The 72,089-nt window shown below is 36.7% G+C and overlaps 4 protein-coding genes across 4 annotated transcripts; 2 read left to right on the forward strand and 2 right to left on the reverse strand.

Annotated features, from left to right (window-relative positions):
- Positions 1–3,102: 3,102 nt before the first annotated feature.
- On the reverse strand, positions 3,103–8,739 carry LOC131943897 (uncharacterized). Its single transcript, XM_059304213.1, has 3 exons — positions 8,670–8,739; positions 5,472–5,543; positions 3,103–5,259 (listed from the first exon to the last, which is right to left on the reverse strand). The coding sequence occupies exons 2-3, from the start codon at positions 5,506–5,508 to the stop codon at positions 4,397–4,399; spliced, it is 900 nt and encodes a 299-aa protein (XP_059160196.1). The 5' UTR covers positions 5,509–5,543; positions 8,670–8,739; the 3' UTR covers positions 3,103–4,396.
- Positions 8,740–18,080: 9,341 nt separating this feature from the next.
- LOC131943867 (uncharacterized) lies at positions 18,081–27,076 on the reverse strand. Its single transcript, XM_059304171.1, has 4 exons — positions 27,010–27,076; positions 25,838–26,110; positions 19,699–19,749; positions 18,081–19,284 (listed from the first exon to the last, which is right to left on the reverse strand). The coding sequence occupies exons 1-4, from the start codon at positions 27,074–27,076 to the stop codon at positions 18,344–18,346; spliced, it is 1,332 nt and encodes a 443-aa protein (XP_059160154.1). The 3' UTR covers positions 18,081–18,343.
- Positions 27,077–30,933: 3,857 nt separating this feature from the next.
- LOC131943939 (uncharacterized) lies at positions 30,934–33,192 on the forward strand. The gene is made up of 4 exons (XM_059304328.1): positions 30,934–31,164; positions 31,323–31,439; positions 31,712–31,774; positions 32,064–33,192. Exons 2-4 carry the CDS (start codon positions 31,331–31,333, stop codon positions 32,993–32,995), a joined length of 1,104 nt encoding a protein of 367 aa, XP_059160311.1. The 5' UTR covers positions 30,934–31,164; positions 31,323–31,330; the 3' UTR covers positions 32,996–33,192.
- A 2,967-nt stretch (positions 33,193–36,159) lies between these two features.
- On the forward strand, positions 36,160–42,384 carry LOC131943946 (uncharacterized). Its single transcript, XM_059304342.1, has 3 exons — positions 36,160–36,275; positions 40,887–40,944; positions 41,235–42,384. Exons 2-3 carry the CDS (start codon positions 40,908–40,910, stop codon positions 42,158–42,160), a joined length of 963 nt encoding a protein of 320 aa, XP_059160325.1. The 5' UTR covers positions 36,160–36,275; positions 40,887–40,907; the 3' UTR covers positions 42,161–42,384.
- The last annotated feature ends 29,705 nt before the right edge of the window (positions 42,385–72,089 follow it).

The raw sequence follows: 72,089 nt of genomic DNA on the forward strand, positions 1-72,089 counted from the left end.
AATACACGGACTAAAAATCTTGAGCGACCGATACGCTTTAAACAGAGAAGGGGCGTAATTTAATTAAGCTAATTTAGGTCTCTAATTGCTAGTTTTTTATGATTGCATCTGAAATTGTTATGTGAGCTTGGCAGTGCGAGACCCACAGCAGCCTACATGCCGTGACCAGGATTCGAACCTGGGTTGTCGCGGCCACAACGCGAAGTACTAACCACTATTTGATCACGGCCAGCGCGCTCACATCGATTGGGGCCGAAGTAACTGTGTCAATAGGCCTCCAGTCTTGTCGGTATCTTTAGAAATCATGTCCTCAATTTTAGGGTCCTTGGGGCGTAATTTAATTAAGCTAATTTAGGTCTCTAATTGCTAGTTTTTATGATTACATCTGAAATTGTTAGGCGAAAATAGCCTGCATGCCGAATTTCAGATGTCTAGAGCAATCAGAAGTGGGCTAATTTTCGTTGTCAATTTTAACAACAAACCCACAAACGCGAAGCTGAGTTAAGAAAAACGTGTTAAAAATAACCATTTTACAATGTAAACTTTTCATTGGCTATCATCATAAGAAAAAACCCATCATGAAACAATTATGAATATATTGGTTAAAGATAAGGACAACATCACAATAACATAAATGAGTAGGGAAAGTATTGAGTGAAATTACTTTTTATTGAGACTTATTTTATAATCTACAGTGAAGAAAGGAAATAAAATATAATACATTTATAATATATCGATTGGTCTTCTTGGCGTGCTATGTTATTAAGGTCAGCTGAAATATATGTTACGAGCCGACCCGCGGCGTATCATACGCCGCTATTTAGATGTTGTTTTTTCTACTTTTCAGTTATTCATAATTTGTGAATTCGACACTACCAACGCTGCCATTAAAAATATTTCTTTAAAGCACTATAAGGAGCTCGTTAAGGACGATAACCCCCCTCCTTCCCCCCCCCCCCCCCCCCTCCGTTAAAGTAAACTCCACTTAGTTACCCCCCCCCCCCCACGTTTAAAATCGTTTCAAACTAAATTATCTGCCCCTAATAGTCGTCACTAAACCCGGCTCTGTTTGTAAACATTTAGAGTGAACCACAGCTCACCAGACCATGTAGGGTTGGGGGTGGTAGTGAGCGCGTTTACAGCTTGTTTTCTAGCGTCCCCCAGAAGAGAATTATATATAGAGATTACTCAAAAACAAAATAACCTGAATGATTTCACATACGCATTGCGTTGTATTTTTTAAATTAAAATTTTATTTTTAAATTATACATTGATTACTATGTAAAATCTTAGGGTTATTTCTTTCGTTTATATATCTTGATTTTTTTCTGAAATCTATTTTTGCTGCCTCTTAATTATTAGCGTGAAATAACCTATTACAACAGCCATGGCTAAAGGGGGGAAAATGTGTGTCTTTGAGTATTTGTATTTTATTTGTTTCGTTGCGTCTTTTATTGTAAGGCTTAGGGATTGTGTTAACTTAGATTACATTAGACAATGATTATTATTGTCAGATAAGCTAATACAAAGGAATAATTTTTAAAATTGCGTAAATAGTTAAAATCGTTTTCAGGTTTAGATCATAGCCAGAAGTCTCAGCATTATTTTAGATTCAGTATATATTTGTAAAATATACCTATAATTTAAAGCATTTTAGATAGTTTAAAGGCTTTTAGAAATGACAAAATAATATAAAACGCTCTTACTAGAATAAAAATGACGAGCATACTAGTTTTTACAAACCATATTCTTATTAACATTAATTATTTTTCGTTAAACACATTTATGTTGATCATGTGTGTTATAGTTTTTATTAGGTGTCGTATATTTATCCTAAAATTTGTTTCGATATGTATGTCATTATTATTTCTTACTATCAAATCAGGAAAGTTAATAACTAACGTTATTCGTTTTCCATAACAAAAAAAATTAAGGAACGATGTCTATGGCTGATAGACTACCACTCGGTATACCTATATATATAATGTTTATATTCACTGATATTGTATAAGCCGACTGTTTTCCTATAGGTTACTAAGTATAATTGTTAGTATAATGATGCTAGTAGGCGGTAATCATCTTAATGTGCAATAATGTCGATCTTAATTAGAGTTATAAGCTACTGCTTCCGTTACTGAGCATGTTTTTATCAGCAGTTATAGATTAGTGAACGAATCTAAAAGCCAATCTTATACATAGTCTTTTGAATTGTTTAAAACAAACGTAGGCGCCATAGCGCTCACGGGATAGCCCGGGTCGCCAATATGCACCCTGCCTGGGCACCGGCGAACTCGCCTGATTAAATTTAGTGAATGACTATAACGTCACATCTAATCTTCTCACTGTTTAAAACGAACGTAGGCGCCATAGCGCCCACGGAAAAGACCTGGGTGCCAAATTGCACCCTGCCGAGGACCGCCCGTGCAAAATTATTTTTTTTTCAACCAGAAACTTTCTCGGGAATAATCTCTTCAATTTCCTAAAATTACATGGCACTCGGATAAACGGTGTCAAAACGCATCCGACTTTAATTTTGTATATACCTTATAAAGAGAAAAATCCTACCCTCCCGGGGCGCCCACTTGCTAATTTGAATTTTTGTTTTTACAGAAACCTCATCTAGAGTGTTCTATTCAACTCCATAAAGTTTGATGGCGATCGAATGAACGGCGTCAAGCTGCAATCGACTTTTTTTTACCTTATATAGAGAAAAAAAATCGCGACCTGCCGGGGCACTACACCAGGGAATTTGCTTTTTTTCCCCCACAGAAACCTCCCCAGGAGTATTCTCATTCACTTCCCAAAGTTTATGACGATTGTGTGAAAGGTTTAGTAATGCTTAAAAGACACACACATAGATTGCTTTATATCCAAATATATAATAGCCTTGGTTCGGACTTCTCTCTCTCCCTCTCTCTCTCCCCCTCTCTCTCTCTCTGTCTGTCCGCAAAATATTTTCGCCGGATATCACCTCAGAATCTACAGCGATATATCGAGAACTTGATACGGAATTTTGTTGAAAATAATATAGTAGATGTTTTAAATGTATAGCCACAATTTTTTTTAAGAAGAAAAATAAAAAATAAAGGCATATTCGAATGTAGAAAAACAGTTTTAATTATGCAACAGGAAAAGCATTTATATTTGTGAAAATGAACGCATAAAACTGTGACGTCACTAATGTTTATACATTAACTAATGACGTCATCTGCCGTGTTTAGAATAAAATAAAAAGAACTATTTCATTCAAATTTGATTTAGATCTACGTATACTATGAAATGTATACAATACATTTTTTCCGGCGTAAACTTATAAAATTTATTTTATCTATTTGGATTCTAGATCTAGAGATTCTAGATCTAGCTAGACTAGATCTAAATCTACGCAAAAACTAGACGTAGACGCTAATAAGTCGCTAAGATCTAGATTTAGACTCTATCTACTCTAGAATCTATTCCAAAAATAAATTTCTATATTAGGCCTAAAATATTTCAAGACTTAATTATTTTATACAAAATCTTTATTTGGAACTGGCTAATTTGAGATAAAAAAAATTATTTGAAAGAATAGGCATATTCGCGTAATTTTAAGTTTTTTTAAAATAAGTCTTTCATTCTCCGAGTTTGAAAAGGTGCCTAAATAGCAGAGATGATAGTGGACTTAAGTCTACGCAGGTGGTGCGGGATCGAGACACACCTAGTCAAACTTGGTTTTTTTATTTTTTTATATGTGAATCTTCCGATTTTAGACTAACGAAAGGAACTACTTCATTCAAATTTGATTTAGATCTAAATCTATAGATCTACACATCAAGACGTACGCTATGAAATATATACAATTTTATCGGTAAAACTAATACAAATTACTTAAAAAAAGATAATGACAATTGAATAGCCAGATTTTTAACGGAATCATATAAGTCACTTAGTCAGTGTGTGCCTATGTTGTTAAATGTGTCGGATTTTTAGCTAATTAGTTATTTCTTTGCTTTGTCACAAATATTGTTCAGCGTATAGTAAAGCACATTGCGTTTTGACCAATAACTATTTCATGAATTATTTTTCTCAAACAAGTACATTTTAAAATATATAGGCCTATAATTCACGTGAAACGGGTACCGATGGCTAGTATAATGGATGAGCATCATTACTAAACAATAATTGATAACTAGAATTCACCCTGATTATCATTTATTTGCATGACGTGTATTTCATAATAAGTAATTGTATACAACTGAGAGAGAAAACAAATTAAATTAGAATAACACGTATTATCGAGAAAAGAAACAAAAATATAGAAACAAAAATAAACCATATATGAAAAAAAAAATATTGATTCAATCCCCTGTAATTATTATGCATTAATCTATTCCGATAAGCTACTATCTTAGTTATCCTACATGTGCAAGTCCCACACCCCAGAAGCACTATAATTTAATCCACTATTGTTAACTCCACTGTGGGGATGAGCAGGCCAGTCATACCCCAGTCTGTAGACAGAAGCTCCACTGCTACCTTGACAGGTGCATGTATCGTAAAAGTATCTTGTTTGTGTCCCCATCTCATGGTTGAATACGTCTCTGTGTACCCAACTACCAACAGAGACCTGCTTCGAACAGCCATGGGGATGTGACACTATAATAGTCAGTTTGTCCTTATCTCTAACACTCTTGTACTTATCAGTTACTGTCTGATATAGAATTTTGACCTGCCTCAACATCTCTTCTAGCTTGTCACCTATTTCTGAGTCATGTGTTGCACAATACAACTCACTAACGTCTCCTTTAGTATGTGAACCACCCAACTTCCACCCCAATATTATAAATAACTTACTACCTTCTTCATCAAACCATAATCTACAGCTTGAACTACTAGCTGTTTTCGTATCAAAAACCAGATGAGTGGCTGTTAATACATGAACTCTCCACCATACTTTGTTGGGTGTAGCTGAAGTAACACAAGCAGGACATGGACAAGTGTTGCGGCATTTATCCCCCTCATCGAATTTTTTTATCTGCCCCACAATCCCAGTTCCTGTTGTTTTGGTGGATCCAACATGTATCCTAACCGTCAGGTCGGCTATTCCTTTTGTTAAGACTAAAAGGTCTTCGTCTTGGTAACCCACTGGAAAATGTTCCGCTGTTAACTCATTTATCGGTACTAAACTTGTATGGCCAGGATTTTTTGCACAGTTCTTTTGGTCGTTCTGTAAATTTATCTCCTCGTTTTCATTATGTTCTTCGTATACTTCGTGTATTCCTTTAGAGGTAAAGAAACAGATAATATATTAAAACTTGCTACCAAACATGACTAATTTCTGAAAAAAAATAGATACCCATGCAGGAGAAAAGATGTATTAAGCTATTTATACTTAATATCCTAAGCAACATTACAACCTGAACGGAATTAAGAAAGTATTTTGATATTTATGACACTAAGACCACCAAAAAAGTTGAAAAAATTCACTTTACCTGTGGAATATTTTTGTTCTTTATTTTCACTAGACATGATGTAGCGAACGTCTTAACAGTAACAACGTTTTACTGCATTGAAACAACATAATGAATGAACTCATCATTTAAATAAAAAATGAACACAATCAATGTAACTATTGCTTTCAAGATAAATGTAATAATTAATGTACAAACACACACTCACACACACTCACACACACATACATTCGTGTCAGTGTGTGATGTACATTTGGAAAAAATTTTAAACCAGTAAACTTGATTTTTTATAATTCAAATGCTATTGATACTTTCTTTATTTTGAGCTAAGCGTGCATATCATTACTAACAATACTTTTTAGAAATAAATTATTGTTATTTCTTTTATGAACAGTATAAGCCGTTTACTAGGTATAATGGGGGAACTTAGGTGACGCGTAGGCCTACCCACTAAGAAAAAAAAATAACTAGAAAGAAAAATTTAATTCAGAAGAAGTTTATTTTTGCTTTAGTGCAAATTTTAATTTAAAAAGATAATTATTTCAAAAAATTAATATTTAAGGATACGTAGCATGGACACTTAACGCAGACCTCCACATGAGAATTTAAGTATTGGAAACAAGATAACTTAACGAATTAACAGGCTTGTGAAAGGATCACTTATTCGATTGGTCCTTTTGAGAGTCTACGGAACATGACCAAAAAAATAAAGTAAAATTGGTATGGGCATGTCACACGGGACACAGGCCTATCAAATAAAGCAGGGGTGATTTCCCCTAAGCTTTCTCGAATAATCTGATATAACACTAGGGGATATTTCCACGCTCTATATGGCCTATTTAATGGTCTATCTCTTGTGTTGAACTACACAACATTCTAGCCATGAACGATCTCAACACATTCTTTCTTCTGATCAGTTGACTACTTCCCTATACACCCCGCTTGCTGATCATAATCACGCCTACATAACTTCTGAAAAAAATCAATACTCTGGTACAGGTAAAAATCAATCAGCTCTAGGCTTTAATGTTTACTGCAACAAGCTAGACAGAATACAGGTAGGCATGAGACACTAGGCCTGCATCAGGCGACAAGTAGGCCTGTAGCGATACACGGCATTGTAGGAAGTGTTCTGTTAACAGAAGAGTCCATGCAAATAGCTACCCGTTTTCTCAAAGTGGAAGAAGAGGGGGGGGGGGGGGGGGTAGAAGGCAGTAGTGTCCACCCCCATCCCTGTACACCATAGAAAATAAAGCGGGAGTGATCACCGCTAAACGTTTTCGAATATTCTTATATAACACACTAATGGCAACTTGGGATATAGATATGATTTTTAATCAATTTTTAAACACTTTAACTTTCTAAAGTCGAATAGAATCTCGTAGGAAAAGGACTGGCGCACCAAATGAACGCCAAACAATGTGTGTATAGTAGTACGTAATATCATTTTTTATAAATTCATATTGTTTTTTGGAGACATTGAAAGTAGCGTATATTACTACTTTCGGTCAACGGAATTTACTCAAACTTTTAAAGAAGGAAGAATATAGATCTTTTGCATTTTTGTGAAATTTCGTTTGTCTAAGTGAAACACTACTTAATTTAGAGACTTTTGGAAAACCAAAAGTAGAGTAAGTTCCACTTCCGTATATTGGAAATCGCTGAAAAGTTGAAGCAGAACTACAGATTTGATTTAATACTTATATGTGAAATCATCATCCTAGCAGTAACGGCACTCAAGTTATTGTGTTCACAGACCTACTCACATAACACACACACACACACACAGAGACATTCGAACAAGATTGCAAAAACTAAGTTTTTCCGACTCAGGGAAACGTAGAGATTTGTGAAAATCTCGATTTCGATTTGTATCAAGATTACAATACTTCTCTATATTTCTTATACGAGAAAGCAAAAACAATAATACAGTAAGTTAAAAGTGAACGCAAACACGTCACTGGATGGAGGCAGAGTTTCTTCCAGGCATCTCGTCGGGGGAGATGGACCCCCCCCCCGAAAATTTTTACCGCCCCCCCCCCCGAAGAAAGTCTACCCCCACCCCCCGAAAATTTCTAGTGCCCCCCCCCCCCGGAAAAAAAGTCTGGAAGAAACACTGGATGGAGGGCATCAAAGATTGGACTCGGCTGCGATTTACATAACTACTCAGAGTCATAACATTAGAAAAAATCAACTGATGTGTCCCTTCAATCAAAACATGTGTAAGGGGCGATGGATTGTTTGACTTAAATTCACAAGAATGTAAACAAAAATGGTCACAAGATGGTCCTAATTACCATCAAATAATACAACTGGTGAGTCCAATAGTTGCTAAATGGAAAACAAATTTGCTTTATACTGATAGTGTTCTATGTAATCAAGCAATAAGCAATTTATTCTACTGTCCTATAAATTCAATTCAATGACATCGTTCACATACACAAGAATCTTTAGAAACATTTTTTCAGCCGATGAGCATGCGATATGAACCATAACACTAAAAATAAAACATATTATCATTTCTTCTCTAGGATTTTTATCCCACATAAAGCAGTGCCAGAGCTGTCATTTTCTCTCTTTAGACCTGAATATGTCATGTGACTGCTTTGTTTTGTAGACTTACACTGAATTCTCTTGTCACTTTTCATCGTTCGATTATTTAGTATGCTTAAAGTTTTCTCAACGCGAGTATTTGTTGTTCTTTTTTCCCCCCTAAAATGACGTTTTTAAAGGGCCGAATGTTAATAACTATTTCCTTAGGAACAAAAAAACAACTGACTTATCATTTCCGTTGTAATCTTGTTTATTCTATTACGCCATATTGTTTATTGTTAATTGTTTATCGTGTTTCTGCCAACTTTTACCGGTCCGGATAAGAGAAATGAGGGTAGTACGAATAGCATACAAGTTAGTATTAGTAATTCCCAACGTTTAATACGTATGTCTAATGGAAAAAAAAAGATAAAGTTTAACATTTTTTTCTAGTCTTACTAAATATTTGATGATATAATTATCGTAAAAAGTTATTTGTATCCTTACTTTAATTTTAAAATTAAATTTTTAATAACGTCATTAAATGCATACTCTAAACAAAATAGTGATGTTTTACCATTTGAGTTTTGCTTGTATTTAACAAACTTATTTTCTTACTTCTATCCGTAATTTTCACCCACACCTTGGCTTATAGCTAAAACGTGTGTAAGTACATTAACTTCTTACCGTTAACAATTCGAGCACTATAGCGAGTACTAAATTACTAAAGCTGTTTGAAATCAATAAACTCCCAAACTTTAGCTAGAAAATCTACATAAATGAGCGTCTGTTGGATAAACCCGTTATGACCAAAGACTAATTTTAAAAATCCCCGATGTTGTTTTTTACAATCGGTTACAGCCATTTTTGCAAAAACATTTCAGAATTTTTATTATAAAAAATACAGTACGAGTTTGATAAGTTAGTTTTAGCTCAAACAAAGTGTTTTTGTACCTATGCTAAAGCAAAATTATTCTACTTTCTTTTAATCTAGCCTTAAAACTATATAATGGTACAACACACTTTTGTAATTCAACAGTAACGCACTAAATGGAAGTAAATGCACATTCAATCATTTTTTACTTTCTTTCTCGTATACGAAGTATAGAGAAAGTATTGTAATCGTGCAAAAAAAAATCGAGGTTTTTGCAAATCTCGACGTTTTACACCTCCCTGAGTCGGAAAAACATAGTTTTGCAATTTTGTCCGTATGTCTGTGTGTGTGTGTGTGTTTGCGTCTGTCAACACTATAACTTGAGTATCGTTACAGCTAGGGTGATGAAATTTCATATATAAGTATATCTGTATCAACTTTTTAGCAATTTCCGATATTTTTTCTACTTTCAAGGTTTTAAAAGCCTATAATTTGAATACTATTTGAGATAAATAAATTAAATTTTACATTTACAAAAACAAAATCTAATTCTCTGCATTCTCTCAAATTTTGAGTAATTTCCTTTGACCAGAAGTAGTAATTTATGCTATTTCCCATTTCTCAAAAAAAAAACACGTGTGAATTTATAAAGTACTAATAATATTTAGTACTATTATTACTATTATACACATTTTGTTTGGCGTTCACATGGTGCGCTATTCTTTTTTCTACGAGATTCTATTGTGATGTATTTGTTTATATAAAGTGTGTGTGAGAGTGGCCTCCCCTTGTAAGTGGTGTGCCAGCGAGAAAAAGACGTGTGTAAGCAGTGTGTGATATGGTCAGCAGAGCGTAACCTGAGTTTGTCTTAAGAAGTAGGAGTGTTTTGGAGTTGAAGGTTATCTGTGTTTCTCGGTTGTACTTGAAAGATTATATTTTATTGTGATAAATGAACGTTGGACTCTGTTTTTAATTGTGTTATGGCTAGTTCCCAACAGAAAGACGTCAACTGAGCATAACAAGTGAGGGCTTAAGTCCGGGATGTGAAACAACAAGATTTTTGACAAGTTTTTACCCCTAGACAAAAAGGAAAATTTCGAGTATCAACAGCAGCGTCACAACCGACTAGAAACTTTCTAGTATTAACGGCATCGTTACAGCCGACTAGAAAACATCTAATATTAACGGCATCGTTACAGCCGACTGGAAAGTGTCTAGTATCAACGGCAGCGTCACAACCGACTGGAAAATTTCTAGTATCAACGGCAGTGTCACAACCGACGGGAAAATTTCTAGTATTAACGGCATCGTTACAGCCGACTAGAAAAAATCTAGTATTAACGGCAGCAGTCATCGCCGACCGGAAAAGACTTAGTATCAACAGCCACAAAACTTGTGAACAGTGCTGCAGACATCATGGCCATAAATAATGAAGTTAAAAATACAGTGATAAAGCTAGGAGAGAAGTTGAGAGAACTTGCTAGCTACAAAGTTGACTACATTAGCATATCAAGTAAGTTATCAAATTTTAGAGCTACAATATTAGCATCTCAGTCCTTGAGCACATCAGAAGCAAATCATTGCGTCGCCACCAACATGAAAGCTCTAGCTACTGTCCCACTTGCAGAAGACCTAGTCAACCAGACACGCAATCTAGGCAACAAGTCAACAGAGTGGAGAACTAGGTCAAGGGCAGCTGAGCAGAAGGTAACTTTAATCCAGTATCAAGTTCATAGTCTTTTCAAAGATACTAATGAGACTTTAATCATAGTTAAAGACTGTGATGTCAAAATAGCAGGATCGGAACAAAAATGATTGGACTCCAGAGCCAGAGCTGAGCAGAAGAGCCAGAGCCAACATCAGTGCCAGAGCCCGTGCCAGAGCCAGTGCCAGAGCCAAAGTCAGAGCCAGAGCCCGTGCCAGAGCCCGTGCCAGAGCCAAAACCAGAGCCAGAGCCAAAACCAGAGCCAGAGCCAAAACCAGAGCCAGAGCCAAAACCAGAGCCAGAGCCGAAACCAGAGCCAGAGCCAGAGCCGGAGCCAAAACCAGAGCCAAAGCCAAAACCAGAGCCAAAGCCAGAGCCAAAACCAAAACCAGAGCCAGAGCCAAAACCAGAGCCAAAGCCAGAGCCGAAACCAGAGCCAAAGCCAGAGTGAGATCCAGATCGACATCCAGAGCCAGAATACTGTACCAAAATTAGAGTGGTGTACGAACTTGTATTATATGAATAGCTTCTAGTTTTCATTGTCATCATTGACTAGATTTATTTCAATATATCTCACTTCATAAAACGAAAGGAAAGTAACATTGTTCTGATGTCTTGTGATTCAATTCAAATGCTTTATTAATGACAAATGTTTTTTTAAAAACCTAGTTGACTTATAGACTAGACGTATAAAGCTATAAGTAGTGAATTCATGCGTACGTCCAACATTTTATTGTAGAGATATAATTTTTTTACCCGCCATCATTTATTTATAGGGAGATTTAAAGCATGTAAAAGATCAGATAAATATTGTATTAAAATTTTTACTGTACATGTTAAGTAGTTGTGCAAGATACACCTTAGAAATGCTGTCTTGTAGTTAGTTCTTGGTTTGGCGGAGAGAAGCCAAAAAGGAAACGCAGGCTAAAACAATACCTAAGAGAGTTGGATGGCCTACTATTCCAAAATTAGAATAATGTACGAATTTGTAGTATAGGTATAGCTTCTAGCTTTCAGTTATCATCATGTAATAGATTCCTTCAACATTTTTCATTTATATAACCCCGGAAAGGGTAACTACTGTAAAAAGATTTCACCAAATGAAAAGAAGAAATCTATTTTTTTAAGGGAGGAGGTGTGATGTATTTGTTTATATAAAGTGTGTATGAGAGTGGCCTCCCTTTGTAATTGGTGTGCCAGCGAGAAAAAGACGTGTGTAAGCAGTGTGTGATATGGTCAGCAGAGCGTAACCTGAGTTTGTCTTAAGAAGTAGGAGTGTTTTGGAGTTGAAGGTTATCTGTGTTTCTCGGTTGTACTTGAAAGATTATATTTTATTGTGATAAATGAACGTTGGACTCTGTTTTTAACAGTGGCGGAACTAGAAAAATTGGGCCACCCCGCAAAAAATTATTTTGGGCCCCCCATATATGTATATATACATGTATATATACATATATACATATATATATATATATATATATATATATATATATATATATATATATATATATATATATATATATATAAACACACAATACGAACATAGGATACTCATTTCTGGCCTCATCGGGTTTTGAAAACAAAAATTCAATTAAATCTAACCACAACAACATGTCATGTGTATGAGTGCTTTGATCTGTTTTAATTTATGTTTGCCTTAATACCTTTACTAACTAAGTCGGTCAAAAGTATATAAATCATGAAGCTTTGTATAAGTAATGGTATCTCGTGTTATTTTTATTCCTATGTTTTTTTTTTATTTATATTATTAGTTTTGACTACATTTTATTATTATACTATACCATTCTTTAGTACTTTTTTTTCAAATAATAATTAAGATAAGTAACTGCTGTTTAATTTGATTATTACAAATCTATTAAAAGGAGCTTATGAGCACCCCTATTTGGCTATTTGAAAAAAGGGAAATATTTTATGGTTGTGGTATGAACGTTTGCCTATCTTTCACACTACAGCTTATGTGTATACTAGGCATACTGCCTAGCTTCGCTTAGGTTTTCAAAAAAATTAAGGAATTGAATAATTAATAGGTTATTGGCTGCTATCTTAAATGCTTAGGGCCTAAATTTATACAGTGGAGTAAATTCATGGTGCAGAGATATTGATGGAATATTCGCAAACTTATCACTCGCACGGTTATTAGAACTGCAAGGGTTTTCTCAATAGTATCAATCAAATATTATAATAAATTAATTTCGCAATTAATTTTTACAATTTCAGTACAATGCAAAACTTAATTTATAACAAAATATTTATTTAAAACAATGCAAATTTTATGTTTTTTGTTTTTTTCTTGAAAAGAGAATACAAATTTTTTAAAAATTATTATATTAAAAAGTTACTTCCCCTGTTCATAGACCAAATGACCAAATCTCGTATAATGAGAATTTCACTCGCGGTCACTTTTTAGCCCTCGTCGAGGGCTTTGAGTGTAACCGACAGTTTTCCCTAAAGGTCAAGCCATTTACCTATAAGCATGCCAAAACTGAGCCAGATGTAAAGAGGGTAAGTGCCATAAAATCCGTTTTGAAATGACCCTCTGTTTTCCCCATAAAATACAAAGATTATATAGGGAAATACGACTGGTCAGTTTTGACCCATTTCCCGATTTTTCCCGGACATGGCGAGTTTTTTGTGACACCCCAAGGCGTTCTCCTACCACCTTACAAAATTTCAAGGGGGGTCGTCGGAGGAAATTTTTTTTTCGTAATAGAGCTCATGTAAAGAGAATTTCACTCGCGGTCACTTTTTAGCCCTCGTCGAGGGCTTTGAGTGTAACCGACAGTTTTCCCTACAGGTCAAGCCATTGACCTAGGAGCATGCGAAAAATTAGCCAGATGTACTGAGCTTAAGTATCCTAAAGTCTGCGTTGAAATGACCCTCTGTTTTTCCCATAAAATACAAAGATTATATAGGGAAATACAACTGGTCAGTTTTGACCCCTTTACGAAGTTTTCCCAGATATGCCGAGTTTTTTGTGACACCCCAAGGTGTTCTCCTACCACCTCACAAAATTTCAAGGGGGGTCGTCGGAGGAATTTTTTTTTCGTAATAGAGCTCATATAAAGAGAATTTCACTCGCGGTCACTTTTTAGCCCTCGTCGAGGGCTTTGAGTGTAACCGGCAGATTTTCTTAAAGGTCAAGGCATTGACCTTAGAGTATGCAAAAAATTAGCCAGATATACTGAGTTTAAGTACCCTGAAGTCTGCGTTGAAATGACCCTCTGTTTTTCCCATAAAATACAAAGATTCTACAGGGAAATACAACTGGTCAGTTTTGACCCCTTTACGAAGTTTTCCCAGATATGCCGAGTTTTTTGTGACACCCCAAGGTGTTCTCCTACCACCTCACAAAATTTCAAGGGGGGTCGTCGGAGGAATTTTTTTTTCGTAATAGAGCTCATATAAAGAGAATTTCACTCGCGGTCACTTTTTAGCCCTCGTCGAGGGCTTTGAGTGTAACCGACAGATTTTCCTAAAGGTCAAGCCATTGACCTAAGAGTATGCAAAAAATTAGCCAGATATACTGAGTTTAAGTACCCTGAAGTCTAAGTTAAAATGACCCTCTGTTTTTCCCATAAAATACAAAGATTCTACAGGGAAATACAACTGGTCAGTTTTGACCCCTTTACGAAGTTTTCCCAGATATGCCGAGTTTTTTTGACACCCCAAGGTGTTCTCCTACCACCTCACAAAATTTCAAGGGGGGTCGTTGGAGGAATTTTTTTTTCGTAATAGAGCTCATATAAAGAGAATTTCACTCGCGGTCACTTTTTAGCCCTCGTCGAGGGCTTTGAGTGTAACCGACAGTTTTCCCTAAAGGTCAAGCCATTTACCTATAAGCATGCCAAAACTGAGCCAGATGTAAAGAGGGTAAGTGCCATAAAATCCGTTTTGAAATGACCCTCTGTTTTCCCCATAAAATACAAAGATTATATAGGGAAATACGACTGGTCAGTTTTGACCCATTTCCCGATTTTTCCCGGACATGGCGAGTTTTTTGTGACACCCCAAGGCGTTCTCCTACCACCTTACAAAATATCAAGGGGGGTCGTCGGAGGAATTTTTTTTTCGTAATAGAGCTCATATAAAGAGAATTTCACTCGCGGTCACTTTTTAGCCCTCTTCGAGGGCTTTGAGTGTAACCGACAGTTTTCCCTACAGGTCAAGCCATTGACCTAGGAGCATGCAAAAAATTAGCCAGATATACTGAGCTTAAGTATCCTAAAGTCTGCGTTGAAATGACCCTCTGTTTTTCCCATAAAATACAAAGATTATATAGGGAAATACAACTGGTCAGTTTTGACCCCTTTACGAAGTTTTCCCAGATATGCCGAGTTTTTTGTGACACCCCAAGGTGTTCTCCTACCACCTCACAAAATTTCAAGGGGGGTCGTCGGAGGAATTTTTTTTCGTAATAGAGCTCATATAAAGAGAATTTCACTCGCGGTCACTTTTTAGCCCTCGTCGAGGGCTTTGAGTTTAACCGACAGATTTTCCTAAAGGTCAAGCCATTGACCTAAGAGTATGCAAAAAATTAGCCAGATATACTGAGTTTAAGTACCCTGAAGTCTGCGTTGAAATGACCCTCTGTTTTTCCCATAAAATACAAAGATTATATAAGGTAATACGACTGGTCAGTTTTGACCCCTTTACGAAGTTTTCCCAGATATGCCGAGTTTTTTGTGACACCCCAGGGCGGTCTCCTACCACCTCACAAAATTTCAAGGGGGGTCGTCGGAGGAAATTTTTTTTCGTAATATAGCCCATATTAGGCGCCGGTCAGTCGAGGTCAGTTTTGATCCCCTGTCCGTAGACTTTTCGGCAAACCTTCACCGGCCATCATGTTCTATCGCCCCAAGGCACCATCGTGCCAAATTTGACGCGCCTGCGGCGCCGGGAAGCGCCCTATCGGGCACCCGACCACTTTGCTTTATATATATAGATTTAAAAAAAAATGTTTATGCAACAGCATGTCTTAGCTACTATATAATATCACTACTGTATTATATCTGTTATCTGCTTGTTATTTACAAAACCACTATCAAGGTGCCAGTGACGAAACTAATATATATATATATATATATATATATATATATATATATATATATATATATATATATATAAACCGGTATCATTCGTTTATTTATTTGAGACGTTTGCCTTGTTTTCTAGAACAGTGGTTATTAAATGTAAACAATGTCGGCACTTTATTTCTTGGATATTAGTTGTTGGAGCGCTAGTTTGTCAACACTACCACCGATTCGAGCCAGCTTTGTTGTTGGAGCGCTAGTTTATCAAAACTACCACCGATTCGAGCCAGCGTTGTTGTTGAGGCGCTATCTATTCGCTTCTTGTAAGGCTAAGAATGAGAGGGGAGGTCTGAGAAAGGAACTTAAAATGGACAACAAAGCACCGATGTGCTTTTATCCATCAGTACCAAATTTGGGATGGTCTCAAAAAGCCGTCTTAATATCTAGCGGCCTCTCGCGCAATTGATGTTTTTTCAAAAGAATTTTGCCGACAACAGCGTGTATTTGATTGTAGGAAAAAAGAATATACAAGAGCGTGGGATGGTGTCTATAGAATAAAGATACTCCAACCGCAGCTACAGTATTCTTTTTTCAAAACAACCATCAGGTCAAAAATGCAAGAAAATTAATTTTAACTTTTAAAAAATGATTATGGGCGGTTGTGGGCCCTCTAAACGGCGTGGGCCCCCCCGCATTGCGGGGTCTGGCGGCACTGTAGTTCCGCCCCTGGTTTTTAATTGTGTTATGGCTAGTTCCCAACAGAAAGACGTCAACTGAGCATAACACTATTCTACTTTTAAAAATTTAAGTAATTAAAAATGGATTTAAACATTTGTCTATATCCCGAGTTGCCATTCCCCGTAGTTTTATATAAGAATATTCGCAAAATCTTATGGGAGATCATTCCCGGTTAATTTTTTTAAATCATTTACTACGATTTATCTTGTTTTAATATATATATATATGTATATATATATATATATATATATATATATATATATATATATATATATATATATATATATATATATATATCACCATGTATATATATATACATATATATATATATATACATGGTGATTAAACCTTAACCTTAATCTAGATTTTTAAAAAAGTAAAGATCAAAATTGGTTTATTATTTTAATTATTCACAAAAAAAGTGGAACCATTCATTATTAAAACGAACAAGTACATGCCCTAGTCATAAAACATATCTAAGTAAAACAAACAAACACAACAAACTTTACAAACATCCAGCTAAGTTACTGGATGGAAAATAAAGAGAAAAGAAATCGAAAACATGAATAATATACCTCATATATATATATATATATATATATATATATATATATATATATATATATATATATATATATATATATATATATATATATATATATCTGAGACAATAATATATAGGCTGCTATTCAAGATAATTATAGGAAAATTCGACAACCTGATTTACAAAACTGAAAATTTTAAAAAGTGTCTATTATGTTCAATAAGCAGGAAATTGGATCCAAAACAGGCTAACGAATGCAAATATGTACACATTTTTTTACCATTATATGTAGCCACCCCCACCCACCACTACCACACACACACTAACAAAACACCAAAGGGCGTGATCTAATAACGTCAGCAGTACTAAATAAATGCTGTTTACTTTAGGCCCATAGAATTCTCCGAAGGCAATGCAATATGACATCAAATTTAACTTATTTGGATGACTAATAAACATTTTAGGAATTAATTAAAATTGTCTGAAATTAGTATAGCTACCTACCACTTTTCCGCACTATTATGCGCGCAATATATTGTACATAAGGTGCGCAATAGGTTTTGGTTATGCAACTCTATTGCGTTACAAAATTTAATTAGATATGTCGACTGAGATCCAAGAAACACAAAATATTTATTGAGAAATTGGCAACAATTTAAATTAACGAGCTACAGAATCTTGCGCAAACAAAATTGGCATCGTATGAAATTAAACGAAAATAAATTACAATTAACTTTTACAATTACTTTTATCTGTTAAATCAGTAGGTTACTTTAAATGTAAAGTATTAAAATGATAAGTGTTTTAAAGTCTCTCAAGCTGTATTTGAGCTGTTGAAAATATGAGTTAAAATAATTATAGTTATTAGAAAAACGCCAATTAGAAAAAATGCCAATTAGAAACAGAAAATTAAAAAAAAACGTATCCTGAGATAATAGGAATTCTGATAGTCAGGGTTTAGCACCCTCATTTACAAGAATATAATTTCATAAAAAGTTTGTAAACCCGATTTTGTTCAAGCTTGTGATTTTTATTTTGTCAATATTTATTGTAATACATGCTAGGAGGTTTTCAGGAAATAGCTTATGTTTTAAGATGACTTGTATGAAGATTAATCTGGCTTCCTTCTGGTTGGTGCACCATGTGTGAAGTGTTCGATAGTTTAATTTATCGTTTTTAAATAAGAGATTATTAAAAAACTTATAGAACTGAAAGACTGGATCTCTGTGATTTTTAAACAGAAAGATTAAAATAATAAGCTCCTTGTTTATTAATGTATTGTATACGTTGCTTCACATTTAAAAGTAAAATGTTCAGAAATCCGTGACTTCATGTAGTAACAAAGAAACAACATTTGGCTTATTTGATTTATAGCTGAATTACTTTCTTGATCAATAGAAGCTTTTTTTTGTATATAAGTAATGTTAAGAAAACTAACATTAAGATTCATCACAATCGGTTAAAGTCCCATCCACCTGACCCACTATAATTTAATCCACCAGAATTAGCTCCACTGTGAGGATGGGCAGGCCAGCTATATCCTAGTCTGTAGACCATCGCTCCACTAGAACCTGGGCATGTGCTAGCTGTGTACGTATAACTTGTTGCTTTCCCCATTAACTGTTGATATACCTGCCTGTGTACCCAAAAACCTATAGAAACCTGCTTGGAACAACCATGAGGATGAGACACTATAATGGTCAGCTTATCTACATCTTTACGACATTTATATTTGTCGCTTAATTTCTGAAATAGACCATTTTCCCGCAACAACATCTCCTGCAGTTTACAACATAACTCTTCATCATGTGTCGTACAAGACAACTCACATACGTCACCAACTGTGTGGAAACCAACCACCTTCCACCCGTGAATATTGACTATGGGACAATTCTCCTCATCAAACCACAACCTACAACTGGACTGTCTCGCTTCACTGTCATCATAAACCACATGTGATGCTGTTAGAACCACAACTTCCCACCAGATTTTGCTGGGCGTGTTGGGGTGTTTACATTCAGGACATGGACAAGTGTTGTGGCCGTCCATTCCCTCTGTGTGCTTGGTCACACGACACACCTTCCCAGTGCCTGTCCTCAGTACGTGCTTATCTCTGATTTGGTAGCACGGATACGGTTCGTCGGTGTCTTGTACAAACTCTGGTCTGTCTGGACTAGCAAATGTAATCGCTATCCTAACCGTTAGGTCTGATATAGCTTTTGTGAAATCATATATATCATTTTCACGGTAATCAGGAGGAAAGTATTCTAATGATAAGTTGTTTACAGGAATAAAGTGTTTATGGTCAGGATTTTTCCTACAGTTTGCCCAATGTGTGTGTAGATCTACCTCACCTTGACCTTCAAGACATTCAAGTACTTCATGTGCACCTGTAAACACAAAAGACTACATTTTAAGTAGGCTACATTGTGTTTCTCGACCAGATGTTTATTAGTTTTGGGCTGATGTTCCGTGTAATATGTTTTCATTTCTATAAGATATGTGTATGCTTTCTGTGTAAAATGTGTTTGTTTGTGATCCTGCATAATGTCGTAAACTATTGTTAATTTTGATGGATTTATTTATAGTAAACAAACTACTTTGGCGATTACACATCAATAAACATCAAGGACGAAAACATGTGCAATCTAACACAAATCGAATCCAACATAAGATATTTAAGAAATTATTGGTAAAATAAAATAAAGCATTAGCGCCAAATTAAGTAGTAAACTTTAAATGAAGTTGCTGTTTATTGCACGAGATTTAGTTTACATTGGAGAAAGATAATGAAATTACTTTACCTTTAAAATGTATCGATAAATCTTCTTCGCTTGTCATAGTGTTGAGGTCAGCTGAAATAAAATGTCATTACGCAATAATAAAATCAACATTGTGATTTGACAAACGGACCTCGCCGCCACTCAATAATATTGATGTATTTTTACTTTCTCGTAAACGAAGTATAGAGGAAGTATTTAAACTGTGCTTAAAAAGAATAGACACAATCATCGTTGTTTAAAAGTTTAGTACCGTTAGATTAGTTAGACCAGAAGCTCTTTTTTTTACGCAATTAACACTTCCTTTTATTAAAAACCAATGTCAACAATGAAACGAAATAAAAGCTATAGACTTTTCCTTAGACTACTTAATTATTTGGTCGACCAGACTACTATTTATTAATATTATTTAATTAGATTAGACAGAATTTACTTACCAATATAATAGAAAATGAGTTCGTTTTAAAACAATGCTAGCCTACTATAAAGTATTTTTCTAAATATTGGGTCCAGCGTATTAAAAAGTAATAATGGTCGATATTTTCTTCAACTTACTATTTCAATTTATTGCTGATAATGATAATGTTATACATAGCCCTATAACAAATTTCGAGACGTAGTTTCTATTATTAGAATGTATAGTCATTGGAAAAACCGAGACAAATATCCGTTTTAAGTTCTAACTAGATCTAAATCTAGTCTAGAAATTCCCGATTTATAACTTTAATCTTTATTCTATTAAAAATCATCTCCATGTAGCTTTCGTTAAAACAATATAAAATAGACCCTTCCTTCCATATCTCATTTTATAAAAATCTGAGTTAATCACAACATTTGGTATACAATCGTTATAGTTTCAAATTATGTTTCCTAATTAGTTAAATCCCCTATACCTTTTAAATTGTACAGCGACTACATTTTTTTAATCAAAGCAAATACAGACGTAACGTTGCAAACATGCACTATATAATGACTTTAGCTATCTGTGGAGCATAAGCGTAATTTTAAAATCAAAGTAATAATAAACCGGGAGTAATCTCCCCTAAACTTTCTCGAATATTCTAATATAACACTACGTGGGATGTCAACTCGGAATATAGACATGATTTTTGTTTACTTAAACTTTTAAAAATAGAATAAAATCTAGTAGAAAAAAAATGCGCACCAAGCTAGCACCAAAACCAAATGTGCGTAATAGTGCGCAATAGTATTAGTACTTTAAAAATTTACATTAGTTTTTTGAGAAATCGGAAGTAGCGTAAATTACTACTTCCGGTCAACGGAAATTACTCAAAATTTAACAGAAGGTAGAGCACGGGTTCCCAACCTGGGGGTCGCGACCCCCCTGGGGGTCGCGATGATCTTTCTAGGGGGTCGCCGACTGGTATACTAAACCTTAGTAATTTGAAACAAAACATATATATTTAGAAGAATTTTTTAAAATTCGGCTTCATTAACATCACTGGAAATGTAATAGAGAAGAAACAAAGCTCACTGTACAAAGTTGTTCTCATTCACGAATCTATAAAATCTTCAAAACTAAAACGTCATTTGAGACGAGTCATTCGGAACACACCAAAAAATATATGGAGTTCTTTCGTCGGTAAGAAGCTAGTTGCAAACGCCAGAGACTTGATCGAACGGGAAGTTTTTACCAGCATTAGTGCAAGCATCAAATGAAGTTGCGATAGAAAATGCCCAGCAAAAAAAAACAAAAAACACAGTAGGAGAAAATCTCATCAAACGCTTTATTAAGCTGTCAAACGAAATGTTGTTAATTGTGTTTTTGAATTGAAATCTGAAATCAAATTGTTCTTGGAAGTGCAAAGAAAACAAGACTTTTTGGTATACTTAAAACGACAACGAGTGGTTGGAGAGAGTATCATGCCTAGCAGATGTTTTCGAACATCAAGGTAAGCTTAACCTGAAACTTCAGGAAAAATGAACGAATATTATAACTTTCCATGATAATCTCGGGGCATTTTTATCCAAACTGCAAAATCGGTAAAGAAATTAAATCTTGGAAATATTGTAAATTTGAGAAACTCTGCGGTGTGGTAGATGAATCTGATTGTGAGATAATTAAAATTTTGAAAGAAGCGATTTCTGGGTATCTTGAATCTCTTGAAAACGAACTGCATCGCTATTTCTCTGAGCTGAAAAAAAGAAGAATCTGCATTTACGTATCCCCCATTCTCTTCTTCCCTTGATGTTGCCAGTGTTTCTTCCAGACTTTTTTCTCCGGGGGGGCTCTTGAAATTTTCGGGGGGGGGGGGGGTGGGAGGCGGTAGACTTTCTTCGGGGGGGGGCGGACACTGTTAAAAGTATATATTTTCTATATAATTTATATAAATTTCATTTCGTTCGGGGGGGGGGGGGGGGCGGTAAAAAAAATTTCGGGGGGCTTTGCCCCCCCCCCTCCCGAAAAGATGCCTGGAAGAAACTCTGAATGTTGCCAGCATTTCCCGATGAATTATATGAATGAATTCTTTGATTTGCAGAATGATTCCGAGTAAGATGAAAAACTGCAGACACAATTTTGGTGTAGTATTCACCATTCATAGCCAAACGTAAAATTGATTGACTTTTCGATAATATATTTTCAACACTATTCTTCTATTAAAAACAAAATTAAGATAATTATAATAACATAGGTTGGCGTTAACAAAAAAAAATTAAATTTAATTAAAAAGTTAACCACGAACGTTTAGTGAATAGTATGCAATTTTACTCATGCTATTAAAACAGTTATCAAGAGTAGTTCATATTGAAAGTCTACTAGAAAATCTTATTTTAGTGCTTATTAATTTCCATACTAATTTCGGCTTTTTAATTCTATGGGGGGTCGCGGGTCACTTACTTTTTATAAAAGGGGGTCGCCACTCGAAAAAGGTTGGGAACCACTGAGGTAGAGAATTAGATCTTTTACTTACATGTGAAATTTCATTTATCTATCTGAAATAGTACTCAAGTTATAGGCTTTTGAAAAATTCAAAGTAGAAAAATTACCATTTCCGGTTGTCGGAAATCGCTCAAAAGTTGATACGGATCTACGATTTTGATATAATACTTATATATGAAATTTCATCAACCTAGCTGTAACGGTACTCAAGTTATCGTGTTTACACACGGACACACACACAGACACACAGACACACACACACACAGACATACGGACAAGATTGCAAAATTATGTTTTTCCGTATCAGTGAGGTGTAAAACGTCGAGATTTGTAAAAATCTCGATTTTGTTTTTTTTTTTGCACGATTACAATACTTTCTCTATACTACGTATATACGAGAAAGTAAAAAGTGCACTTAAAAACATACTGATGGAGGTTTTGTACACATCATCCCGGGAAATTCGTCACCCGAAAACGTATTTCTTTCGTATAAGTTATAACGTAATGCAGAGGTAATCGAAAAATTCAAAGACCTTTTTTTTTAGTTCTCATTAACCTCCCCTGTTGTATGGTATGTTACTACGACTAACATTCAAATACGTTTTAATCTAAATGCCACTGATAGCTTTCACAATTTCAAACTATCGGACACGAGTTTATACACACCGAATATATATGATAGAGTAGTATTACAAAGTAGTGTTTTATTCAAGAATGACATTAACCAGAGTTTCTTTCAGGCATCTATTCGGAGGATGCACTGCCCAAGAAAAGAAATATATATATATATATATATATATATATATATATATATATATATATATATATATATATATATATATATATATATATATATATATATATATAGAGAGAGAGAGAGAGAGAGAGAGAGAGAGAGAGATAAATATTGTTTTAAAAATAAAGTTCTTGCTGTTGTCGTATGTGGTGTGAGGAAAATTGATTTTTCCTTTCTTCTGCTAACTTTAGTGGGTTTTTTTTTTTCTCTGAGGAGAGGGGGCACTTTGAAAATGCATTTATAAATTAAATCAATTGGGGGGGGGCGCCGGGCGAGGGGGGGGGGGGGGTGGGCATATATCTACCACCCCCACCCCCACCCTAACCATTCTGGTGAGCTTTAGTACACGACGAATGTTTACAATTAGTGACGGCTACTACGGGCAGATAATTTAGTATTAAACGATTTGAAACAAAGAGGAGTTAACAATTTCTTCTTGATCTTTTCATTGTCGTCTGTAAACGGCTGCTTTCATTGGGCGAGAGGGGGGTAGTGTCGAATTCACAAATTATGAATGACTGATAAGCAGAAAATAAAACAACTAGGCCTAGATAGCGGCGTATGCTACGTCGCGGGTCAGTTCGTAGCGATTATTTACAAAATATCGATCATTTTAACTTTCTCGTATACGGAGTATAGAAAAAGTATTGTAATCGTGAAAAAAAAATCAAGATTTTCAAAAATCGCAACATACTACACCTCGCTGAGTCCGAAAAACATAGTTTTGCAATTTTGTTGGAATGTCTGTGTGTGTGTATGTCTGTATGTCTGTAAACACGATAACTTGAATACCGTTACAGCTAGGTTGATGAAATTTCATATATAAAAGTATTATATCAAAATAGTAGTTGTGTCAACTTTTCAGCGATTTCCGATAACGGGAAGTGAAATTCATCCTACTTTCAATTTTTCAAAAGCCCATAACTTTACAACTGTTTCAGATAGATAAAGGAAATTTACATATAGGTAAAGGATCTGATTTTCTGCCTTCTGTTAAATATTTGAGTAATTTCCGTCGACTGGAAGTAGTAATTTAAAAGCTATTTCCGATTTCTGAAAAAAACGCATGTAAATTTATAAAGTGCTAATAGTATTTCATACTGTTATACACATATTGTTTGGCGTTCACTTGGTGCGCAATTATTTTTTCTAATAGATTCTATTCTATTTTTAAAAGTTTAAGTAATTAAAAATGGATTAAAAATCATTTCTTTATCACGAGTTGCCATCCATCGTAGTGTTATACAAGAATATTCGAGAAAGTTTAGGGGAGATCACTCCCGGTTTATTTAAATAAATATCACAAATACCCTACATTTACAAAATATGACATTATAATTTATTTTCAAGGAAAGTATATTTAAACCATATACCCTATATCAAATTATTGTAAGTTTAAATTTGCGAATCATAGATAAAAAAAATATCATTTCGAATTAATAAACAGACCATTTTTCAACCACTTAGCGTAGTTAGCGTTTAGTAATTGCTGGTGCCAGTGGCGTAGCGAGGTCGGGTGTCACCCGGTGCGGCACTCAATGGTGTCACCCCCCAGAGGCGTAACGACCCTTCCCGTGGACAAACTTTCAAGTTTTCGATTTGCACCACCCCCCTCAAACTTTCGATTTGCACCCTCTCCCTCAAGTTTTCTCTATATATTTTGCTATTTTTTGTCTTGGTGTCACCCCTTAAATCTGTGTCACCCGCGCACCCCCCGCCCTCTCCCCTCGCTACGCCCCTGGCTGGTGCTATATCCAAAAATAGACGCTATATATGAATAGTATGATAGCAAAAGGCTAGAGACGACAAATTTACATTTCAGTCCACCTCACACCCGCTTTGGTTTAATCCCGTTGACTTAGATCCGCGGTGGGGGTGGTCTGACAGCTTACACCCTACTCTGTAGATCTGTGCCCCACTGCTACCTCGACATGTGCAGTTTGTGTATGTGTAGCTGGTGAGTCTATCAGTCTTCTGCTCCTTATCCACCCAGCGGCCCACAGATACGTGCTTTACACAGCCATGGGGGTGAGACACTATAATCATCACTTTCTCGTCCGCCCTGTCTTTGTATTTCTCCCACATTTCGAACTGGAGATTATCAAATTTTCTGACCGTTTTCTCGAGCTGATCCCCTACCTCTAAATCATGCGTCGCACAGTAAAACATTGCCATGTCTCTCTCCGTGTTTGACCCAGCCATCTCCCAACCATACAGTTTAACATTGGGACTGTTTTCACTATCATACCATAATCTACAGCTTGATTTTGTCGCCTCAATGTCGTCAAACACCACGTGTATTGACGTCAGAACCACCGCCTCCCACCACTCATCCTTGGGCGTGTTAGAGTTAACACAAATAGGACACGGACATGTCCTGTACTCTCGAAAAGATTCGTCCATGTCTTCTGTGTACCTGGTCATCTCGTACACCCGACCAGTCCCCACCGTCATAATTCTCTTACCCCTGGCGTGGTAAAACGGATACGGCTCTCTAGTGATGGGCGTCAGCTTCGGTCTGTCATTGCTGATAAACTTAACATCAATCTTGACTGTTAGTTCGGCCAGAGTTTTTGTAAACTCGAGAAGGTCGTCGTTATGGTAACCAGGAGGAAAATGTTGAGTGGAGAGGTCTTGTATGGGGATAAACCCATCGTGAGGTTTGTTGCATTTTTGTGTGTGAACGTCCAAACCTGCTTCAAGCTCACCTTCTTGGCATTCAAGTACTTCATGTGTACCTGTATAGGTAAAAATATACCGGTGAATGGAACAACCTTAAACTTTTTGTGAAATTGTACAGGTACAAATATACCGGTGAATAGAACAAACCCTTAAGCTTTTTGTATACCTGTACAGGTAAAAATATACCGGTGAATAGAACAACCTTAAACTTTTTTGTGTAACTGTACAGGTAAAAATAGACCGGTGAATAGAACAACTTTAAACTTTTTGTGTAACTGTACAGATTAAAACAGACAATAGTGTGTACACATTCTGGTAAAAAGAACAACAATATACTTTTGTGTGTAACTGTACAGGTAAACAAAACAAGGAAAAATATGTCTCTAATGCCCATGCTATCTTTTGTTCTTAAGATCATCAGTTCTTGTGATTTGCTGTCTGAGATATTTTGTCCTTGAGATATTTCGTCCTTGAGATCATTTGTCCTTGATATATTTTGTCCTTGAAGTCATTTGTCCTTGAGAACTTTTGTCTGAGATATTTTGTTCTGAGATCATTAGTAACTGATCTATGTCTAAATGCAGCTGTAAATAAAATAATTTTATGCTTCATATGTGCACGTGCAAAAAGCAAAAACAAAAACAACTTTGTATGTATCGTATTTGTGATGCTGTGTGTTATATGAGTGAATCGGATTGCGAACAAATAGTGATGAAAACGAATAATGAATACATGGAGTCTTGACGCAATATATAAGATGTAATATAGTTACATCACCGTGTTGCTGTGGAGAGAAAGGTTAGTTTAATTTCCTTCTGGACTTTTGATCAGTGTTTATTCCAGACATCTCTTCGTCAACATCTAAACCATCACCATCATAAGACATGTAACATCACACAGAAGCTTCACTAATTTTAAAGCTTGGTGGAATATATACAAAAATACTTATATCTACCTATATAATCAATTGATGAGTCATCGTTTTCAATCTCACTCTGTTCACTGCTAGAGGTGACAGACATGTTTTGTTCTCATTAACTCTATAATAGTTCCAGCTTTTTGTTTCGCCCGAGTAAAATAATAGTCTGAAAACGCAGGTTTTATATTGTTCAATATAAATAAATACAAATCAATTAACGCTAAGGACAAGTAAATATCCTTTTATGCACATGTTGTTATAGCTTTGGGAACATCCTTAAATGATGTCACGCTTTAAATTTTTTTACCCCCCCCCCCCCCCCCTCTCCTTAGTCACTCATCGTCAGAAATAGCCAGAATAAAAAAAAACAAAAACTGTGTATTCTATGTAGAACAACAATCGAGAACATTAATACAGACACTTGCATACAGTGGCATCTACTACTATTATTCTGTCTAGATAAGCCACGCCAAAAAGTTAACCCCCGCCACAACCCTCACCCCCAATTTGCATAAAGAGGTCTATATTTTGGTACCTTAACCCCAAGCTTAACCCCTAGAGGCGGAATAAGAAGTAGCTTTTATGTCGTGCGTTTAAATGTTCTAATGTCAAGACATTAGTAGTGGCTCACTAGTGGCTTGACTTAAATTTTCCCTATTTGCACTATTTGCATTAGTGGCGGGGCTTACCTAGATAAGATTCAAATATTCTACACAAAAAAATATATGGACTAAACTGGTAGTAGAAAATAATAATATAATACTTCAAATACGCAGTCACATTCATACTTTCACACCTCCTTAAATACTCGCACAAAATCTAGCACAACATGGACGACAATCTCACGATAGACAACTCACAACACGGGGAGTGACCACAACTGAATATGTCGAACTGAGCGCGGACAAAATTAAGTTTATCAAAGTGATACATACCTGGTTGATGGGTGATAACACTTCATCTATGACCTCGAGATTTAATTTGTAGGCACATGCGTTGCTAATTATTATTACACCAGCAGGACAAACTTTAAGCAAAAAGTTACAACGTTGAATGCCCGTCTGCCTCAGCGATAGTTGGCCAGAGGTAACAGATGTTTTGGTATGGATGGAAAATACGTGTTGTGTGTGTTGTTGTTGACCTACTTCTAATACATGTCATTGATTTTTTTTTCTAGTGTTAAGGTAATAAGTGTTATAATTTATCTTCTATAAAACATCGTTTGTTTTAAATATTCTAGATAAAATATGCCATGTTGTGTTAGAATGCCTTAGTTATTTTATTTATGTCTAGTCAGAGAGGGCTGGGAATGAGGTTTCCATTCTGATGCCGTTATAATAATATACCACCGTAACTTGCAAACCGACGATCCTAATAAATTATTTGTTAATCTCTATATTTTATCACATTTTGTTTTTAGAGTTCTAAAACTAAATATGAATGTCACAATATAGATTCTGATTGACTGTATAGTGTCTACAACATGGCTGAGTAGTAGTAACCAACTTTTTATCGTATCTTCTAAGGAGCTGTCGTCATGAAGGTGTCCTTCGTAAATTACATTTCACTCCTAGAAGGTTAGTTTCGGACCTTGATGACGATGAGCTATGAGCGTGCGTGTTTATTCAATCTGACGTCAGATGTTTCCATTTAAAAAATAGTCCTAATAAGTTAAACTGAATTTTAGCTATTTTTTCACATTTGAAAAAAAAAATTCTGTCTTTAATCATGATTTAAAATTTGAGCAATATACTTAAATTTCAAAAAGATTAGAAAATATTCTAGATAACAATGGCTTTCTGTAGGAGTGGCTCTAGCGAAAAATCGTGAAAAAAAGACAACTTAGAAAAAAACATTGACGCGATAAAAACAATCACATATATATAATCATCAACAGTATTTTAATTAATTTAAAATCGCACTCAACAAAATTTTATTTTAAAATATACATTACGAAACAAAAATAAGACTAATAATTTTTATTTTAATTAATAACTTTAATGATTGACAAAATCATTTTAAAAGTTATGCATTAGAATAACTTTAATCGAAGCTTAGTTATTTCATACTGGTTGAACAATGTGACATACAAGACAAAACACACTAACATACCAGGCAAAACAGACGGAGAAAACTGTAAAAATAAAATCGCTTTTCTTCTTAGGCGGGTGGTAAACAGCTACATTACTGATACATTTACCACGAGAACTGCCTATTTAATGTATAACCTACATTTTATATGCATTTTACATATTTGAAAAAATATAACTAAAAAAAAACAGTTCTGGTCTTTTCGAATAATATCCTTACCACAGCACAACAGAAACAAGTAATTAAAAAAAGTCTAGTGACAATTTTAGCGCAATTTCCTTGTGTTATCTAAAAATAGCTCTGTCGTAGCGTAAATCAAGAGCTGGGTTAGTAAAACCATTGGTTAGTTATTAAAACGTTTTTTATTAACTTTTTTTTTCAGTATTTTACATGTTTTATTTACAATAGAGTAACATGACTAAAAACCATTGCGCGCCCAGCTACCGTACGCGACGTCGCAACCATTGAACGTGATGGCGCAGCTATTGAACGTGATGACGCGTGTGGTGTGGTTGCATAAAATGCCTACTAATTCAGTCCAAATTTTAATTAATTCAAAAAAATTTTTGTGACCAAACGAAAGGATATTTTTGAAAACTTTCTTCGGCAATATTGTTCTAAATTATGGCAGGAATCGATTGGTACATGTTTCAAGTCGCTAAGTGGTCTGGTTGCCGAGTTATGGGCCAAAAACTACATTTTTTCGAGGTTTTTTGGCTTTTCCGGGAAATCCATGAAAGAAACCCGGAATTTTTATGGCCTATGTTCATCCTCGTAACTTGCTTAACATAATTGCTTTTGGAACTAGTCCTCGATATTGCTTCCTTGAGGAGGAGATTCGACTTAACGCTGCTGACACACATCCATCCATCCATTCACCCATTCATTCCCAGAAAAGACGAGTTAATAAACGCAATTCTCCAGAATGGAAATTGCGCTAAAAAGAAATAATACGGCTTTCTAATTTAGACCATGGTCTAGCAGAAGGGAAACAACTCAAAGAAATATTTTCCACATAATAGTCCTGGTCTGGTTGTTACCCTTTATAATGGGAAACAGTTGTTCCAATAACCAGTGTCAGCATTTGTCTGAAGCGTGAAGTAAATACTGTTTCTTTCTAAATTTGACTGTATTAATTAAAAAATAACGTTCTCATGGACCTTATTTAACCATACGTTAGTAAATTGCTAATGTCTTATTAATTTCGCAGTAGCTATGAACAGAATAATTTAAAATTGGTAACGTGTTTGTAAAATTAGAAACCCCAAATGTAAAATTTCATTATGCATTTTTGTTCCTCCATCATAGCGTGAACTTTACGCCTTGGCATGAAGGAAAGGTTAAAATACCAACAATTTAAATAAAACAAATATAATAGAACTAGTACAGCACCTTTCCTAGGGGCATACCGAATTTGTTTTTCTAGGATCCAACCGGCATTTTTCCTGCCCAATCCGGAGTTGCTTTTAGAGTCATCCCCCCCCCCCCCCCAAATTTCCTAAAGAATGTTTACCCCCTTCCCTCCGAAAGAAATAGAATATATATAACAATATATACTTTTACCCGTTTCTGCCCCCCCACCCCCCCTCCCCATAAGAAACTTTATCCCGCTCCCCCTCTCCCGAAAATATAAAGTCCCACCCCCACCCCCCTGGAGAAAAAAATGAGTAAGAAAAATTGGACCAGTCCACCTCTGACCTCTAAGTCTGGGTCGCATTGGGCAGTAAAAATAAACAGTGACCCAATCGTCCATCCATGTCTACATGTTATCTTATCCGCAGATATGCGAGCCTAAAGCGGAAACAACATGTCCACAAGGCCACCAAGACACGATGTTTTTTGACCTACTTTAGCACTTCGCTACCACTCACTACTCGTGTGTGTAACTTAACACCAAAGTGGCGGCTTGTCGTGCTTACATCCTGACAGTGTGTTGTATCACTCAACTCAGTTTTATCACTCAAATGTTTTCTCCAAGTTACGCTGGTAGATCCTTGTATCGTTCCACTTCTAGCTTCACTACGGTATGTTGTACGACTCAAATGTTCTCAGAGTTAACTTTAGCGGAATCTAGTAACATCCGTGTACAGCTTCACTAAGGTATGTTTCCCAAACATTATACTATTCTATTATTACATAGCAACATCAACATTTTTAATAAATAAAAATAATATTTATTTTAAAAATGTATTTTTTTTATTTAGTTAACCCACTTCGTTTAGACTACAATAATATAAAAATTGTTTTTATTTTTACAGAGGAATAAATGGGTAACGTAAAATCTACACCAACAGATAAAGAAAACAAACATGCTGATATTGGGAACAAAAATACTAGAGCGATAGCTAGTGGGGGTGTGTCAAACAAACGCACAGGTATGTATGATTACGACTGTAGGACTATATGCTGAATACATTTGTGGTACCTTTCTCTAAGTCCGGGTCGCATTGGGCAGTAAAAATAAACAGTGACCCAATCGCCTATCCATGTCTATATATCTTTCTGATTGTTGTATTTTTGGGTTGAATCATTATGTTGTTTGTATTGTGTTTAATAATTATGTTGTTTGTCTTGTGTTGAATCATTATGTTGTTAATTTTGTGTTATTTTTGTGTTGTATCATTATTATTTTTTTAATTATTAATAGGAGATGATTCGGATACTTTAAATGAACAGGACAGTGAAGAAGACGTATCCCAATATTTTATAGGTAATATCAATTTTATTTTCCCGCGGGTAAAAGGGGGTGGTGATTGGGGGGGGGGGGAGTATACATAAATAAAATAAAAAGCCAATCAGGAACCGAAGAAACCGTTATGGTTCAGTGTCGATGTTGAATAATTGTTTCTTTTTTTTCTTCTTACTTTTTAAAGTATTTTATAATCGTGATGGTCGGGGTGGCTCTAAATTTTTTAAGTTAAAAGTGTTTCTTTTTTTGTTATATGCTACCAGCCAATGAAATGTTTACAATAAGTAAATTGTTTTCTGTATCTGTGCAGGTACGCATGAAGTGCTAGAATGTCTTGAAGGTCAAGGCGAGGCAGATTTAAACACAAACCTGGCAAACTGTAAAAAAAATCCTGGCCATGCAGGGTTCATTCCTATAAATAAGTTGACGCTTGAACATTTTCCCTCTGGTTACCATGACAACGACTTATATGAGCTTATAAAAGCTCTGGCTGACGTAACGGTCAGGATAGCCGTAAAGTTCACCAGTCTAAATCGACCAGAGTTTGTTCTAGGCACTAAAGTTCCATATCCTTGCTTTAAAGGAAGGGGAAATAACTCATTGAGAACAGGGACTGGAAGGATGTGGGGTGTGACTAAGTACATCGAGGGAATGGACGAGATCTACGGTACCTACAGAACGTGTCCGTGTCCTGAATGTGACCACTCGGACACACCTTGCCCAGTGTGGTGGAAGGTTACAGTACTGACAGCCCGACATGTGGTGTTTGATTCGAGCGAGGCAAAACAATCCAGTTGTAGGTTATGGTTTGATGAGGATCAAAGTCCAGTGTTGAACATGTATGGATGGGAAGTTGATGAAACTTACACTGAAGAAGACTGGTGCAAGATGTATTGCGTGACCCATGACGCAGAGATCGGCGAAAAACTAGTGGGAATGTTGAGGAGATTTATTAGTCTATGGGGTAAAGTCAGCATTAAATACGAGAGTCGTAAAGAGGTGGACAAGCTGACCGTTATAGTGTCACATCCTCATGGCTGTTCTAAGCAGGTATCCGTGGGTCACTGGGTACATAAGCAGGAGATGTATAATACAAATATCACCAGGTACACGTATACTACATGTACCTGTCCAGGTAGCAGTGGGGCCGAAGTGTACAGGTTAGGGTGCTCGTGGTCTACCCACCCCCACAGCGGTGCTAATTCTGATGGTTTGAATTACAGTGGGGTGAGGTGGGGTTAGACAAAGTCTGATTTTCGTACACGTAGAATACACTTTCGGACCTGGATGTCTATCTGGCAGATGAATTGGAGTTGATTTATTTCTTTGACCGATTCTATGTCCAGCCCTTTTTACCTTCCCTTACGTTATTCAGGTATCAATCAGAAAAGGGGTGGACTCGGGAACACCTTTTGGGCACGTGACCGATATCGAAACGCTATACTTTTGGACGATCATTCGTGCGCTGCACTACTAAAAAAATAGATGATAATATCATTACATTTTAGAAGTGATGTATTTACTGCACAATAGTGTAAAGGTCATGAAGACATTTTATTCAGCTCGGTATACTGGTTTTTTTTGTTTGTTTTGTCGAGTTATAAATGTTGGATATTTCTTAAACTAAATCAACCATTAAAAATAAGAACACCTAAATTGAGTAGTCAACTTAATTATGAACTCTAATTAATGAATTAAGAAACATCTTGGCTTCCTCGAGTAGTTTAGTAAAGTTCCCTTTCGAACCTGACGGTCCATCGGTTAACTGAAGTAGAGTTCACCTGGTTCTGTGACCTCGGCATATGAAGGGATAGTGTGGTCAGCACTATGCCCAGCCGCCTTTACTTTAACTAATGTGAGTCAGGTACCCATCTGAGCAAGGTAGACTCAGGAATCGAATTTAAGACTTTCGGGTTAGCATTCGAAAACGCCGTCCCCTTCCTCAACCCTTTATACTGGAAACGTAAACTTGTTGTGTTGATGTACACAGCTTTAGTTTTGATACTGTCTGCTGACTTGTATTGTTTAATAGAAGGATAACTGTTGAGGTTGTCATCTATATTGAAAATGTTAAAGCATGGTACCGATTTTCCCCATGAAAACAAAATAGTTCTAGCATCAACTCAATCAAACGAACAAAGCAATGTTTCAGCAGGTTAAATTAAATACAAATAAAAATGACGCACGTTACCTTTATAAAATGGGTGAATTATTTCTATGATCAGACAAAAGATGTGTAATAGACACACTTTTTATGCAAACATGTCTTCTTGTATCTGTGACAAAATATATATTTTACACATGTTAAGTTGAATAAAAAATATAGTTCCAGTTCCAAACCAGACGGTCTATGGGTTTAGTGAAGTAGAGTACACCTGTTTTTGTGGTCAGCACTATGCCCAGCCGTCTTAAATTTCCTTACCGTGAGTTAGGTACCCATCAGAGCTGGGTGGTCTCAGGCACGATCTAGGGTGGATTAGGGGGACGGACTACTGATTAGAAACCGGATTCAAAATTGAGCAATACAGGTTAGGAGTCTAGTACACTACAGCTAGACCACGCCGTACGCGTTAAATTGAATGCTGTAACAATTGATCTCGTTTCACTTTTTCAACATTGAATCTATGTACAATAATATTGTATGAATTTTTCTATTTTTTATTTATTAATCGTTTGACCATTCTAAACTATACTATATTTTTGTATTCACATCACGATCGTTGCAAATGATGCTGAAGTTTAGCAAAGTAATTGTTGCTAGCTATGTAAATACATTACTGCTGTAAATTTGTGGCCAGCTCTTGGTGCGCGAAATGATGTGATATATCTCGGCGCACTAAAGCATGCACTTTTTCTAGAACACTAGCTCAATTATCGCATTTCCGAGCAATTGATTAAAGAGTATTTTACTAATCACGTATTTGTTTGTCATCTGTCTCTGTGTATGTTTTATTAAATCTAGTGTAATGTCAAGTGTCAAGTGTAGGGAGTTACGTCCCCTCACACAAAAGCTGCACTATAATAACAATGAGGCATTGTGGTATTTTAGTGTTGTACTTAGTGTGTGTTGTTTTTTTTTTGGGGGGGGGGGGTAGGTTGGGGGCACGTAATGAGGTTATCTCGCTTAATGATGATTACTGTACTTGGTGTGTTTTTGATGGTGTTTGTGATGGTGCATCATATGTGTGACTGATATTGGAGCATGTGTGATGAAGTAGAACATATTATTGATGTTGTGGCGCAAATGTGTGTGATTTTGTAGCACATATATGTGATATTGTAGCACATGTGTGTAATGTTGTAGCACATGTGTGTGATGGTGTAGCACATGTGTGTGTGGTGTTGTAGCACATGTGTGTGTGGTGTTGTAGCACATGTGTGTGATGGTGTAGCACATGTGTGTGTGATGGTGTAGCACATGTATGAGATGTTGTAGCACATGTGTGTGATGTTGTAGCACATGTGTGTGGGTGATGTTGTAGCACATGTGTGTGGGTGATGTTGTAGCACATTTGTGAGATGGTTTAGCACATGTGTGTGTGATGTTGTAGCACATGTGTGATATGATGTAGGTCATGTGTGTGATGATGTAGCACATGTCTGTGTAATGTTGTAGCACATGTGTGTGGGTGATGTTGTAGCACATGTATGTTTGATGTTGTAGCACATGTATGTTTGATGTTGTAGAACATGTGTCAATGATTTGTTTCCTTGACCTTTACTTCAATAAAACTGTCAACACAAGTACAGTAAAACTTTGATTTCCCCAATCCTTAACCAAACTCTGTTAACGCTAGCCACCCTACGTTCACTAGCAGTCACACAACTAACTACCTCGTCAGTGGCAACAAAAACAATAAATACTGTCTGGCGAATTTGCCACTTTACAACTGTGAAACTGACACATGCGACAATGTAACAGAATTTTCTTCATTTATAACCGTCTACCTCGACATTTTTAATAGAATAAAGTTTCTGTTTAATGTTAGCTAAGTACATCCAGTGTATATTTGAATAATTATTTTTCTTTAATCTGTGCCTGTGTTATTTTGTAATGTACCCATACGCCATGGTTGTTTGGTTATTCTTGTAAAATTGTCAAGTTTTGAAAATATAGGACCACATTGAGGTAAGCAGTTATTTTTTAGTAATTAAAATACCAACATTTTACATATTAATGTATGTAATATATAAATATAATTAAAAAAAGAAATACTGTTTTTTAATTGATAATTTAGTCCTAGTTATTAATAGGCTTGATTGTCAGCTTTATTATTGGATCAGTATTTTTGTAATGAGAAAAAAAACTGTGTAACACGCGACTGCACTTGGCTGCTTCGAATACAGCGTGGGCCAGTCGCGGATTATAAGCTAGGGGCCTACACACGTGTGTTCTGTGTTGTCTCCCAGTGTCAGCCCCATCACACTAAACCTCAGGGGGTAACCATTACATCGTGTCTACAGTGAGGCTGTGTTAGGCAACACAAAAACACAAAGTTTTCTGGAGGGGGAAGATCTTACGGTAAATCTTATCTCTTTGCTTAGCACGGTCTAATTTAAGTTTAATTTAGGTGTAATCTAGGTGTATTTTAGGTTTAATTTAGATCTAATTTAGGTCTAATTTAGGTTCAATTTAGGTCTAATTAAGATATAATCAAGGTTTAATTTAGGTCTAATTTAGTATTAATTTAGTTCTAATTTAGGTTTAATTTAGGTTTAAATTAAGTTAAATTTAGACACGAAATACAACATTTCGTGTCGCATAATTAATTTTAAAACATATGCGTAGTAGGAACAGCCTGGTTAGAAGTTAGAGCTTACGACTGTAAACCACGTAAGTATGACGACATGAAGTCCCCCTATCTCTGATTGGTATTTTAGTGAAACCAAGATGACTGGACATATTGCTGACCTCGCTGTCTCTCCATATGTTGATTTCTATGAAACAAATTAACTCTACTTCACCTGCCCCACAAGACAAGGGAAACAGATGATGCGTGGAATGTGAAAAAATCATGACATGCAATAAACATCTCAATAATGAGTTCCTTGTGTAGCTAATCTTAAGTAAAACAGTTTTGATATCTGACATAACCCATACTACATGTTTTGTATGACAAGATATGGGCGACAAACAGCCAGAGGCGTAGCGATCCTTCCCGGCGCCCGGGGCAAACTTTCAATTTGGCGCCCCCCCCCCCCCTTATATATATATATATATATATATATATATATATATATATATATATACATGTGTGTGTATAATTATGTGTGTGTGATAGTGTGTTTATATATAAGCTTGTGTGTGGGTAAGAGTGTATTTGTGTGTGTAAGCGTGTGTGTAAGCGTGTGTGCTACAGTCCGGACAAGATTTAATAATTACATTGTATGATTTTCATTCCTTAAAACTTTACGACAATTTAATTCCCATTAAGATGCGTTTATCGTTTTTGCGAAAGATTAGTAATGTCAGTAAAAAAAAATAAGCCTGATCTGTGTTAGAGGGTAGTTTGTAGCTAACGCTAATATGTTTAAACCAGCCTTTTATGTTCTAGTTTTGGAACGATCTCTGTTGTGATATGGTACATAGTTGGATTCGAAGTTTATTAGAGTAAGGACACACAAGTGACATACAAGAAGAAGTTATCAGAAATATTTATTGTTCACATTGGAATACGACATGGGTATTTCGTTGATTGGTTGATGGTATGACAAAACAAGCTAGAGAAAACAAACTGGAATCCAACGGATGTTAACAGCTCGTAGTCTTGGATTTCGCAGATTTGCCCTGCCTTCTCGCACACAGAGTTTCTTCCAGGCATCTCTTCGGGGGGGGGGGCGAAGCCCCCCGAAAAATTGTTACCGCCCCCCGAACGAAATGAAATTTATATGATTTATATATAGAAAATATATAGTTTTAACAGTGTCCGCCCCCCCCCGAAGAAAGTCTACCGCCCCCCCCCCCCGAAAATTTCAAGTGCCCCCCCCCCCCCCCCCCCGGAGAAAAAAGTCTGGAAGAAACACTGCTCGCACAACGTCAACAACAAATGCAGAACTAATTGTATTGATTGATGAAGCTGTAACAATCAATTTAATGATAGCCCATGACGTTCTGATTATAATCAGCAGCAATAAAACGCGTTTTAACACTCTAAGAAAATGTGGAATTCAAATGCATTGTCAAAAAAATTCAATCAGGATCTATAACTAAATGTGGTCTCTTTAACTGTATGGCTTGGAGCTAGATTACAAACAGTGGAATGAAATAAGAGCATGGAAAAAAGTGGTGGTTAGTGGCTTAGGGATTCAAGAATCCGTGATATTTAGTTCTCATATAGTTCAGTGATCCACGTAAGATGTAATGCAATCAGTCAAAAGTATCTGATCTCTCACGTTGAAGTTAAGAGAATCGTAAGAATCTTACAAAGAACTAGTCGCGTCTTTTTTTTAACAAAACTGGCTAGTGAAATTGTACATTACGCGTTAATACACTTGGTTTCTTTACTAAGTGTTAAGAGAGTTATCTACCCACCAATCCAGTACAAATACTTGCGATTTTTGTTAGCGAAAAAAGCGCCCCCCACCCCCACACACACTCATCACAACCATCTTGGACAAAGTTTGTAGAGCGGTTTTTAACGTAACTAACTTTTTTTTTTAAATGTTACACAATTATACAATGCACAGTACAATTCGTTTTTTTCTGAGGGCTAAAGGTTGTTTACTCAGAATCCAGTGTAATTTTGCTATTTTATTTAGCCTAAAAGCGCCCCCCTGCACCATCTTGATAAAAGTCTCTAACGTATTTTACAGTTCAACAATCGTACAATACGTTTTAATACAATTGGTTTCTTTTAATAGTGGTAACGTTTATCGACTCAACAATCTAGTGTAAATTCTTCCGTTTTAAGTCTCGAAAAAGCGCCCCCCCCCCCATCTAGGAAAAGCTTCAAAGCGGTTTTGCCGGTCACTGTTTCTTAAGAGTATATGTTTTACATTAAGAAATCAAGGTAGAAAACAGTTAAATCAGTATGTAAAGGCGTGTAGCCATTACATTTCTTAACTTAGACAGTTTATAATTCAAAACTGCAGCATAAAATCAGCTTTAAAAAATTTTTCCCACCCCTTTTGGCGCCCCCATAGGGTCGGCGCCCGGGGCGGCCGCCCCCCCCCCCCCCCCCCCGCCCCCCCACCCCCTAGCTACGCCTCTGCAAACAGCTGGCTAATCGACTAGTGTTGAAAGAAAACATGAGCTCCCAATAGGAAGAAATCCCCGAACCAATGTAACCGACCTGGTGTATCGAGTCGACACAGCAACACACCGTTAAGGATAATAAGCTCCGTGAGATCATAAACATTAGCGGCCGATGGTAACACGGAGCTAGCAACAGCCTTAAGTGAAAAGTTATTTTGAGATTGCTTGCTTTAGACGGTTTTCGGTTATTCATTCGTATCTGCACCATATGAGTTGAACTTTTTAGACGTAGTAAACAAATAATTAAAAATAAATAAATATAAATAACCGTAATAAGAAAAAGCCTTCAAATCTACTGAAGGTAAGAAAATTAAACTAATTTGGTTTCTATAATAAAAGATATAGTCGCTGATGAGATTTCTTACATATTTTAGCTACCAAAGCGTATATTAAATGATGTAGTAAGTACATATTTAAAAATTAACAAATATAAAATACCTTAATAAGAAAAAGCCTTCAAATCCATTAAAGTAAGAAAATTAAACAAATTTGGTTTCTTAATAAAAGCTAAGATCGCAGATGAGATTTCTTACATATTTTAGCGACCAAAGCGTATATTAAATGAGGCAGATTAGTTTTATTGCATTGACATCGAAGAAAAAGGTATCTGGAAAGTTTGAACGAAATCGCTGCATTACAAAAGTGTCAAAATTGAGTTACACGATTTACCACAAACCCACAAACTGACGTTGTTAACTAAGTAAAAGCTTGTAAGAACCATGGACAAGGACTATGGACTACACTCAAATGAACTTCCAAACAAAGTCTTGTATTGTATACTAATAAATGTTTTGTCTCGGAGTAGGCTTACTGATCTTGTTTTTTTCTTTAAAAGTTCATCAATGTTTTAAGTTTTTTTAATTCTAATTTTGGAAATACAAATCTTATTCAATGTATTCTTTAATTTTTCAATGCATTTTCATTTGAGGAGTTCAATACTAACATTGCATGAAAATATAATATTTTTAGCGTAATTTCCATTCTGGAGAATTGCGTTTATTAACTCGTCATTTCTGAGAATGGATGAATGGATGGATGGATGTGTGTCCGCAGCTTTAAGTCGTCTTTAAGTCGTATCTCCTCCTCAACGAAGCAATATCGAGGACTAGTTCCAAAGCAAATATGTTAAGCGAATTCCGAGGATGAACATAGGCCAAAAAAATTCCCGGAATTCCTTCCTGGATTTCCCGGAAAAGCCAAAAAACCTCAGAAAAATGCAGTTTTTTGCCCATATCTCGGCATCCAGACCACTTAGCAACTTGAAACATTTACCAATCGATTCCTGTCATAATTTAGAACAATATTGCCGAAGAAAGTTTTCAAAAATATCCTTTCGTTCGGTCACAACATTTTTTTTAAAAGCGCGACAACTAAACACCCCCTACACGTCCGCATTATTTAAAATTACATTATACATGATACATTACAGTACTATATAGCAAAGAAGGCAGTGGAAGGCGAAGGAAAGGAGGGTAAATCATGTGACCTGGCTGGCTTAGCAGTGAACTGCGCGAGACGCAGGCGAAAGAGGAGGAGCTATGATTTATCTCGATTTAAAATTGTTATGGATAACATAAGGAAATTGCGCTTAAATTGTCACTAGACTTTTTATTAACTTGTTTTAATCTTAATGCAAAAGTTTAAATATACTAGTCATAATTATTTTAACACAATCATCATTTTAAGTAAGTTTTATAAATAATAATATATAACAAAAATATTGTTCTAGTTGGAACACATTTTTATATTAAAACTCAAATGGTGTAGGCAAAGAGAAGAACAAATTTCTCACCAGATTGCAATGTAGCATGGTCAGAAAGGTGCCTGTTTCAATTTCCTTGTACTAATGTTCTGATTGATGTGTTATTTTTTTAACAGATACAACACGGAAATTTCAGCATGTCAAGCGAAACTGACATTTCGAAATATTTTACTGGTAATATCGTCGTTTTATGTAAAAGCTTAGATTTATAGTATAAAACGTTTATATATACGAAACAAAACCTATTCTAAAAAGAGCGTGTATTAGTAATTTGATTACGATATCATAAAAAATAATACTAATGATGCAAATAACAATAATAATTTGAAATAATAATAATAATAATAATAATAATAATAGCAGAAATAATAGATTTTAGATTTTTATCTCGTTTTATATAGTCAAAACTCATTACCAAATTGAAATTCTTACATTAATAAAATTTATTTGGCTTGCCTGTACAGGTACCCATGAAGTGCAAAAATGCCATGAAGGTCAATGTGAGTTAGATCTACACACACACCTGGCAAACTGCGAGAAAAATCCTGGCCATGCAGGTTTTGTACCTATAAATAAGTTAAGCGTTGAACAGTTTCCTGTTGGTTACCATGACAACAACCTGTATGAGCTTACGAAAGCGCTAGCTGATTTAACGGTTCGAATCGCCGTTAAATTCACCAGTTTCGACAGACCGGAGTTTGTACCAGGTACTGAATATCCGTATCCTTTCTACGATAGCAGGGGACAGAACTCACTGAGGACAGGGACTGGGAAAGTGTTTCATATGAAGAAATATACAGAGGGAATGGACGAGAAATACGGGGCGTACAGAACGTGTCCGTGTCCTGAATGTGACCACTCGGACACGCCCAGCAAAGTGTGGTGGGAGATTATTGTGGTGACAGCTAGACATGTGGTTTATGACTCTAGCGAGGCAAGACAGTCTAGCTGTAGGTTGTGGTTTGATGAGGATAATTGTCCTAAGTTCAATATTGTGGGGTATAAGGTGAACGGGACAAGCTTCAATGAGGACTGGAGTGATTTGGTTTGTGTAACACATGACTTAGACCTAGGGGATAAGCTCTATGGGATGTGGATGAGATGGGATGACCTATGGTTTCCTGTAAGTGATAAGTACAAGAGTCGCCGAGATGTGGACAAGCTGACCATTATAGTGTCTCACCCGCACGGCTGCTCTAAGCAGGTCTCTATAGGTCACTGGGTACACAAGCAGGAGGTGGGGAGGTACGGCACCAGGTACACGTACACAACTTGTACCTGTCCAGGTAGCAGTGGGGCAGGGGTCTACAGACTGGGATGGTTGTCGTGCCATCCTCACAGTGGTACTTCCTCTGGTGGGTTAAATTATAGTGGCACCGATCAAGGTTGAGAGGGATTTTTTCTGCTTGTCTAGAATATAATAAAATTGTACGGCATCTTTCATGTTAAAAAATCCCCTCGTATACTTGAGAAATAAATATTAAAATACAATTTTCTTTTGTTCCAGTTCTAAAAGCTTGTGTATGACATTATTGTGTAACTATGTAAGTGATGGAAACGTATGTTTGTTTTGCTGTTCAAGGGAAAGTTAAGTTAGCCGGACTTAAAGCTGACAACACTTTAACTTCTATTCGAAGCCATGAATTAGGTGAACTCTATCTTTACATTTGACCCTCAAGTCTAGAAGGGTAAATTTTACAATTATTTCTAAACTAATTTCGATTTATCTATCTTACAATATACTATGATACTAAAATATACTATATATTAAAATTAGTGATGTGTAAATAAAGATATATATTAAATTCTACTAAGTATTTTGCTTATCTTCGCTTAGATTTTTCAAAAAATGTATACCTAAATTCTTACCCTTTATATTATCACTAAGTTGATTCTAATAATACATTTTATATTGATTTAACCGCGATATTTTAAATTAATATTGTTATCATGACAAATTAAAATAATTATTTTTACCTTTTCCACTTACAACGATTTTATTATTTAATAAATGTCGGTGGCATTGCATTGGTTAGGCGCATAAAGTATCCTACCTCCTGCAGATGATGGGGTATTGGCTTATGACTAGAGCTGAAATAAATGTGGGATAAAAGAAGAAAAATAATATTATAAATATTGTAACAAGCATGGATGATATGTAGAGTAAAATGAGACACAAGAAATCATACATTCTTTCCTTTTAAACAGCTATACCTATAACAGTCGTTATAGGTTTTTGATTTAAAAACAAATAATAATTATTTATTTTCTAGAGTTACACAGTTCAGTTTCAAAGACAACCATAAAGTGTATATTATAAGGTAATCAAATGCAGAAAGTAAATGGTATAAAAACTAGTTTAAAAAAATCTTTAGAGGACACAGCTCTGCGTGAAAGTTTAGTGTTATCCTAAAGCTTGAAATAAACATACACGGGGACAGTGGCGTAGCGAGGTCGGGTGTCACCCGGTGCGGCACTTAATGGTGTCACCCCCCAGAGGCGTAGCGACCCTTCCCCCGGGGACAAACTTTCAAGTTTTCGATTTGCACCCACCCCCTCTAACTTTCGATTTGCACCCCCCCCCCCCTCAAGTTTTCGATTTGCACACCCCCCCCCCTCAAACTTTCGATTTGCACCCCCACCCCCCTCAAGTTTTTCTGTATAGATTTTGCTATTTTTTGCCTTGGTGTCACCCCCCTAAATGGTGTCACCCGGTGCGGTCCGCACCCCCCGCACCCCCCTCGCTACGCCCCTGCACGGGGAAACTGGAATCAGACATAAGTAAACTTACCTTTTTGACATTAGGCCCAAAGGGCGAGTTAAGTAGTTTTCTTTTGTTTTAATGTCCTCGGCATATTAAGGGATAGTGTTGCTAACACAGTGCCTAAACGTTTTTACTTTCCCCATCGGGACTGGGATACTAACTAATATACAATATATTATATAGAGACCCGCGCTTTTCTTTTATAATAATATAAAAGCAAGTAATGTTTAGATATTTGAATTTTAGATTTAGGCCTGAATGTGTTGGCAAAACTAATAATTCGTTCTTAACTGTTTTACCTGTCAACTTGTTATGTGCAGTACAGTCAGTTGCCTCATATTTCAGCCTGTTTTTATTACTGGATTTACCTCCATAGCATTTGTCGATAGCATTTGTCCATCCAAGAAAAAAGTTTTAGCAGTTCCCCGTCTAAGATGGTTTGCTGTCCATAGATACCAAGCCCCACAACCCCTGTTTTGAATTATCTAACAACATGTATTTAGAATATCGAAGAACAAGTGATTGAAGAATATAAGAATAGGTATTTGAAGTACCGAAGTACATGAATAAGAATAGGTTAAATACTGATAATTTGAAGTGATGAGGCACAGGTATTTGAAGCATCCAAGTACATAAGTTTAAAGTATCGAATCTAAGTACATAGATTTGAAGAATCGAAGGGCAGGTTTGTAAGTATTGGAGAATATTAAAAAATATGCACGTCGATATCATTATGCAAGTATTAATAAAGAGGTAATTAAATGATGTATTGTATTTGATTTGTCAAATCATAAATAACTAATCTATTGTGGCACAGGTAATAGAAGTATAGATCAATCGGAGGAAGAAAATATCCCTCATACAATTAGGTTTGCGTACTCGCATGAGCGTTGACGTAAACGTTGTATCTTATATATAAAGTTCAATTCTGTATGTAACATGTTTGTAAAGTGTAATGTTTGTCGTGGATACTTCAATGGATTTAAGTGTTAGATTATTATAGTGCTCATAGTCTAAACGTATGAGATACAAAATTACTATTGAAAGTCTTTAAAAACAATTTTCATTTTATATACTTAGAATAATAATTTTCAATTATCAACATTACATAAAAAATTTAAAAAGTGTATCAACGTTTATAAAATTTCTACAATTGTGTCTGAAATGTATTGACTACACAGTTACTTCCCTTTAAAAAAAAACATTAATCGGGGGAAGAAAGAATTTACTTTTTATTACTTTGTTTTGGTGTTTAAAAAAAAATTATTACATAATTAGCGGGGATTGATTAAGTGCAATGTCGTTGGTATTTTTAATACGGTCTTTTATTTATTCTATACACTGAACATACTGTTCACTAATTATTTTTTTTAAATCAATAACATTTAATAAGCCAGGTCCTACAAATCCTATATTTTTATTTCTTTCCATTTACGGATAACCTTGGAGTATTATAATATTGTTCACTACATTGAAACAGGCGCGTTCGCCGACGACCCTGCACGGTTCGATTTGGCGCCCTGGCCTATCATGTGAGCGCTATGCTGCATAATTTCGTTTTAAACAGTGCGACAGACTATGGATAAGAAAGGTTACTATAGTCTTTAAGTGCATCAAATCCGACCGTCCTCCGGCACCCCGACAGAGTGCTATGAATAAGTTGGATACTATAGTCGTTTACTAAGTTGAATCAGGCGGTTACGCCGCACGTCGTCATGGTGCGATTTGGCGCCCCCGGCTAGACTGTGGACACTTTGAGTTTATCTTTGCGTTTGTGTTTTCTTTGTGTTTGAGTTTGGGTTTGCGTTTGTGGTTGTATTTGCGTTTGGATTTGGGTTTGGGTTTGTTTTCGTTTGTTTTTTTTCTTTGCGTTTGTGTTTTCGTTTGCTTTTTACTTTCTCGTATATACAAAGTATAGAGAAAGTATTGTAATCGTGCACAAAAATCACTTGAAATTTTAACAATTTTCACCGTATTACACCTCAGTCCTTCATGACATCCGAAGTATAGAGGACTTATTTTAATCGGGCAAAAATTATCAATCCAGATTTATCAAAATTAAGAGGTTTTATGCGTAGTCCAATCTGAAAAACTGGGCTTTGCAATTCTGTCCGTATGTCTGTGTGTCTGTCTGTCTGTCTGTCTGTCCGTGTGTAAACACGATAACTTGAGTACCGTTACAGCTAGGTTGATGAAATTTCATATATAAGTATTTTATCAAAATCGTAGATCTATATCAACTTTTGAGCGTTTTCCAATAACCGGAAGTGGTACTTTTCCTACTTTGAATTTTTCAAAAGCCTATAACTTGAGTACTATTTCAGATAGATAAATGAAATTTCACATGTAAGTATAAGATCTAATTCTCTACCTTCTGGTAAATTTTGAGTAATTTCTGTTGAACGGAAGTAGTATTTTCGCTCCTTCCGATTTCTCAAAAAACTAATGTAAATTTTTAAGTACTAATAATATTGCGCACTATTATGCACTTTTTTTTATTTGGCGTTCACTTGGTGTGCAATTCTTTTGTCTACGAGATTTTATTCTATTTTTAAAACTTTAAGTATTTAAAATGGATTAAAAATCATGTCTATAGCCTGAGTTCCCATCCCCTGTTGTTTTATATAAGAATATTCGAGAAAGTTTAGGGGAGATCACTACCGGTTTATTTTCTTTGCGTTTGTGTTTTCCTTGTGTTTGTGATTGTGTTTGTGTTTGCGTTTGTTTTTGTGTTTTCGTTTGTGTTTGTATTTGCGTTTGTGTTATGTTTGCGTTTTGTTTTGTGTGTTTTGGTTTTGTTTGGTTGTGGTTGGGTTTGTGTTTGCGTTTGGATTTGTTTTCGTTTGATTTTTGTTTGCGTTAGTGTTTGTGTTTTCTTTGTGTTTGTGGTTGGGTTTGTCTTTGCGTTTGTTTTTGTGTTTTCGTTTGTGTTTGTTTTGTGTTAGTGTTATGTTTGCGTTTTTTGTGTGTGTTTTGGTTGGTTGTGGTTAGGGTGGGCAATGCCGGATAAATGCTGATTACTAAACACACAAGTTATGGTCCTTTACATATACGTTTTTCGGAGATGCCAGTGCAGGGCCTGGCCGGGACGGCTAGTAGCATCTAAAAATAAACGTATATGTAGACGTAAATCTATTCTTAGATTTAGTCCTTGAAACAAAAACATAGAATTAGACATGAATATGGACATGGACATTAGCATAGCAGTGGAGAATATCATAAGACCTAGACATACAAAAGACGAAGACTAAGAAACATCTTTAGATAAAAATATAGAGATCAATTATAAACACATCTAATGAAAGGGAACAAGGGCGGTTTGGACAGAGGTGTGTGTGGAGGGGGGGGGGGGAGAACTGTAACGTAACGACACAAGTTTGCTATTTTAAACTTTGATGTTAAAAACTCAGTGAATGTAGACGAGATTTTATGTTTGGAAAACATTTTTGTGTGTTAAATAGAAATTGATCAATGCAATCAATTTTGAAACGAATTCAGAAACAAAAAAAAAAAAGAAATCGATGTGTAAAAGAAAATTTAAAAATCAATTTTGAGATGGGGGTAGTAGGTGGGGGGGTTAAATCACTATTTTTACGTTATAGTATTATCTTTATCTTACATACTCCAACCATAATTGAATGATTCACTTCCGAAAAATACTAGCAGGAATAATATAACAAAGTTGGGGCATGGGGGGGGGGGGGTGCTTGAGACAAGAATTACAATACGGTTTTATTGCCCTGTGGGTTGTAATTGAGGCTGTGAGTCGGGCTAGAAGGGCACTTGAAAACTACGATGGGGGTGGGGATGGGAACTCTTTAATTTCCCAGGAACACTTGAAGCTTTTAGGGTGTGGATAGGGGTGAACTCTTTTTAAATAAAATATTGTTCAGCATAAATATTATACTATATTTTTTTTATTGGAATCTGACATCAATTCTTCTTGCATTCAGAGCATACATCTCATTTAAATTGTAGAAATAACAAAAAAGAATTATTTTACATTAAGATTTGTTTGTACTTGTGTTTCATTTGTCTATTATTTGAAAACAATTACTTTCCATTATTTTTTCAAACACCTTTTTTAAAATGTGGAAACTAAAGAAAACCAACCTGAAATAGAAATGAATTTTATTTTAATTGACCGCACTCGCTCTTGAAGTTTCCACTTCCTCCTCGTCAGGAAATTTCAAAATGTTTTTAGAAACCATGCATTTTCTAGTGATTTATAATTCACGGTAATTTGCTGTTATTTTTTTACTTTGAAAAACGTATGTGTGGCGTAGCAAAAAAAAATCCCCTGAGAAACCCTGCTTCAGAGGTTTTTCTATTGACGGTCAGGAACAAAAGACAATTAATAAAAAAAAATACTATCAAATTTCAGCATCGATTTACAACTCTGCCTATCAACAAGTCAGCTAGTGGCATCTTAAGAATGCCAATCTCTGCCTTGGGATTAAGTTTGCTTTTAATCCTTACAGGTAAATTAAAATAATTTATTGTCATCCTCTGGTATGACGAAATGAAATTTATGTAATTTAAACGTTTTAATTTTAGATTTATGACCAAACCAAAAACAGTACAAATTTAATCTGTTTAACAGTAAAGTAATACAATGTTATATAGAGTGTAATAAAACTCATGGCTAATTGTATTCACTGAAAAATATACAAAATTAAATACTAATTCAATTTTCGTATGCATTATTTAGGTGGGTATAGAAATGAATACAATTATTCTAAAGGGAAAAAAATAACAACACACTATCACAAGGGGTGCATTACATTATCAACTTTTAGTTATCAACTTTTAGTTATCAACTTTTAGTTATCAACTTTTAGTTATCAACTTTCAGTTATCAACTTTTAGTTATCCCACCTACCCATCACTTGGCCATTACAGATAGTTATGTAATATAATTAATTACACGCTTCCCAACGTCTTGAGTTACACATTACATCCTGCCTGGATTTTTTTATTTTTCTCACATTCCTCAGGATGTCGTCACGCCTACACAGTTAAATTTCGCATCACGCTTTGCCCATCTTTCTCAGTCTTCTGCTACTTTTTAGTAACCCTGCAAACGTTAGCCCTACCTCTTTACTTTCTCGTATACGAAGTATAGAGGAAGTGTTGTAATCGCGCAAAAAAAAAAATCGACGTTGTAACCTCCGTGAGTAAAAAAAACATTGTTTTAGCAATTGCGTCCTTATTTTCGCGTGTGTGTGTATGTGTGTGTGTATGTGTCTATGAACATGATAACTTGAGTACCGTTACAGCTAGGTTGATGAAATGATAAATATATGTATCATATCACATTTGTTATTCTCTATCAATCTTTCAGCGATTTCCTATAAACGGAAGTGGAACTTATTCTACTTTTAGTTTTTCCAAAGCCTATAATTTGAGTAGCCTACGGTGTCAGATAGAAAAGCGAAATTTCAAATTAAGTAAAACTAATACTGTTATGCCTTCTGTCAAATTTTGAGTAACTTCCGTTGACAGTAAGTAGTAATGTACGCTATTTCAACTTCTAAAAACACGCATGTGAATTTTCAAAAGTACTAATATATACTGCAATATTATACATATGTTGTTTGCCGTTCGCTTGGTGCGCAATACTTTTTTCTACGAGATTTTATTCTATTTTAACTTTCTCGTATACGAAGTATACATGAAGTATTGTAATCGTGCACAAAAATTAAATGAAATTTGACAGTTTTCATCGTTTTACAACTCAGTACTTCATCATATACGGAATATAATAATTAATAAATAAATGCATATTTATCAACATCTCAGCGCTCTATGCATAATCGAGTCGGAAAAACTTGGCTTTGTAATTCTGTCCGTATGTCAGTGTGTGTGTGTGTATGTGTGTGTCTGTGAACACGATTACTTGAGTACCATTACAGCTAGATTGCTGAAATTTCATATATAAGTATTATATCAATTTGTAGTTCTGTATCAACTTTTCATCGATTTTCAATAAACGGAAGTGGATCTTATTCTACTGTTAATATTTCAAAAGCCTATAACTTGAGTACTGTTTCAGATAGATAAATGAAATTTCACTTTTTTAGTAGAAGATCTAATTATCTGTCTTCAATCCAAGTAACCGAAAAACATTTCTAAAATGGACACTATTGTCCAGAGGCGTAGCGACCCTTCCCGGAGCCCGGGGACTAACTTTTGATTTGCACCCCCCCCCCCCCTCAAACTTTCAATTTGGCGCCCCCCCCCCCCTAAGTCGGCGTCTGGGAACATATGTCCCCCCCGCCCCCTCCCTCTCGCTACGCCTCTGCGATTGTCACAACTATCAGCACTACCCATTAATCCCCCCCCCCCCCCCATCCTACTACGAGTGTAACGTCGTTTATGGGCGACAAAGTTTAAGAATTTGCAAAGCATCGTCAAAGCACACACAAAAATTAGATGGTGCACAATCCTATTGCCTGTCAAAGACAGTCATGCAACATTTAGTGACATGAAGAAGTGGGGGGGGGGGGAGGGGGAGGTAGGTAAAGATGAAAATGTATTGAAGACATTCAGAAAACACCGGGAGTGATCTCCCTTATACTTTCTCGAATATTCTTATACAACACTACGGGGAATGGTAACTCAGGGTACAGACATGATTTCAATACATTTTAAATTACTTCAACTTTTAATAAAGCCGGAGTGATCTCCCCTAAACTTTCTTGAATAATCTTATATAACACTACCGGGGATGGCAACTCGGGATTTAGACATAATTTTAAATTCATCTTAAATTACTTAAACTTTTAAAAATAGAATAGAATCTCGTAGAAAAGAGAATTGCTCACCAAGTAAACGCCAAACAATCTGTGTGTAATAGTGCCCCTCCCCCGCCTACCCATTTTGTGCACTAAGAATAAGAAAGCTTATTTTATTTTATTTTATTTTTTTTTATTTTTAAATATGTGTGAGAAATTGCATTATACATTTCATGTATAGCATAAATCTGTCTCGCCTACTTGTTCGCTTTAATATTACAGTTTCCATGTGCATGTGTATGTGCATGTGCTTGTGCATGTGCATGTGCATGTGCATGTGTATGTGTATGTGTATGTGTATGTGTATGTGTATGTGTATGTGTATGTGTATGTGTATGTGTATGTGTATGTGTATGTGTATGTGTATGTGCATGTGCATGTGCATGTGTATGTGTATGTGTATGTGTATGTGTATGTGTATGTGTATGTGTATGTGTATGTGTATGTGTATGTGTATGTGTATGTGTATGTGTATGTGTATGTGTATGTGTATGTGTATGTGTATGTGTATGTGTATGTGTATGTGTATGTGTATGTGTATGTGTATGTGAATGTGTATGTGTATGTGTATGTGTATGTGTATGTGTATGTGTATGTGTATGTGTATGTGTATGTGTATGTGTATGTGTATGTGTATGTGTATGTGTATGTGTATGTGTATGTGTATGTGTATGTGTATGTGTATGTGTATGTGTATGTGTATGTGTATGTGTATGTGTATGTGTATGTGTATGTGTATGTGTATGTGTATGTGTATGTGTATGTGTATGTGTATGTGTATGTGTATGTGTTTGTGTTTGTGTATGTGTATGTGTATGTGTATGTGTGTGTGTGTGTGTGTGTGTGTGTGTGTGTGTATGTGTATGTGTATGTGTATGTGTATGTGTATGTGTATGTGTATGTGTATGTGTATGTGTATGTGTATGTGTATGTGTATGTGTATGTGTATGTGTATGTGTATGTGTATGTGTATGTGTATGTGTATGTGTATGTGTATGTGTATGTGTATGTGTATGTGTATGTGTATGTGTATGTGTATGTGTATGTGTATGTGTATGTGTATGTGTATGTGTATGTGTATGTGTATGTGTATGTGTATGTGTATGTGTATGTGTATGTGCATGTGCATGGGTATGGGCATGGGCATGTGCATGTGCATGTGCATGTGCATGTGCATGCGTATCACTGTTCCGTGATGAAATGATCAGCCTGGTTTAATCGTCGTTTGAACAGATTATTTAACACGATTATTTTATTATTACTTTCAATAACCCTGACCAAAACCTTCTGTTTTATTCATTTGAAAAATATGTTTTGTCAAACTTTTAAAATTTAAATTTAAAAAATTTAAAACTGTTTTTAACTTGTATTCTAAGTCGGCTAAATGGTACAAGCCATTGTTTCATAATGAACACTGAATGAAAAAAGCTCACAAGAATATAAATATTCTACCAGATCGTTACCGTGGATTTGTTGAGTAGATCACGTTGAGTAGATCACGCACCAGTATATGAAACACCTGTCAAGTCCATTGATCGACCTACTTACTGTAGTAGCAGTGTTTGTATTGCTTTTGTTATCGTTTAACGAAAGCTCCTTCCTAGAAGAGATTTATCTAGACTACATACAGGTAAGCTTTGTTTGTTTGTAGTTCAAAACAAAAGATAAAACGCTACGGATTTTGAAATAGTGAAATTAATAACATTTTAGAACTTTATTATAAGATACAATATTTCTGAAAACTAAGGTGATATGTTATAATTTTATTTAATTTTCACATTTGTGTGAAATGGCCGATTTTGTGTTTTGTGTAAGACCTTATTTTAAAATTACTATGTGTGTAAGCATTTTTATAAGTTTTAAGTGACGGTATTGCGGCACATCTGTTAAAATATATTTGATGAATTTGGTAATATAATACCCTACCCTGCCATATTTACTGAGCCAATATATCAGAGTTTCACTTACTGTCTTACTGGGTTGCACGCTTTTGTTACAATGTTTCTTTCTCTTTTCCTCACTGCCATACATTGTACCAAAAGGCTAGACCTCCCATAAAACAGATGACACATTTTAGCCTAACTCAATTAAATTTCATTATCGGTTTGTTTCTTTCTAAACCAGGATACTTTTCTAAAAAAGCAACTGCGCTAAATCAACAATAAGTAAAATTTTAAAATTATAATACAAAAAAGTTTTAGAAATTGCGATTTTTGTTGTTGCATTTAACTAACTATTAAATTAATTGAATACCAACACTTTTTAAGCATCCTTCCCATCGTCACAGATTGTCCTAAAAAAACCAACCACCACTTTTACGTCTATGAGATAGGCGACCCTTGTTAACATACGTACGGACAATAAATACAGTAAAATATTCAACAGCAAAGCTACATTCTAAGTTTATGTCTACTACTGAGACTACTACAATGTTCCATAACTCGTCTATAAATACTATCATTTAGTTTACTACCTTTCTTTCCTAATTCCTACAATTTTGTATGCATTGTCTATGAGTACTATTATTTACTTTATTATCTTTCTGACGAAACTCCTACAAAGTTGTAGGTCTATGCATTGTCTTTCAATACTATCATTTACTTTATTGTCTTTCTTTCGAAATTTCCACAAAGTTGCATGCATTGTCTATCAATACTATTATTTATTCTACTGGCTTTCGTTCCCAATAACTACAATCTTTTTAAGTCTAGTCTGTAATCCATTCTTCTAATTCGCGTTTCCACAAAACACACAATAATTGATTTTTTTTAAGTTCATTTAACTGGTTATGACGTCGTGGCTTGCACGCCGAGGCGGTTGGGTGACAGAAAGCTTAACGGGAAATCAATAGGCCGTTTTGTTTAAGAGAGCTTGTTGAATCTACTTGTAATATCGGTCGTACCAAGAATGGTACAACAAGACTTTACACTATCCATATGGCAAGTGTTCTGCAGATACTATTAGTATTACGATAATTTTGAAAAAATATATATTTACTAACAATGCCTAAAATGTATAAAGTAAATGAAATGTTAAAAATGTGTAATTAGTAATCAACAGAATACAAGTGTCTGTCGTGTCACGTCATGCTTGAAGTAAAATATATCGCATGGTTCAAAATTATAATCCATTTATTTCTGAAAGAATGGGAATTCACACTGTTATTTATTAACTTTACAGGTAAAGCTCCTAAAATAGCAAACTGCTTCACACTTCACTTTTAATTAGCACACAGTGAAGACAAACCAAACTTCATGTTCAAAATTATCTAAATAATATATTTCGTCTTAAAAATTCAGTGCCTAAAATGTTACTTGTCATATAGAATGTCTCTAATAGTAGGCATCATCTGTTCTGATGTAGTGTTTAACATACATGAAGTAACATTCTTGTCATGTGACCAGTCCGTCATATTACTGTTTACATTGAGCTTTTGCATGGGACGAGGTTGGATTCTGCTACACATAAAGTTCGTTAAAGAGCAAATGGAGCATAGTCTCAACAAAGGATGGAACGCCACGCTTTACACTTAGTAAACAAATCGGTTGTAACATATGTACCACAAACGTTCGGGTGTAACTGCAATGTTCACAACAGCTGTACCACGTTACAATATCGATCACATATTCATTAAAGCGTGGCTGAGCGGTAGTGCGCTAGACTGCTGAACTGAGAGACTCGAGATTATATCCCGGGCTCAGGTCGGATTTTTTTCCCCTCACGTGAGTCAGGTACCCATCAGAGCTGAGTGGGCTCAAGCATCCGAGCACGAGACATTCGGGTTAGCAGTCATGCCAGTCTGATTTTATTTGAAACATGGTATTACAAGCTTACAGTCTTGTTGTGCATTGTATAGAAGATTGAAGTGCATTATTAAATGTTCACTGTGGATACCTGCTTTTGTCTTTAATGTCTAGCATGAGAGAATATATGTCTTCATCACTTTAGAGTTGCGACTTCAGTGTGCAAAGCTCAGTAAAAATAGTTGTTTTTTTTAAATTATTTTTTAGGAACCTTATGATTCAGTTTAAAGGAGGTGTATTTAATGATGAACAAAAATGTAGTTTTATTTTACACCTGCACTGAGAGGGTTGAGGGTTTTTGTCCAAACACCATTTTTTATATAATATTGTAAATCGACTCTTTACAATGTCATACATCGCATAAGAGCTATTCAACATTAAGGTTAGTCTTAGCTTGTTAGGTATTACGTTTGTTATTTCTGAATACTGAAGCATACACAGGTATATATATATATATATATATATATATATATATATATATATATATATATATATATATATATACATATATATATATATAGTTTTTAATTAATTAATTTATATTTCCATATACCATTGACATTGATCTATATAATTTATTAAGCCATTGATAAGTAGTAAAAACGTACATTTGAATTTCGGGGTTTGAATTGCATAGCAGATGTGACCTACTTAGGTCGAGTCAGGTTCCATTTTTATTTTGACATTGTATAATACCTTATATGGAATGATTGTGCAACTCCTGGGGATTTTCCACTGTCGTATTAAGGGTGTCTAAGACTAAGAAATTTTCCATTAAGATCTGATTGAATGATTCTGATCATATGACCCTCCCAACCAATGGCTACATGAGTTGAGGATGACCTCCCCTGTGGCAGAAGTCTTTAATTGCCCCGCACACTCGCCACACGTGGCAGTTTTACCTTGATCAAGAGTCTACCTGGAACAAACGGTCCATTACGACCAAGCCGTCCATATTGTCCGGCAATAGATTCTGACCATTTGAACGTGAGAGAACTTAAGTCCTGTGTGTGCCTTGCTTTCTTAAGTTGATTTAGTCTTCTAGTATAATATTACTTGTCGCCAAGTAATTCTTGAAGCTATAGCAGTGTTGTGTGGCCTGTGGCTAGTTTTTACAGTGGTGAAATCTGTGATAGTGTTTTTTCTTACATTTTGTAAGTTGGGTTTTGATATTTTATACATTAAATATTTTATCTAGTTTAACTTTGTGTTCTGCCACAACTGTGTTCGCTTATTAAAGGTTGTATGCAGATTGGATGAGTGTTAATTTCAATAGTATCACTAGTTTTCCCTAGACATCGAATTCGAGCCCTAGTGTGCCGTTGTGTTAGTGTTCATCCATTTAGGCCGTAAGGCATTTGCATATAACCCCGAAAAAAGAATCCGGGGACGTTCTCCTTCTATCTGGCTGATAGATAGGTAAACGTTACAAAGTGGGGGCTCGCCGAGATTTAATCTGTCGTTCCAGTTGTTGGTTATATCAGTAAGCACTAAGTTTAGTTTGATTTAGTTGTGTTTATATCCAGTGAAGCCGTGTTATTGAAACGCGCGCAAGGCTAGAATTATCTAGGTCAATAGCCAGACGTGTCGTCCTAGATTGAAGAGGTCAAGTACACGGCCCAACGCACCGTGTTAAGTTAGTGAACCTAGGCTTGTTGTGATTTGAAAGTTAGTGTTATGGAGTCTTTTTTGGCTAATCCCTCTTTTGAGCAGGTAGAAAAGTTGAGTAGAAAAGTTTTGATTAATGTTGTTAAGGAATTGAAATTGGATTATTCTGTTACGCAGAAGTCAGAGGTGTTGAGAGATAAAATTGTTGTTCATTTTATTAATGAAGGAGTATTTGATGAAAGTTTGTTGGCTGGTGTGTTACTCCGCGAGGAGAAATCTCTAGAAGAGAGAGAGCTTTTATTAAAAGAAAAGGAGTTAGAGGCTAAAATTGCTTTAGATAAGAGGAGGTTGGAATTAGAGTTTGGTCAAGTTAGTGATGTCACTTCTCTGGTAGATCCAAAAAAGTTGTCGGTGGGGCAAGTGATTGCCAAATTTGGGAAATTAGTTCCTAAATTTGATGAAACAGATTTGGTCGTTTTCTTTAACTCATTTGAGAGTTTAGCGAAGACATGTGAATGGCCCGAAACTTCCATTACTGTTTTATTGAGCTCGGTCCTTACTGGGAAAGCTGCAAAAACATACCAGGCACTCTCTCACGACGTTCAAAATAACTATAGTTTGGTCAAGACTGCCATTTTGAAGGCCTACGAACTGACGCCCGAGGCCTATCGGACAAAATTCCGAACACTCCGCAAGTTACCCACTCAATCATATGTGGAGTTTCTCTTTGAAAAGGAGAAAATATTCTCAAGGTGGCTACACTCTGAAGAAGTTTCTGAGTTTGAGAAACTCAGGTCACTTATCCTAAGGGAAGAATTCCTATCGTCCCTGCCTGAAGAGATACGACTACACATACTGGATAACAAGATAATTGACATCCAGAAGGCTGCTGAGTCGGCTGACACATATATGTTGGTGCATAAGAAACCACCAGTGTCAGGAAACCGCCTCAACCCCGTGCTTCCCCTTTTTGGCAGCAATCCTCCTGTTGGCCAACACGTGAAGGCATCACAGTCCAGAGAGAAATCAAGATCAACTCTCAATCGTCGAGCAGTATGCCAGTTCTGCAAAAGACCTGGTCATCATGTCAAGGACTGTTACAAACGTCGTCAATATAACAGAGAGGTAGTGCGTACTTCTGCGCACTATGCTCTATCCCCTCAAGCAGCCAGTTCAACTATGAACTCTAGAATTCCAAGGGACGCTAACCCTAAGTGTCCGCAAGAAGGCAGTCAAATTTCCACGCATTATGTGCAGTCACATTTTGACTGTTCTCGCCACCATCCAGTTTCTTCCGAGTCTACCGATCTCGAGGGATCGAGAAAAGTTGACTTTTCATCTTTTATTGCCGAAGCCATCATTAGCAAACCAGGTGATCCGTTGTCTCAGCGGAAAATCACCGTCCTAAGAGACACAGGAGCGTCACAATCACTCCTTTTGAAAAGTTCAATGGACATTACACCAGAGACGAACACCGGAAGGATTTCCATTATCCAGGGAGTGGGGACAAAATCAACTGTCGTCCCTTTACACAAGTTTGCTCTGAAACATCATCTCGTCGAAGGTGAAGTCAGTTTAGGTGTGATAGATAGCATTCCTGTCCCAGGAGTACACCTACTTCTAGGGAATGACCTTGCGGGAAGCAAAGTATACCCCTGTACGGTTTCAGACCCTTTGTCAACAGATCCAGATAATGATAATGAACTGTATCCTGCATGTGCGGTGACAAGAAGCCAGACCAAACAATTGGCTGACATAACGTCTGAAACACACCCGCCATCATCGTCAAGAAATTCGACTCCCAAATTGGAGTCTATGCTTCCAGAAAACACAAGTCTGGGCTTACCCCTGAGGATATCTCAGGAAGACATCATTAAAGCTCAACAAGTCGACGCGGAACTCAAAGCAACGGTCGAAAAATCTCTATCATCTGACGATGGAGAATATTTCTCCGAGAACGGCCTCTTCTTTCGTCGCGCTATACCAGTGAATGCCTCACCAGCCGAACCATGGTTGGGTAAAAACCAGCTGTGGGTCCCTCCACCTTATCGGCATGAAATACTTAAGCTGGCACATGACCATCCAATGTCAGCGCACCCAGGAGTCACTAAAACGACGGCGAAGATCAAAGAACTGTTCTTTTGGCCCAAAATGAGAAAAGATGTGTCGCGTTACTGCAGAAGTTGCACGAACTGTCAGTTGGCCGGAAAGCCAAACCAGACAATTCCTAAGGCCCCTTTGAGTCCGATTCCTGTATTAGAAGAACCCTTTTCAAAAATCGTCATGGACTGTGTAGGTCCCTTGCCTAAAACCAAGGCGGGCAACGAGTACCTACTTACCTTTATGTGTTCAAGTACCCGTTTTCCCGAGGCGATTCCCTTACGGAACATTAAGGCTAAGACTGTAGTCAGAGCCATGACCCGGTTCTTCACTACCTTTGGATTACCTAGAATCGTGCAAACAGATCAAGGCAGCAACTTCACCAGTCACCATTTTCAGGAAGCACTAGCCAAGCTAGGCGTTACCCACATCACCAGCTCAGCCTACCACCCTCAGTCTCAAGGCGTACTTGAGAGGTTCCACCAAACCCTCAAAACCATGCTAAGAACGTTCGCTAACAGTAACACCCAATGGGATGAGACTGTTCCTTGGATTATTTTCGCCGCGAGGGACTGTGTCCAGGACTCTTTAGGCTACTCTCCTTTTCAACTTGTGTTTGGACATTCTGTCCGAGGTCCCCTGAAGCTGATACACGAACGGTGGACAGGTACCAGCGATCATCCAGTGGAAAACTTTGACGATTTTCACGTTCGACTGAAAGCCGTGTGCGAAATGGCTCACAAGAACTTAAGAAAGGCCCAAGTGAGAATGAAAGGACTGTATGATAAGAGTTCTTGTAAACGAACATTCAATCCAGGCGACAAAGTTCTTGTGCTAGTGCCTAATCTGAACAATGCGTTATCCTTGAGATATTGTGGACCCTTTACGGTGCATTCAAAATTAAGTGATTTGAACGATGTTGTCAATACGCCCGACAGAAGAAAGAAACAGACAGTGTATCATGTTAACTCACTGAAAAAGTATTATGATAATTGTAACAATTTTCATTCCACAGCTAAAATTACTTTACCTGTATGTTCAAATGTTTCTGATGATGTGATACATGTTAAATTGAAACCCCCAAAATTGGTAAATTCTTCCTTTTTAGATAATTTGAATGTCCACCTTATGCATTTGTCCACAGAGGAAAGCCATAGATTGTCTCAGTTATTCGAGACATTTCCCTCTATTTTTGGGGATGTCCCCAAAGAAGCGAAGGTTCCACCTCATGATGTAGACGTAGGTGACGCAAAACCCATTAAACAACACCCCTATAGAGTTAACCCGGAAAAAGCTGCTTTGATAAAAGATGAAATTGATTATATGCTCAAGAATGATATCATTGAGCCCAGTTTCAGCAACTGGAGTTCCCCATGTCTCCTAGTACCGAAAGACGGTGGATCTTTCAGGTTTGTGACCGACTTTAGGAAGGTAAATGCGCTCACCAAAGCTGATTCCTATCCTTTACCTCGAATAGAAGACGTTATTGATAAAGTTGGTCAGGCTAAGATAATTTCCAAAATTGATTTACTTTCAGGATACTGGCAAATCCCCTTATCTGACCGTGCAAAAGAAATATCTTCTTTTGTAACCCCTAATGGTTTTTATAGATACAAACGTATGCCTTTTGGTATGCGCAATGCTGGTCAAACTTTCCAGAGGGTCATTAACTCTGTCATTGCTGACATAAACCAATGTGAGGCCTACATAGATGATATAGTTGTATTTTCTAATACTTTTGAAGAACATATTGTTCAGTTGACTAACCTTTTTAGAAAATTATCTGAAGTGAATTTTACTGTAAACTTACATAAAAGTAATTTCTGTAAAGGTTCAATTACCTATTTGGGTTATCAAGTGGGAACGAACCAAGTTCGGCCCATTGAAGCTAAAGTAGATGCTATTGTAAGGTTACCTCCTCCCAAAAATTGTAAAGAAATCAAAAAGTTCCTTGGGATGGCTGGTTACTATAGGCGGTTCTGTCAAAACTTTTCAGCTATTGCTGAACCTCTTACTGCATTATTGAAAAAGGGTGTTGAGTTTGAATGGTCAAATAAATGTCAAGAAGCTTTTTTTAACCATTAAGTCATTTCTATCTAATGCTCCTGTTATGGCTGCCCCAGATTTCAGCAAGCCCTTTAAACTTGCCATTGATGCTAGCAACTTAGCCATTGGCTCAGTCCTATTTCAAGAGGACAACATGGGAATTGACCATCCCATTGCTTTTTTTTCCAGGAAGTTAAATGAGAACCAAAAGAATTACTCTACTATTGAAAAAGAAGCTTTAGCTTTGGTTTTGTCATTACAACATTTTGAAGTCTATGTCTCTTCTTCAACCAATCCAGTCAGAGTGTTTTCTGACCATGATCCCCTGAAATTTACCTCTAAGTTAGGACAGACAAATCAAAGAATATTGAGATGGTGCTTATATTTCCAAAATTTTAATCTGGAAATTTCACACATTAAGGGTAGTGATAATGTTGTGGCTGATTGTTTGTCAAGGATGTAAAATCTTATTGTACACATTGATCATGTGACATGTTTTGTGGTTCATTGGGGCCATACTCAAGTGTTGTGTTTTAACATGGAAATGAGTGGTATGATTTTTGATTTTTTCAAAATTCCTTTCCTGTTGAATATTTTGTTTATTTTCAGGTGAACCTTAATTAAAGGTGGTTTTTGATTATATGTAATCTTTTATAATAATATGTCTCATATGACTCAGTTGATATTGTAGCTAGTCATTGAAATAAAGGTCTTACCCTGGCGGGTTTACCACTTTAATATCCACATGGAAATATTGTAATACCCTTTTCTGAGGGATTTTGATGTATAATTACTTTTTGAAGGGTTACTCCCCTTTCACCAATTGTAAAAGGTTGAGTTACTTCCCTTTTATGTTCAGGGATATTTTCATCTGGTATTAAGATTTTGATTGACTACATTTGTAAAACATTTTTTTTATTTCATTGCCAGATTGGTTCCTTATGTATGCTTTTGTGGAACCTATCTGTCACTTCCAAAAAGGGAGGGGATGTGACCTACTTAGGTCGAGTCAGGTTCCATTTTTATTTTGACATTGTATAATACCTTATATGGAATGATTGTGCAACTCCTGGGGATTTTCCACTGTCGTATTAAGGGTGTCTAAGACTAAGAAATTTTCCATTAAGATCTGATTGAATGATTCTGATCATATGACCCTCCCAACCAATGGCTACATGAGTTGAGGATGACCTCCCCTGTGGCAGAAGTCTTTAATTGCCCCGCACACTCGCCACACGTGGCAGTTTTACCTTGATCAAGAGTCTACCTGGAACAAACGGTCCATTACGACCAAGCCGTCCATATTGTCCGGCAATAGATTCTGACCATTTGAACGTGAGAGAACTTAAGTCCTGTGTGTGCCTTGCTTTCTTAAGTTGATTTAGTCTTCTAGTATAATATTACTTGTCGCCAAGTAATTCTTGAAGCTATAGCAGTGTTGTGTGGCCTGTGACTAGTTTTTACAGTGGTGAAATCTGTGATAGTGTTTTTTCTTACATTTTGTAAGTTGGGTTTTGATATTTTATACATTAAATATTTTATCTAGTTTAACTTTGTGTTCTGCCACAACTGTGTTCGCTTATTAAAGGTTGTATGCAGATTGGATGAGTGTTAATTTCAATAGTATCACTAGTTTTCCCTAGACATCGAATTCGAGCCCTAGTGTGCCGTTGTGTTAGTGTTCATCCATTTAGGCCGTAAGGCATTTGCATATAACCCCGAAAAAAGAATCCGGGGACGTTCTCCTTCTATCTGGCTGATAGATAGGTAAACGTTACACAGACAATAAAACTTATTTGAAGTCGTAAATTTACATTTAATTCAAAGATACGTGTTGATATTTTAACACTTGACACAAGTTATATTATACAAAATTCATGAAAGACTAAGAAAAGTTGCATCGAACAAGGCGCTAAACATTGTAACTATGTATGTACCATTTGTGGTAAAATTGTCTTCTATGGATTAACCGAAGGCCTCTAGTCTATTTTACACACTTTACATCTAGACTACAATAAAAACAGGTACAAAAGCTTTTCTTGAGCTGGAAATAATGAGTAAACAAGTTGTAGCAAGAAAAAAATTATTTTACTTTTATAAACTTTATACAAAAAACTACTGCACAACCGTATTTTATACTAATTCTGCTATGTATATTAAAATATAGCCAAAGAATACTATTCTTTCTAAATGCAGTTTATCATCACACAGACGTGTGATCAAGGATATGAAAAAAATATTTCAAAATACATCTTCCAGAGTCACTATCAGACAATAGCAATGGCTGGTAGTGGTTTGTCTGGACAGCGTCCAGGTAATTGTGTAATTATTTTTGTAACTACTATATTTTGTTTTTACTTTTCCAACATTCAAAACAAACACTGTTAGTGCTGATATAGACGGATACGCTGTATTAAAATAAATGTAATACTTCAGAAGACCAGGATGGTAAGAAGACAATAGCAATGGACGGTAGTGCTTTGTTTGGACAGTGTCCAGGTAATTTTTGTAATTAATTTTTTTACCTACAATATTTTGTTTTTACTCTTCCAACATTTAAAACATATACTATTAATGCTGATATAGACCGATAAGCTGTATTGAAATAAAATTTATATGTAATACTTCAGAAGACCACGACGGTAAGAAGACTGAAGAAGACGATATGTTTGATTATGACAGCTTTATGACCTCTTTAGAAGAGGCTAATTTAGGTGCCCACAACAGTACGGCAGAAGAAAAAGATGTATCTAAATATTTCACAGGTAAAGTCAGTTTAGAAAAAACCATAAAATCTCAAGTTGTTTTGAATAAACCTTACATCAATAAAACTGTTCAAACGATTTTGCGCTTTTGTTGTAATTTTTGTGCTAAAATAAAATTGTAGATTGTTTATGTTGTAAGGATCTTTGATGTAGTGTAGCAGTTGAGGATTAAAGTATTTATCTTCGTGTACAAAATGAGACAGTTACAATCATAGTAATAAAACTCTCCTGTTTACTCAGGTACACATGAAGTACAAGAGTGTCTTGAAGGTCAAGGTGAGGCAGATCTACACACACATAAGACGAACTGTAAGAAAAATCCTGGCCACATCGGGTTTATACCTGTGAAAAATTTAAAACTGGAGCACTTTCCTTCCGGTTACCATGACAACGACCTTTATGACCTTACCAAAGCCCTGGCTGACCTAACAGTTAGGATAGCCGTTGAATTCACCAGCCCAGACAGACCAGAGTTTGTACCAGGCACGAGATATCCATATCCTTGCTACAACAGCAAGGGAACGACTAAAATGAGGACAGGGACTGGGAGGGTGTGGAGTGTCATTAAGTACACAGAAGGAATGGACAACTACGTAACTTGTCCATGTCCTGAGTGTGTCCACACGAACATGCCCAGCAAAGTGTGGTGGGAAGTGCGTGTGGTTTCGGCCACACATGTGGTTTTTAACGAGAGTGAGGCGAGTTGTGCCAGTTTTAGATTATTTTTTGATGATGAGCAGAGTCCAAAGGTTCACGTTTACTGGAGGAAAGGGGTAGTGACAGATACAGAGGGAGATTGGTGCAGTTTATTTTGTGTGACCCATGATGAAGAGGTAGGAAATGCACTTGAGGAGATGAAAAAGCGGTTTGATAGTCTATGTAAAAAAGTAATGGACAAACACAAGAGTCGTAGAAATGTGGACAAGCTGACCATCATAGCTTCGCATCCTCATGGCTGTTCCAAGCAGGTGTCTATAGGTCATTGGGTGCACAGAGATGTTGTAGCTGGCTTGACGAGGTACAAGTACACAACCTCTACCTGTCCAGGTTGTAGTGGGGCTCTGGTCTACAGGCTGGGGTGCGGCTGGCTCTCTGCCCATCCCCACAGTGGCGCCGACGTAAATGGATTAAATTATAGTGGCCTTTGGATTGACTGAGTTGATTTTAAATGTTGCATTGACAACAAATAAAGCGGGAGTGATCTCATCTAAACTTTATCGTATACTCTTATATAACACTTCGGGGGATGGCAAATCGGAATAAAGGGAAAAAAACAATTTTTCATTACTGAAACTTTTTAAAATATAACATAATCTCGTTGAACAAAGAGTTGCGCACCAAATAAGCAACGAACAATGTGTGCATAAAAGTAATATTAGTATAAATTCATGTGGATTTCATATGAGAAATCAGAAATGGCGTAAACTACTACTTCCGGTAAACGAAAATTACTCAAAATTTGACAGAATGCATATTTTGTGTGAAATTTCGTTTATCTATCTGAAACAGTGCTCAAGTTATAAGCTTTTGCACAAAACCAAAAGTAGAATAAATTCCACTTCCGGTTAACGGAAATACCTTAAAAGTTGATACAGAACTGCACATTTTATATAATGCTTACATAAGAAATTTCATCTACCTACGGTACTCAAGTTATCGTGTTCACAGACATACACACACACATACATACGTACACATACAGAAATAGGGACAAAATCGCAAAATTATATTTTTACTACTCAGTGAAAACAATACTTCCTCTATACTTCCTATACAAGAAAGTAAAAACATCGTGAATAATGTTTACAGTAATTAAACTCGACAGCAGGGACGCCTATCAACTTTGCTAGCATGCAAAACGTAATAACAAGAATTCAGTTGAATGAAAAAAACAAATGTGATCTAGGGCTAGAGTCCGTAGGCCCTCCCTGATTGATTCACGTTATGGCAAATATGGAGGTCAAAGATACAGGTAAACTCTACTTTATCTGCCCTTTTTAGCACATGGTCTGTGTGTTAAATTTTTGTAAGAAAAAATAAGCGAATGAATGCAGTGAACTATGACGGACATACTTTAATTCTAATCCTAATGACATTATCACTTAATCGTATAAGGGAAATAAAGTCTTACTTACACTCCAGTGTAGGCTACCGACAGATTATTTCCCTTACCTGATATGCGAAGTCGACTGAACTGTTTAGAATTCGGTTTTATCTTCTCGGCGATTTAAATAAATTATAGACCTAGAAAAGAAACCCGATGTGAAGAAAAATGGCTCGTTACATTTAAACTTCTTAATTTCTAAAATTTCTTTTTATAAATCATTTGAATATATTGGAATGTCAGATTTTTTTTTTTTTTAAAGTGCCAAAAAAAAAACAACAGTTGCATTTTCTTATGTTTAAAGTCCACACTACACTGGTCTTCTAACTTTTTGTTATAGAGATCGTTATAGAGATCATTGCAGGCATCCGCCGGCCCCCTTCGTACGAAGTGATTAAAATCTTTTATTTATAAAATATATACTTAAACCCGTGTTCGCCCCTCCCATACTCCTCCGAGAAATTTTAAATACAATCCTGAGAACTACAGTATTGACATGACCTAGCATTGTCTGTAAAAAAATATCTTTAGCCTTACATAATGGTCACTGGGCACTTTTGTGCCGTGTTCTTAGTGTGAACATAAGTACCGTCTGTGTGACTTATTGGGTACTTTAGTGCCGTGTTCTTAGTGTGAACATAAGTACCGTCTGTGTGACTTACTGGGTACTTTTGTGCCGTGTTTTTAGTGTGAACATGAGTACCGTATGTGTGACTTACTGGGTAATTTTTTTGCCGTGTTCTTAGTGTTAACATAAGTACCGTCTGTGTGACTCACTGGGCACTTTTGTGCCGTGTTCTTAGTGTCAACATGTGTCACGTCTGTATGACGGTGTCTTATATTGATCATTGTGTTGATTTGTTGTTTCGGATCCTCCAAAGTTGAGCCTAGTGGTATTCTACACAACACCAGCTGGTACAAAACGTGATAGCACAACATGTAATCTTTTCAATAATAAGGAAACTAAGGGTAAGTATCATAGAGAACAATGTTTAATATAGAAAAACATAGATACTAAAAACTTAAAAAGATGCTCAAAAAATCTGTATCGTCGCAGACACATCACTCGACACCCCGTCCACTAACCAGATCGGTTCCAACTGTCACACACAAACACTCATCTAGCACACGTTAACTGTCACACACAAACACTCATCTAGCACACGTTAACTGTCAACTGTCACAAACAAACACTCATCTAGCACACGTTAACCGCCAACTGTCACACACAAACACTCATCCTAGCACACGTTAACTGCCAACTGTCACACACAAACACTCATCTAGCACACGTTAACTGCCAACTGTCACACACAAACACTCATCCTAGCACACGTTAACTGCCAACTGTCACACACAAACACTCATCCTAGCACACGTTAACTGCCAACTGTCACACACAAACACACATCCTAGCACACGTTAACTGCCAACTGTCACACAAATACTCATCCTAGCACACGTCAACTGTCACACACCAACACTCATCTAGCACACGTTAACTGCTAACTGTCACACACAAACACTCATCCTAGCACACGTCAACTGTCACACACAAACACCCATCCTAGCACACGTCAACTGTCACACACAAACACTCATCTAGCACACGTTAACTGCCAACTGTCACACACAAACACTCATCCTAGCACACGTAAACTGCCAATCTTGTACATGTGAACACCTTTTCTTTCATATAACAGAACACAACCAAGGGCTACAACTATGTTCAAATAAAAGATGTAACTCATTCATACAATGATATATCACACAATATACAAACAACCAATGGCGACTACCACGATAAATAATGGAATAAACCGTTGGTGTATTAAATGTTTTGCGACTTCCTGCAAAAACTTTCAAACTTGCTGATTGTTGCAGTTCACTCTCTTGAGCTAGAACCTAAGTCGAAACAGACGGGAGTCCCAAGTGTTTTAATTGTCTCGCCACTTATTGGGGTCGTAAATAGACGTCACATTTATCTGCAACAGAAAGCGTGAAATTTCAATTGTAATTTTGAATATAGACAAGCTGTTCCATAATTGTTGACACGTTCGCGATCTGTTTTATCATCGTTGACACGTTTGCGTGCTGTTTCATCATTGTTGAAACGTTCGCGATCTGTTTTATCATCGTTGACACGTTGGCGATCTGTTTTATCATCGTAGACACGTTCGCGTGCTGTTTCATCATTGTTGACACGTTGGCGTGACATTCAAAGCCAGCAGGAACTTTTCACTCGTTTTGATCTAGAAAAGCTGCGGTGTGTTGAAAATATTTTTTTTGTAAGGAGACCAGCTCTGAGGGTCGTGATCCAATGACTTAGTCAAAATGGTGTAACTGCCGTCATCTGTGATCAAAATGGTGTAACTGCCGTCATCTGTGATCAAAATGGTGTAACTGCCGTCATCTGTGATCAAAATGGTGTAACTGCCGTCATCTGTGATCAAAATGGTGTAACTGCCGTCATCTGTGATCAAAATGGTGTAACTGCCGTCATCTGTGATCAAAATGGTGTAACTGCAGTCATCTGTGATCAAAATGGTGTAACTGCCGTCATCTGTGATCAAAATGGTGTAACTGCAGTCATCTGTGATCAAAATGGTGTAACTGCCGTCATCTGTGAGCAAAATGGTGTAACTGCCGTCATCTGTGAGCAAAATGGTGTAACTGCCGTCATCTGTGATCAAAATGGTGTAACTGCCGTCATCTGTGATCAAAATGGTGTAACTGCCGTCATCTGTGATCAAAATGGTGTAACTGCCGTCATCTGTGATCAAAATGGTGTAACTGCCGTCATCTGTGATCAAAATGGTGTAACTGCCGTCATCTGTGATCAAAATGGTGTAACTGCCGTCATCTGTGATCAAAATGGTGTAACTGCCGTCATCTGTGATCAAAATGGTGTAACTGCCGTCATCTGTGATCAAAATGGTGTAACTGCCGTCATCTGTGATCAAAATAGTGTAACTGCCGTCATCAGTGAGCACATATGTGTAACTGCCGACATCTGTGATCAAAATGGTGTAACTGCCGACATCTGTGATCAAAATGGTGTAACTGCCGTCATCTGTGATCAAAATGGTGTAACTGCCGTCATCTGTGATCAAAATGGTGTAACTGCCGTCATCTGTGAGCAAAATGGTGTAACTGCCGTCATCTGTGATCAAATTGGTGTAACTGCAGTCATCTGTGATCAAAATGGTGTAACTGCCGTCATCTGTGAGCAAAATGGTGTAACTGCCGTCATCTGTGATCAAAATGGTGTAACTGCCGTCATCTGTGATCAAAATGGTGTAACTGCCGTCATCTGTGAGCAAAATGGTGTACCTGTCGTCATCTGTGATCAAAATGGTGTAACTGCCGTTATCTGTGATCAAAATGGTGTAACTGCCGTCATCTGTGATCAAAATGGTGTAACTGCCATCATCTGTGATCAAAATGGTGTAACTGCCGTCATCTGTGATCAAAATGGTGTAACTGCCGTCATCTGTGAGCAAAATGGTGTAACTGCCGTCATCTGTGATCAAAATGGTGTAACTGCCGTCATCTGTGATCAAAATGGTGTAACTGCCGTCATCTGTGATCAAAATGGTGTAACTGCCGTCATCTGTGATCAAAATGGTGTAACTGCCGTCATCTGTGATCAAAATGGTGTAACTGCCGTCATCTGTGATCAAAATGGTGTAACTGCCGTCATCTGTGAGCAAAATGGTGTAACTGTCGTCATCTGTGATCAAAATGGTGTAACTGCCGTTATCTGTGATCAAAATGGTGTAACTGCCGTCATCTGTGATCAAAATGGTGTAACTGCCGTCATCTGTGATCAAAATGGTGTAACTGCCGTCATCTGTGATCAAAATGGTGTAACTGCCGTCATCTGTGAGCAAAATGGTGTAACTGCCGTCATCTGTGATCAAAATGGTGTAACTGCCGTCATCTGTGATCAAAATGGTGTAACTGCCGTCATCTGTGATCAAAATGGTGTAACTGCCGTCATCTGTGATCAAAATGGTGTAACTGCCGTCATCTGTGAGCAAAATGGTGTAACTGTCGTCATCTGTGATCAAAATGGTGTAACTGCCGTCATCTGTGATCAAAATGGTGTAACTGCCGTCATCTGTGATCAAAATGGTGTAACTGCCGTCATCTGTGATCAAAATGGTGTAACTGCCGTCATCTGTGATCAAAATGGTGTAACTGCCGTCATCTGTGATCAAAATGGTGTAACTGCCGTCATCTGTGATCAAAATGGTGTAACTGCCGTCATCTGTGATCAAAATGGTGTAACTGCCGTCATCTGTGATCAAAATGGTGTAACTGCCGTCATCTGTGATCAAAATGGTGTAACTGCCGTCATCTGTGATCAAAATAGTGTAACTGCCGTCATCAGTGAGCACATATGTGTAACTGCCGACATCTGTGATCAAAATGGTGTAACTGCCGACATCTGTGATCAAAATGGTGTAACTGCCGTCATCTGTGATCAAAATGGTGTAACTGCCGTCATCTGTGATCAAAATGGTGTAACTGCCGTCATCTGTGAGCAAAATGGTGTAACTGCCGTCATCTGTGATCAAATTGGTGTAACTGCAGTCATCTGTGATCAAAATGGTGTAACTGCCGTCATCTGTGAGCAAAATGGTGTAACTGCCGTCATCTGTGATCAAAATGGTGTAACTGCCGTCATCTGTGATCAAAATGGTGTAACTGCCGTCATCTGTGAGCAAAATGGTGTAACTGTCGTCATCTGTGATCAAAATGGTGTAACTGCCGTTATCTGTGATCAAAATGGTGTAACTGCCGTCATCTGTGATCACAATGGTGTAACTGCCGTCATCTGTGATCAAAATGGTGTAACTGCCGTCATCTGTGATCAAAATGGTGTAACTGCCGTCATCTGTGAGCAAAATGGTGTAACTGCCGTCATCTGTGATCAAAATGGTGTAACTGCCGTCATCTGTGATCAAAATGGTGTAACTGCCGTCATCTGTGATCAAAATGGTGTAACTGCCGTCATCTGTGATCAAAATGGTGTAACTGCCGTCATCTGTGATCAAAATGGTGTAACTGCCGTCATCTGTGATCAAAATGGTGTAACTGCCGTCATCTGTGAGCAAAATGGTGTAACTGTCGTCATCTGTGATCAAAATGGTGTAACTGCCGTTATCTGTGATCAAAATGGTGTAACTGCCGTCATCTGTGATCAAAATGGTGTAACTGCCGTCATCTGTGATCAAAATGGTGTAACTGCCGTCATCTGTGATCAAAATGGTGTAACTGCCGTCATCTGTGAGCAAAATGGTGTAACTGCCGTCATCTGTGATCAAAATGGTGTAACTGCCGTCATCTGTGATCAAAATGGTGTAACTGCCGTCATCTGTGATCAAAATGGTGTAACTGCCGTCATCTGTGATCAAAATGGTGTAACTGCCGTCATCTGTGAGCAAAATGGTGTAACTGTCGTCATCTGTGATCAAAATGGTGTAACTGCCGTCATCTGTGATCAAAATGGTGTAACTGCCGTCATCTGTGATCAAAATGGTGTAACTGCCGTCATCTGTGATCAAAATGGTGTAACTGCCGTCATCTGTGATCAAAATGGTGTAACTGCCGTCATCTGTGAGCAAAATGGTGTAACTGTCGTCATCTGTGATCAAAATGGTGTAACTGCCGTCATCTGTGAGCAAAATGGTGTAACTGTCGTCATCTGTGATCAAAATGGTGTAACTGCCGTCATCTGTGATCAAAATGGTGTAACTGCCGTCATCTGTGATCAAAATGGTGTAACTGCCGTCATCTGTGATCAAAATGGTGTAACTGCCGTCATCTGTGATCAAAATGGTGTAACTGCAGTCATCTGTGATCAAAATGGTGTAACTGCCGTCATCTGTGATCAAAATGGTGTAACTGCCGTCATCTGTGAGCAAAATGGTGTAACTGTCGTCATCTGTGATCAAAATGGTGTAACTGCCGTCATCTGTGATCAAAATGGTGTAACTGCCGTCATCTGTGATCAAAATGGTGTAACTGCCGTCATCTGTGATCAAAATGGTGTAACTGCCGTCATCTGTGATCAAAATGGTGTAACTGCAGTCATCTGTGATCAAAATGGTGTAACTGCCGTCATCTGTGATCAAAATGGTGTAACTGCCGTCATCTGTGATCAAAATGGTGTAACTGCCGTCATCTGTGATCAAAATGGTGTAACTGCCGACATCTGTGACTGGCTGTCCTCGTCCTATGCATGAATCTTTTTAAGATTCCATAGAGTTTGTCAGAAAATATGAGAGAGCAGATTTATTTATTCGATTTGCAATATGTTAAGACACCATGTGCAACAATTGAGCATCCTCTAATAAAATGTAACAGTTAATCACGAATACCACAGTTTGTGGTGGGGCTCGCCTACTTTTGTGCAAAATAATTTCTTTGAGTTGTATATCAAGCTGCTCTAAAATATCTTTTTGACTTCTTATATGATGCTTTGTCCAAGTGTGTACACATTAAACTATAATTATAAAATTATTTTCTAGTTTAATTTCATGCGGGTCAATGGCGTTTTTTTCCAACAGTAAGTCGTGATGTTTTGTATATCATCATAGGGAAGGTGAAGAAGAGTTCATCTGCTTCATTGACATCAGTATACAGGGGTGTTGCCAAGTGTGATTTAGGACAGGGTCGATACTTCAAGGACAACGTACGAGGATCCAATACAATTCATTGAATAGGACGGCGTTGGTTCACTCAATCATTTATGTTAGTCAACTGTTACACGAAACGACTTTATCGACGAAGACAAACAAATACATCTACCCACTAAACTCCTTTACCTAACAACCATATCCTACCCTCCTACGGCACATCCTTACGTACCTCGTCACAAATTCACAATCTTTTATTAATATAAAACATCCCACTACACACATACTCTCATACCCATGCATTACTCTGGAATACCATTCACATAGTGATAGTGTGATCAGCACTATGCTCAACCATTAAGGGACAAGCTTCAATGAGGACTAGAGTGATTTGGTTTGTGTTGAACACATGACTTAGAGCTAGGGGATAAGCTGTATGGGATGTGGATGAGATGGGATGATCTATGGTTTCCTGTAAGTGATAAGTACAAGAGTCGTCGAGATGTGGACAAGCTGACCATTATAGTGTCTCACCCGCACGGCTGTTCTAAGCAGGTCTCTATAGGTCACTGGGTACACAAGCAGGAGGTGGGGAGGTACGGCACCAGGTACACGTACACAACTTGTACCTGTCCAGGTAGCAGTGGGGCAGGGGTCTACAGACTAGGATGGTTGTCGTGCCACC

The sequence above is a fragment of the Physella acuta genome, unplaced genomic scaffold, assembly GCF_028476545.2.
Source record: "Physella acuta isolate Inbredline_101_S28 unplaced genomic scaffold, ASM2847654v3 ptg000040l, whole genome shotgun sequence".
Taxonomy (NCBI): Eukaryota; Metazoa; Mollusca; class Gastropoda; family Physidae; genus Physella; species Physella acuta.

Bases quoted from the DNA above. Each gene is read 5' to 3' on its own strand.
- LOC131943946 (XM_059304342.1), top strand. From the start codon at position 40,908: ATGTCAAGCGAAACTGACATTTCGAAATATTTTACTG. The intron at 40,945-41,234 runs GTAATATCGTCG...TTGCCTGTACAG, and splicing joins CATTTCGAAATATTTTACTG to GTACCCATGAAGTGCAAAAA.
- LOC131943867 (XM_059304171.1), bottom strand. From the start codon at position 27,076: ATGTCTGTCACCTCTAGCAGTGAACAGAGTGAGATTGAAAACGATGAC. The intron at 26,111-27,009 runs GTAGATATAAGT...TTACCTATACAG, and splicing joins CTCATCAATTGATTATATAG to GTACACATGAAGTACTTGAA. The intron at 19,285-19,698 runs GTAAAGTAATTT...TTGTGTTTACAG, and splicing joins TTTATCGATACATTTTAAAG to GTGCACATGAAGTACTTGAA.
- LOC131943897 (XM_059304213.1), bottom strand. From the start codon at position 5,508: ATGTCTAGTGAAAATAAAGAACAAAAATATTCCACAG. The intron at 5,260-5,471 runs GTAAAGTGAATT...TTACCTCTAAAG, and splicing joins AGAACAAAAATATTCCACAG to GAATACACGAAGTATACGAA.
- LOC131943939 (XM_059304328.1), top strand. From the start codon at position 31,331: ATGGGTAACGTAAAATCTACACCAACAGATAAAGAAAACAAACATGCT. The intron at 31,440-31,711 runs GTATGTATGATT...AATTATTAATAG, and splicing joins TGTGTCAAACAAACGCACAG to GAGATGATTCGGATACTTTA. The intron at 31,775-32,063 runs GTAATATCAATT...GTATCTGTGCAG, and splicing joins CGTATCCCAATATTTTATAG to GTACGCATGAAGTGCTAGAA.